Source organism: Engraulis encrasicolus, chromosome 15, assembly GCF_034702125.1.
Source record: "Engraulis encrasicolus isolate BLACKSEA-1 chromosome 15, IST_EnEncr_1.0, whole genome shotgun sequence".
Taxonomy (NCBI): Eukaryota; Metazoa; Chordata; class Actinopteri; order Clupeiformes; family Engraulidae; genus Engraulis; species Engraulis encrasicolus.
This window is the reverse complement of record NC_085871.1, coordinates 17,837,859-17,902,257: the sequence shown is the minus strand read 5'-3', so window position 1 is coordinate 17,902,257 and position 64,399 is coordinate 17,837,859. Positions and strand designations below refer to the sequence as shown.

The window sequence follows — 64,399 nt, the reverse complement described above, 5'->3', positions numbered from 1 at the left end:
CCACGTCCGCCGCCGCCGCCGCCGCCGCGTAAGGTCTTTTGTGTTAACGCGATAACTTTTGAACGGATGTTTGGATTTGTCCCAGATTTTTTGGGTGAATGCTCTAGGGCAGGTTCATGAACTGATTCGAGTTTGGAGGTCAACACTTTCAAGATGGCCGAATTCAAGATGGCCGAATTTTTGTTTGGCCCATAACTTCTGACCGGGTGGATGGATTTGTCCCAGATTTGGTGTGTGAATGCTCTAGGGTAGGTTCATGCACTGATTCGAGTTTGAAGGTCAACACTTTCAAGATGGCTGAATTCAAGATGGCCGAATTTTTGTTTGGCCCATAACTACTGACCGGGTGGATGGATTTATCCCAGATTTGGTGTGTGAATGCTTTAGGGTAGGTTCATGAACTGATTTGAGTTTGGAGGTCAACACTTTCAAGATGGCTGAATTCAAGATGGCCGAATATTTGTTTGGCCCATAACTTCTGACCAGTTGGATGGATTTGTCCCAGATTTGGTGTGTCAATGCTCTAGGATAGGTTCATGAACTGATTCGAGTGTGGAGGTCCACACTCTCAAAATGGCGGAAGTTTCATTTGGCCCATAACTTCTGACTGGGTGGATTGATTTGCCCGGTAACACCTTATTTTAATGGTTCACCATTTCAGTGAATCTACCATATTAGGTACAGTGTAATAGCCAGTGTAACAATATGCAATGCCATGTAATACCACTTACACACAAATACATGATGTACAAATTGGTGCATGGTGTTACACTGGTATTACATGGTATTAAATATTGTTACAATGGTTATTACACTGTCCCTAATGTGGTAGATCCACTGTAATAGTGAACCATTAAAACAGTGTTATCATTTGCCCCATTTTTTTGCTTCATTTTCACAATAGTCGTTTGGTTTTAAGCCTATGCACGTCATAGATCTATGTATAGATATTAAATCTATTTCTTTTATATTTTGTATTTATCATATACGTTTCTGAAAAGGTGGATGGGAGTGGTAGGAATAATGGGGGACTGGAAGCGTCGTGTTTCGGGGATATACCTTAAGCAGTCGAAGGCGACTGCACAGGCCTAGTTATTTTGAGGGAACTATAAATTGAAAGGGTAATACGTCATACATTGGTGATTTTTCTTTGTGTCAAAGTGAAATATCTTTAAAGCTGTCCCATGTAAAGATATACTTACAAATCTGTAGAAATGTGATGGGTGTATTCACTTCTGTGACACAATGTACATAACTTAAAAAAACGTCAAGAAATGCATCACAATCCATTGCCACTTTTTATTCGTGTTATTGAAAAGCTAGTTGGAGTTATGACATCAATGTGTGCTGCTCAGCCCTTCAAAGGCCAATTCACTAAGAAACACTGAGATGGTCGAACATGGCATGACCTACAAAGCAGCAAATTAACAGTGCAATGGATTATTATTATTTTATTATTTTACTTTCAAAAAATATAAAGCAGCATTAAATTAACATACAACAGCCATGTTGAAGCCTCAACAAATGGACAGAAAGATACACAAATATAAATTGATAATTCCTACAGACAATACATCAGCCTATATAAAAAAGAGTATGTCCACAGTTTTCAAGTTATGTATCGTTTCACATGTGGTGCACGCACAAAAGTCCTATGTCTATACGCCAGTTAATTGATCAAGCCATCAATTAATCGTCCTGATATCGACAGCACATGCACCAGCAAACATACACAATTTTGGCACAATTTTGGCTCTTTACAGTACTTCGGATAGGTCATTTGTCACCCTCTTATTTTTCTGTACTGGGTGTAGAAAAACAAAAGATGTGACAAGTCGTTCAAGTATGGCACGGTTGTTTGAAACCTTTTTTTTTTGTTTTGAAAGATTCCCTTCAGCTCCAACAACCGAAAGAGGAGCACCATGAGTCAGAACAAGACAAACTTGGTCGAACACAGAAAACTTTACCGATGGCACCCAGGTAAACAGACATTAGCGCCTGTATAAAATGTAGCGTCATAGCGCCTTTCAAGTCTTGAGGTTAATGCGAATGCTAGTACAAACCAGCACAATCAATATTAATGGCAGACTCTGCTCTGCTACATTCATTCACCATCAAGCAGTGCTTTTCAAAAGTCACCATGTCTTTGTGCTGTTACCTTTTTACATCAGACTCTTTCTGTCCGATTCATTTTACAGCACTCAGTTGTGTGTGTGTGTGTGTGTGTGTGTGTGTGTGTGTGTGTGTGTGTGTGTGTGTGTGTGTGTGTGTGTGTGTGTGTGTGTGTGTGTGTGTGTGTGTGTGTGTGTGTGTGTGAAAAATGGCTAAAAAATAAGCATAAAAATGCAAAATCAGAACTTCAAAATAAAACAAATATTTCTTAAAATCCCAAAAGGAATACAAATCCATAAATCCCACAGTCGGGTGTGAGCGTGTGTGTGTGTGTGTGTTGCTCAGCACAGGACTGGAGACAGTTAAGGCACATTCTAAGGAGCTGTATAGGGGGACAGTGAGTGTCCCACTGCTAATAGTATCCACTGGACGATATATCCCTACAGGGAGGCAATGCTACAGGGGGCTTAGTCTAAACCCCTAGTGTTTGCATATTCAGAGCCAGGGCTCTAAATTAACTTTTTTCGTCATTAGCCAAAATGGCTAGTAGATATGGAGCGCTTGAGTGAGAATGTGAGGTCTAATGTAACGATAACAACTAACCATTCAAGCACTTGGCACGTCTTTCTAGAATCTTCCATGCAAGCACTCCGCACATCCATCCACAATCTTAGTGACCCTAACCGGCAATCAATGTTTTTTGCTGTTCAACTAACTTTTAAACCCAAATTTTACCCTGTTCCAATAGATGATCTTAACACTGATCAAATTTAACTTTGCTAATATGATTAAATGGTTGTCAATGCTTCTTTGGCCATATTCAACTGGTTTTAAAACCCCTTATGGCACTCTAAGACCCAAGATCTCCACCCATGGAGTAAACAGACATGTAGGCTACTGGGACATTTTTAAATTAATGTAGTGCTTATTTTCTTAACATTAGGTAGGTAAATATTATACATAAATAATGTGGGGGGACATTTTATAATCAATTACACAATTTAACAACTTCAACAAATTTGTGTCACATTTTGGACAATAGGATTCAACATTTTTAGGGGTATGGAAAAAAAAATCTTATTTTGAATGCTCTACAACAGGCACAGGGGGGCAGTATAGTTAACTGAAATACAAAAAAAAATACAAAATACAAAAAATAAAATCAAGACTTACAATCTGCCATTTTAGATGTGCAAGCACCTTCAGCAAGTTGAACCTACTTACTGGAAAACCAATCAAGGACCAGCACCTGTCTCACTGGCCCTCCACTGGAAAGCACAGGCACTGTACACGGTGCAATGAACCATCACGCTACTGCACAGTTGAACCACGACTTTCTCAAGACAAGGCAAAAAAGAAACAGTGGCTCAGTAACTGGCACATCCTGTCGACCACTTTGTGTCTTCATAAAGAGTCTTTCAGTCGACTGTGTGCATGGGTACTGAATCGTTGACTTTGTAGAGGCATGTGTCGTACGACCGTGTGTGTGTGTGTGTGTGTGTGTGTGTGTGTGTGTGTGTGTGTGTGTGTGTGTGTGTGTGTGTGTGTGTGTGTGTGTGTGTGTCTGTCTATGTGAAAGGGTCTCACAGTCGGATGCACACACTCACATCTGGTGAGTCTCCAGGTATTCTTTTCAGTTGACCACAGTATGGCTAATGTCCAGTCTCCTCTGGGCAGACCCACGCTTACGGGTGTCAGTGGTGACTGGGGTTGTTTTTGGCCCTCCCAGCGTGCCTGGAGTCTGGAAGAAGGCCTTAGAGCCAGGCAACACAGCCTCCTTAGGGGTGCAAGGGGTCTGTAGAGGAGAGAGAGAGAGAGAGAGATAGAGAGAGAGAGAAAGAGAGAGAGAGAGATGAGCATGGTAGGAGAGAGACAGAGGGAAGGGAGAAAAAAGTTAAAAAGTTAAAAGATTAGATTCTAGAACGTGCAGAGAGGCAAGTCTGTGCAATTTCCAACCCCTGCGCAGTTGCGTGCGCACACACACATGCACAGAATGGAACTGTAATATCAATCACATTTTAATCTCCACTCTGACTCTCCGCCAGTGTCCTGCCAGCATCGCCTGTGATTAACACCCATGTTGTCCTCCGTGCTTAAATTTTCATGCATCCATTTGCTACCGCATTAAAACGCGACAAGGGCGTAAATCTGTTGGGCAGCCGCTGATCGATGAAAGATTCGAGCCGCAGCCTTGAGACGGCCAAGACGAAGAGTTGGAGCTCAACGAGGACAGGGAGCGATTGATGGCCAATAATGACCGCCTCATCTCCACATACATCTCCCCTCCAACTCCTCCCACCCCCTCCTCCACCCCATACGCTGTAAATATTGCAGTGTTGACTGAAAGGTAACGCTCTTCTTGTTGGTCCAACTTTCTAAGTGTTGAATTAACAATATTGCAAAGATGCAATATTCACTGTGGTGGTCCTGAAGGACACGCACAACTACTGATGGACGAGGCTGGCAAAATGGCTTGAGGAAGTAAATCTCCTGCCATTGGCTGTCTTTGTTCCAGCCCATTCAATGAAGCAGCTGCTGCATACGTACATTAGCCACCCGTGTTAAGAGCACAGGCAAAAGTTTCATAGCAATATCAATCAGTAATTTGTTTTAAATATTCTTTTTTTGGGGGGGGTTTTGCCTTTATTTTGAGACAGGACAGTGAAGAGGCTAAGGATCAGGACGGCAAAGGACCAGACCGGGAGTGCCCTACCATTAGGCCCTACCATTAGTGCCACGGTAGGGCCTATCAGTCGGTATCATGGCAGACTTTCACTTTCCCAATCCACTTTGTCTGTCTCTGTCTTGCCCATGAAAGCAATGATCACTAAGCACTATCTCCACTTGAAGCTGTGTGTTGCAGGTCTGTGTACGTGTGTATGCGATTAGTCAGCAGACTGAGTGAAAACAGGCAGTGATATGGGGCCACTGAGACGTCAGCACGTTTGTTCTAACGAGGGTCTCCGTTTCGGTGGAATGAGCCCGTAAAGGAAGAGGACATGGCAACGCATCTTCGCATTTGTGTGTGTGTGTGTGTGTGTGTGTGTGTTAGGGATGTAAATAAAATCGAAATGCATCGATGTGTCGAAAGTATCGGCCGGCGATTTAATCGAATCGCATCGTATCGTGGGGCATTCTTAAGAATCGAAAATAATCGAATCGCTGGCCCCTGTGCAATGCCCTAACTTCATAACACAATAGTAGTGGAAAAGTAATTGGAAAAAATAAAATCGAACCGAATTCTTAAGTATAGAAAAAAAAATCGAATCCCTGATTTAAGAAATCGATACCGTATCGTATCGTCACGAAGGCTGTGATTTACACCCCTAGTGTGTGTACTACAGCCTAGTGTGGTAAGAAATTCAGGCAAGACTTTTCATAGTCAAAATCAAATCCAGAGTGCATTCCTCCAGCCCAGCCTTTCAACCAATCCGAATCAAACGTTTCTAACAAGCCCATTCATTCTGTTGTTACTCATTTCAAACTCAATGGTAAGTCAGGATGATGGAACATGCGATGCTTAGGAGGTGGTACTCACGTGAGGATCAGAGAAGGGTGGCCCGTCGTGCTGCCTCTGTGCGGTGGCAGGGGACGCGGGGACAGTCAGCCCGTGCACCTGCGGATACTCCTGGGCACCAACAGACATCGGCGTCGAAGAGGAGGGGGACCCCACCAGCTCAGCAGGCCCAGCCACAGTGAACGCTCCTGGGCTAACCACGGCGAAGTTAGCCGGGGAGAACATGGTGGGGAGGTTGAAGCCCATGGTGGGATGGGGGTGGGGGTGATGGTGGGGGTCAGTGGGGGTGGGGGCACCCGTGAGGAGGGCTGTGGCGGTGGGGTAGGAGGAGAGGGCGGAGGAGGGCACGAGGACGTAGGGTACGGCCAAGGAGGGGACTGTGGTGGCGGATGCCCCTGTGGAGAGGGTGACACCTCCACCAGGGGACAACGTTACAGCTCCTCCAGGAGAGTGGCCAGACAGGAGGAAGTTCAGGCCTGGGGGGTTGGGGGAGAGCATAAGGAAAGCGATGAGCAATTGGGACTGACTTTAATTTTCATTTTATGTAGGAGTGAATTCAGGTACATTGGGCCACTTTGGGCCATTCGCTTATGTGCAAAAAAAGTGGCCCAATTTACCATATAACCTGTTTTGGAATTTGTGTTTTATTACCAATAAAGAGTATTTTATTACTGTATAATCAGAAAAAAAAATTTCAAGAATGTGTGTAGTCAAGAAATTCCACAGCTGAGCATAATGGCCAAAATAGCAGGTGTGTTGACCTACCTGCAGCTGAGTGGGGGACGTAGAGGTAGTGCGATGCAGGCGGTGGAGCCGCAGCAGCAGCAGCAGCAGCAGCAGGGGGGCTGCGTCTCTCCCCCTCCTCTCTGCAGAGGGCCTCGCCGCTGGGCACGCCGACACGCTCCCTCTGGGGGGAGGCTCTGGGGCTCTGCCAAGTTCCCTCCGCTGTGGCCTAGAGGAGACAATGAAGGGAAATGTAACTTCATGTAAGGCAACATTTAAATTGCCATTTTTGGGGGGCTTTCCTGGCTTTCATTTGAGTTTGAAAGGAGACAGGACAGTAATGGGAGAGAGAGACGGGAGGATCAGGAAATCAGACGCCAGGCTGGACTCGAGTCCGGCTCTCCGGTAACAGTGAGTGCCCTAGCCGTTTGAGCCACGGCAGGGGCCAGAAATTAAAGCAGTGAAGGTAGATGTTTGTTTTTCACGGGACGTTAGACAATTTTCGAGGTACACACATTTTGTACATTTTTGAAACAATACCACACATGATCCACTTTCACTTGCATTTTGAACCACTTAAACAACTTAAACTCTGCAAGACGTTTCCCTCACCTGTCCTGGGGAATGCTCCACGTCTGGCCTCTCCCGCTTCCTCAGTGGACTCCTCTCCTCCTCCTCCTCTTCAACGCTCTTCCTCCTCCTCTTCTCTCCAGCCTCCGCTGCTCTCTGTGTCCCTTGGTGACCTCTGGGCGACCCTTGAACCCTGAGTGGACTTTGACCCTGAGCTGACCCGGTGGGCGGGGGGGCTCCGTAGAGCATGAAGAAGGAGGGCTGGGTGAGGCCGGGCAGGTAGGCCACCTGGGGGTGTGGATGGGCCTGGGCCTGGGGGTGATGGAAGGGGTGGGGTGCAGGGATGGCGTAGGCCCCTTCGGTGTGAGGGATGGGGACCGCCAGAGGGGTGAGACCTGGGGAGCGCAGTTGAGTGGTGGGGGTCTGGTTGACAGAGGTCTGCAAACTGGGGAGAAGAAGACAGAGGAGGAGAGAGAATAAACATTACATTGCATTACACTACATTTAGCTGTTATCCAAAGCAACTGAGTTATTTACAAGGTATTGGTTTCAGTTCCAAGACAATGTGGCGTTAGGTGCCTTGCTCAAGGACACCTCAGCCATGGATGTACTGTAGGTGTAATAGGGAGAGGTAAGGGTGGGATTCGAACATGCAACCCTCTGATCGCTAACCATTAGGCCATGGCTGCCCCAGGTTAACAATAAAAACTGGTAGAAGCCGGTTCCGATGCCTCTGTCTGCAAGTTTCATATAGATGTTTTTGGAAACCTTTGAGGATCTCTATTCTCTAAACCATATCTAAAGCATGGACATCTTACTAGAAATTATACTAGTCTGCAGGCTGTGGGTGAAGAGAAATAAGGGATGGATTGAGGAGAGAAAAGATCATTAAAATGTATTTATTTTAGAACTATTCAGAAACAAATAGGACTAATGGAAAGCAATCATTAAAAAACACAAACAAACAAACAAACACATTTTTCATTTTAATCCAAGGCACCTGCAAATATGGGCAGCTACGTATGTCTATTTTGGGAAAAGATGCCCTCACGGTGCATACACACCGACAACGCGGACGTCCACTTAACGTCCACTGAACGTGTCCGGTATCAGTCCGAAACGGTTAGAATATATGTAAAGAGATCATGCCTTGCACACAGGAGCGCGGTGTAAGCGCAGCGCATGTCCGTCCCGACATGTCAGCGTTGCTCCTTGAAAATAGAACTCGAGTCTATTTTCCTGCGCGGACGTCCGCGTTCAATGAGCGGGCTCCATTGAAAATGAATGGCTGCTGCCCGCGGATAGAACGTGGACGCTGACTGTGCAGTGTGCAAGGCAGCCCGCGAACCTCTCGGACTCGCCCTGCTCCCGGAGACGTTAAGTGAACGCAAATATCTTGGTGTGCATGTACCGTCAGCCTATAAAAAACGAAACATCTCAGCCTCCGAAACACATAAGAACATTAGCCTGATTATCATCAACATTCAAATCTCTTCGAGACTTGGTCTGACCAAGAACATAACAATTAACGTTTCCCAAACAGCATGGTTGACCTGTCTCCCTTGGTTTGCTTATGGTTGTTTGCTTATCGACAAAGCATTGCTCTTGACCTGACTTGTTGCAACGCTGAAAGTGTTGCGTCAATAGGAGGGCACAGCCTGGCTATAAAAACATTAACATTTAAATTTTATATTTAAATTTGCATTTAAAAGCTAAGACCCACATCTTGCATTACAGTTTGCTCATTCAGCTCTAACATCCAGCTCTCCCACATTTGAATAAAACATCTCCAATCTCATGAGCCTGAGATTTAGTCATTTACCAAACTGCACTTGTAAATATGCTGTTTTCAAATAAGTCTACTGGCTTTACCCACACATGTCCACATTTCACTTGATAAGTTATAGAGACCCTCAGCCTACTAAACACACATTTGTAACATATAATCAAGCGAGTTATATGACATGCATGCATGTTGAGAAGGGGACATATTTGTTTGTGATAATGAAATCACTTTCTTCTCAGATTCACTAGAAAGCACTTTTGGCTAGAAACGGATTTTCCTGTGGAGAGTAACTGAGACTACCGTAGTACTGTGTGTGTGTGTGTGTGTGTGTGTGTGTGTGTGAAAAAAGCTACATCAGCACAGCAGCAGTGAGGGGGGACACTGCGGTTTGGTCTTCACTGAAACACACACACACACACACACACACACACACACACACACACACACACACACACACACACACACACACACACACACACACACACACACACACACACACACACAGCCTTCTTGTGGTGTTTTAGAATAATAAAAAATACTCAAGTAAGCCCACTGCCCGACTTCACCACACCACACACACTTGCTTTGGGGCCAGTGCGCGTAAATGCCTCAAGCATTTCCAAAGCAAAGCCCCTCTCTCTCCCCGGCCAAGGTACATAAACGCTTAAGGGCTAAATGACTGCGTACGATCCCCAGTGCTGAAACCACGCACATGAGCCAGGGGCACAGCGCCCAAAACCCCTGAGGCTGCTTGGGTTACACACACACACACACACACACACACACACACACACACACACACACACACACACACACAGTTCTGTCGTCGGGTCTATTTGGCCTTGAGGAGCACAGACTGCGTGTGTGTGTGTGTGTGTGTGTGTGTGTGTGTGTGTGTGTGTGTGTGTGTGTGTGTGTGTGTGTGTGTGTGTGTGTGTGTGTGTGTGTGTGTGTGACTCTTGTGGCAGTCCCCACAAGCCTGACCAAATCTAGGCTCTTTCTCTCGCATCACCTCAACTTAATTTATCTTTCTCTCCCACTAACTCTGTCTCTCCTTCTGTTTCCCATCACCCCTCTTTCTTTCTTTCCTTCTCTCTCTCCCACTCACTCTGTCTCTCACACTCTCTTTCGGTAGTAAGAGAAACTTTGCGATACAACCCTGCTGTTATCCTGAACCCTCTCCTTCTCCATCTTGCCCCCAGTCTTTCGCCACAGTCGGGTCTTTTCATCCATTTAGCAAAGGCAGCACTGCTGCTTGCGTCCACCTCCACTTCCATAGAGGATGAGGTTTATGTGCAAGCCGTTATTCTCAAGACATAAATCCAATGGACTGCTGTCGATGGCTGGACCAAAAAAGGAGAAAAAAAACACTGGAGGCGGACAGTTGAGTTGTAAACTGAGCACTGGTCCTGCCAACAAACCAGCATGTTTATGACTATATAATGGAGCGTAATGTATGTTTATAGAAGTCTGTTAGCTTTCAAATGGACTTCTGACACACAGATTTTCACTTGTTAATGGAGGTGACTCCGTTAACCAAAATGGAGGTGTCTGAAAAAGGGTTCTGAGCAGAGGGCATGTGTCTCACACTTGCGCAACCTGTTAACAAAATGGCAACATCTAGGATACTTCCTCTCAGACAAACTGACACGACACCAGGACTCACGGTTTGAAACACCTAAGTGTACATCATACATGTACATGCAACACGTGGCAACTCACAAGACAGAGAGAACCTTTAACAAGGCCGACAGGCGGACAACAGATGCGTCCCTCTATCCCAGTGTTTCCCAACCTTTTTTGTCTTGCGTACCCCCTAAGCCTTTTTGTTATACCATGAGTACCCCCTCACTCATGCTCTATATCCCAATGTGACTATGCTCCATACATTTTTTTTCATTTTTCCAAGTACCCCCTGCAGTGTGCTCGCGTACCCCTAGTGGTACACGTACCCCTGGTTGGGAAACACTGCTCTATGCCAGTTCCAACATTTTTTCCCCCAAAACGCCCCACTGGCCTCCTCCTAACCTGTCAACGCCCACCCCCCTCTGAGGATGTGCTTTTTGTTTATTGGTCATAGCCAGTGTTGCCAATTTAGCGACTTTGTCGCTAGATTTAGCGACTTTTGGCCACCTCTGGCGACAAAAAAAATCATCTAGCGACTTAGCGACTTTTCAGGCTCAATCTGGCCGAATCTAGCGACTATTTCGCTTGTCTTGTGAGAGGCAAATCAGTCTCCCTCCCCACGACACCACACAATGCATTTTCAGTGGCGGGTAGAGACAGACGTGACACATGATGCACTACGGTGTGGCAGTATTTGTGATAAGCACTGGAATTCTCCTACACATGCATCTGTTTGTATGAGGCTACGGCAAGAGATATGGGACAAAGGTATGACAGGAACCAAATGTCAACATAAACCGAGATTACACAATCTTCGATATGGTCACAAACTGTTTTGGGACTGTCATTTACTGTATATTATGCCTAAACTTTGGAATTAGATCAGTCTTGTTGTTACACAGGTATATTTGATTTACCTCAACTGTACCCTGCACTTAACTTTACTGCGTATCACAAAAGCTACCACAACGGCTCCTTGGGATATGCATACCGGTATGACAAATTTAAATGAGCACTAGCAGGCTGTCCACACCGACCGCAGTGAATCCCGGGCACTGACGACAAAAAACTCATCTTGCGCCTATAGCGACTTTTTGGTGCATCTGGCGACTTTTTAAAACGTGCATTTTCGGGGACAAATTCATCGTTTTCAGTCAGTAACACAGCGTATGTGAAATGCAAATGGCCCATCTGTCTACTAGTTCGAGAACACTGACTACTCACTGAAACGTAGTGGCAGAATGTTTGCAAACTCACGTTTAGAGGAAGAGCTGTAGCGCTGCTGGTCGCCTGTCAACTTATTACGGTTCCATGTCGTGGAGCGTTATGCAATGCAAACGCCCCTCTATCCGAGCACAAACATCTGTGTGAAATACTGCCTGCCGACTTCTAAATCGTTCATTTCCATTCTGATGAACCAAAATAGCTGCACAACGCGACACTATCAGCCGAAGTGTAGGCCTATCACAAGACCGTGAACATGAAGTGACACTCACAGTGGTGTTGGTGTGCTGTGGAGAAGGAACGAAGTTGCCTACCACTGTCCAAACGCAAAACAATGCCGAAAATTGAATGCACCCCTCAGTTGTCTCACAATGCAATCAGCTTAGCCTTGCCGGTTTGGTAACATATCGTATACGTTTTGAGACGCATTCGCTCCAGGCCAAAATGCCTCTCTGCCTCCGCCTTGTGGACACAGGAAGGAACAATTGAAGGAATGCGTTTCAGACAGCGTTTCAGACAAGGAATGCGTTTCAGACAAGGAATGCGTTTCAGACGGACGGACGGACGGACAGACCCTCTTATAGAGATGCTGGGACGCATCTAAAAAGAAAACAACAGTAGGAAACGTGTCAGGAGAGAAAGAAACTCAACAATGGAGACAAAAACAGAGAGAAAGACAAAGAAAAACGACAGGAAGAAATAAAAGGGGAACAAAGAAGAAAAGACACACACATACACACACGCACACACACTTACCCAGGGCCATCTCCAAACTGAAGGCGACACACCGCAACGCTGTGTCCCGTTCTCCTAGTAGAGAAGTCCAGAGCCTCAACCCCATGACCTGCACAGACAGAGAAAGCACAAGAGCTGATCGTTAAGAATGATTTAGCATAAGGAAGAAAAATCCGCACTCACAAACTGCGTCTCATTATTTATTTATATTACCACCATGTCCAAAAAGCAAACGCGTTTCGGCTATCAAGCCTTCATCAGTGCGTGGTACAAGTTGACACATTTTATCGCGCACCCAAAGACTTTCGTTTTTCCAAGAAGTTGAGCACGTCCTTTGCCATAACTTGAAGAATGATTTAGCACACATCACTAGCACACAGAAAAGTAGACAGGCAATAAGCCAGCAGTATGCATGTGTTTGTATGCGTAGCCAGTGTCTGTAAGGGGAACTATAGAATGAAACTTAAAACAAGAACTTGAGTCTTAACTCCACTGGCTCAGTTCACTCATACTTATTACACATCTCAATGCAGTAATGCTAACAGATATGTTTGCATGTGTCTTACAGCCAAGTGTGTGCCTGCACACACACGCGCGCGTGCGTGTGTGTGTGTGTGTGTGTGTGTGTGTGTGTGTGTGTGTGTGCGCGCGTGCGTGCGTGCGTGCGTGCGTGCGTGTGTGTGTGTGTGTGTGTGTGTGTGCGTTTGAGAGAGAGAGTATTAAGTCAAAGCCAAACGCAACCTTTATGTTTAAGGCATACGTTGAAATGGCCAGAATGCGCTTTCTATGCTTGCTTCATTTGTCGGTAGATGTACACCACTCCATACTTTGGTATGACATGTGCCTGTGTATGAGTGAAGATGCTCTTATATGTACAGTATGTGTGTGAATCTGAGCATGTGTATATTAGGGATGGCACAAACCGCACCGAAAACCGAAACCGTACAATTCACACACATACCGAACCGAACCGTGCAATCCGTCGCAAACCGCAATTCATGTACTGCCCAGAAAAATATGTAAAACAGACATTCTAGGAGTATCTTATCCAGTCTCTCTGATTAAAACATTAGCGTATAAGACCAATCAGAGGATGATACAATTAAAATCACACCATTTTCACATTATGAGCCTATACAATAAGCCTATTATAAGCCTATACATCACTTTATAACTGCAGTTATATAAATATTGTTTAATATTCCCAGTGCATCATTTATCATGAACTAAAAAAATGAACCGTAGAGAACCGAAAACCGTGACCTTAACCCTGTGGTATGAACCGAACCGTGAATTTTGTGAACCGTACCACCCCTAGTGTATATGTGTGTGTGTGTGTTTTACAAGAGTGCTCTCGACTTGGTGTGGTGGATCCTGAGCATGTGAGCCTGGCGGTGTGTGTGTGTGTGTGTGTGCGCGCGCATCCATGTGTATGCACGCGTGTTACCTGCGTGATCTCTGCTTGGCGTAGTGGGTGCGGAGCATGTGAGCCTGGCGGGGTTGGCAGTGGAGGTGGGCACCACCTGGAAGGAGGCGTGGCGGCCAAACCTCTCCCTCCTGATGCCCACCGCGGGGGACGCTGCTGCTGCTGCTGCTGCTGCTGGTGACGTGAGGAGGACCTCCACGGGGTCCGCTGGCGGCAGGGGGATACCGCTCACCGCTATCGACTCCTCTGTTCACAAAACAAAACATTGGTGTTAGAAATGACCACTTGCACTTCATCACACATCAGTGTGACACACAACCGTGGCTAATAGTACAAAAGGAGGTTGGTAAAAATACCAACAGAAGCATAGTATACAGTATACTGTAAATGAAAACGTGCATGTTGTGTGTGTGCTTGCGTGCGTTTATATATGCACAGATGGTTACATATGCAATGGTGTGACGTAGACGCCTGTGCAAGTAAATGATATGGTGTATGATTATGCGTGGCAGGGACAGATTGTAAGTGTCAGAGAGCAAGCAGTTACCATCGGCGGTGTGGAAGTCAGCGGGTCCGATCCACTTGAAGGCCGGTTTCCTACCCTTCTCCTCCCTCACATGCACCTTCTTGATGAGGGACAGGCTGGTCAGCACGTTGGCTATGTCATACAGACGTCGCACCTTGGCTGTGGAAGAAAGAAAGAGTCAGGTCAACATTTTGTATTAGCATTTTTTGTGTGTGTTCTCAGCAGCCAAATGCGAACAGAAGTGGCTATTAGATTTTAGACTTTGAATATGGTATTTCTACTACGTGTAGTAACTAGTACATTTTATGCTGTCCAAATACATTTCCCTTGGTCAGTGGCAAGTGAACGTTTGCACTTCCCAAGGTTATTGAGAGAGAGAGAGAGAGAGAGAGAGAGAGAGAGAGAGAGAGAGAGAGAGAGAGAGAGAGAGAGAGAGAGACAGAGAGAGAGACAGAGAGCAAGACAGACACAGATGTGCAAGCAAAGTCATACTGTAAACATCAGCTCCTGTGATCTCTGCACACACACAACATGTCCCCCTGAGCTTACTTTTGTACTTGCTGTGGTTGGCGGTGTCCTGGCTCTCCTCGATGAGTATCTTAGCAGCCGTCTCCAGGGTCACCGTCAGCGTCTTGGACACCAGGAAGAGCATGACAAACTTCTGGCTCATGATGCGCAGGGACTTGTCCTTCCTCCTGCCTGCCGACGCTGAGGGAAGTGGACAAGAAGGCACTGGAAGTTAAATCAAGCAATTCGGGCAGGGATGTCAAACTCAGGCCCGGAGGGCAAATCTGGCCCGCCACGGGGTCATTTTATTTGGCCCACAAGATAATTTCAGATGTCTTTTATAATTGGCCCACATCCATTAGCAGGACATATAACATAACATAGTAACATGACTTGAACACAAAATTTGGTGTCTCACAGGCGTACAGTATGAGTGGGCCCAGGACAGAGCAATAGAGAACGTAGAAACGAAGTATAAACGCTTACTGTACATTTAAACGCTTCAATCTACCACTCTACCAGCGCTTTTAATAACCAACTGCCAACTGCCCAAATGCTGGTGAAAATACAGTTTGGCTAGTAGAAAAGAAAACTTGCAAGCCACTTTGACCCATAAGTGAGTGTGTGTTTGGCTCTTAAGATTAGCATCTACAAGCAATTTTGGCTGGTGATGAACAAGGTTAATTTAGCGCCCTGAACCCCTGAACATTTCTAACAAATACGGAAATAAAAAATAACTGCAGAATATGTCATAAGCGTGAGCATGACAGTATTTTTCCACGTAACTCACTAAGCAGGCCTAAGTCACTCTGGAGTGCCACTCAAGTGTGATGCTGGCACTATGACTACCACAGCACAACACATCTGCTGAGTGGCTTCCCCAAACACATCAACAACAGACACCAAACGCCAAGCAGTGGAGGACAAGTACGGGTATCAATTTACACTAGCAGGACCCTAGACAAGCGTTCCTAAAGAACTATACTGTACAGTAGATATGAAAATTAGGACATGGGCAGGCCCTGTCGTGGCCAAACGGTAGGGCGCTCGTCTACCATGCAACTGACCCGGGCTCGATTCCTGTCCCGGGTCCTTTGCCGGCCCTTCCCCGTCTCTCTTTCCCCATTTGCTTCCTGTCACCACCTTCACTATCCTATCATAAATAAAGTCAAAAACACCAAAAAAAAGAAAAGAAAATGATGACATGGACACCTTGGCTGCACCAGTTGCTCTAGAGTAGAAGGTTTCCCGTCAATATCTGACTTCATGAAATGCTATAGCAATGTTGTTATGGAGTAGTTGAGTCTTTTCAGCAATGAATGAAAAGGCAGACAGCGGCCCCATCTTCCCAGAGAGGCTTAACATGGCACCTTGTCCTTCCTATAGGCCTATATGTCTATTTCAACTGTGTTCCCTTACATTTACTTCACATTTTAGGGATAGTCAAAAGCTAAGTACTCAAAATTCACTTACTGCCAATAGTGTCTCTGCTCTACTCAACTACGGCTAGGAAGGTTTGCCTAAAGACCTAAAGACCAACCATCTAACCACCACCCCGTCAACCCCCAGGAGTGCAGAGTCATTAGCCGTTTCTCATTAGCCGCTCAGCTGGGCTACGCTAACACAAGCTCACTGTCATGGCAACCGCACAGGAGCTCTTTCTCTCTCTATGCAGGGGATTAGAGAGTCGAAAATTGACCCATCACCTTAACCACAGCGTCAGAAACAACACAGGCAAAGGTGGACAACACCATTAACTTGAGTGGAGTTGCTTTTTGAGGCTTGCAGGAAGCTAAACTGTGATGTATTAGTGGTTGAGACGCTATTAATAGTTAGTAATATGTTAACAGACATGTTGAGACAGATGTATACTCTGGTGACCATGGTAGGCACTGCTCAACTGACAGCATTGATTGATAACTGAAGCATACAGACTATTGTCTTCTGTTCTCTCATTGTGCTCTGTCAGATTCCCTCCATTGCAACTTTCTTCCCTCTCTTTTCGGCCTCTCCCACAACCACAACCCCTTTGGGGATCACCTATTTAGCACTCTTCCTTTCTATGTCAGTTCAAAATGTCAGTTAACTCCTCATTCCCAGAGAAAAGTACGCACCACTTTTAGGAGGGCTAAATTATTGTTCTCTTTAATTAACTCGTTCTTTTACATGCAATATTGAAACTGTATAAAGTATTAACTCATTTTTGATCTGTTTTCCTACCCAAACTGGCTGAGGTCGGGTGCCAACATACGGACTGTAAATTCGACATGAAACTCTTCATCCCCTCTCACCATAGGTGTGGTTCCTCTCCTCTCCCCCACTCACTTCCAAGGGGCCCCAGTACCTTAAAGGGATATGCCACTATTTTGGGGCTTAGTACAGTTAAAATATACCCCTTTAATGAAAGCTATTGCCAAGCTAACCATAAAATCAGGAAGATATCATCCCACTGTCTTACTGTGCAGTTCCTCACCTCTCCCCCACTTGCTTCCGAGCTGCCCGACCCGTAGCAGTAATTAATTTGACCTATACTTCCTTATCCCATGTGCCAGTACCTAAATTACACATGAAACCCTTCTTAGCACGAGTGTCATTTCTCTCCTCTCCCGAACTTGCTTCCAAGTGGCCCCAATACCTTCAGACACATGCTTGTTGTACCCAACTAGAAAGTAAACCCTTGGAGAAAACCCTTCACACCTCATCAGCTCATCCTTTTGTCTTACCGTTTTTCTCCTCTCCCCCGCTTGCTTCTCCGTTTCCCGTGCCAGTAGATGCCATCGTGGTGCCAGCGGCGGTGTGCTCCATGTGCAGGTGGTACCGCTGCTGGCGTCCCTGCTGGTGGAGCTCCTGAAGGGTCTGGCAGAGGCGCGGGCGGCCGTGCCACACGTACTGGTTCTTGGCCATGCGGCTCACCAGCATCAGGGACTCCAGCACGTTCACGATGTCGTAGATGCGCCGGCGCTCCACGCCTGTTAGTCGGTAGAGAAGTGAGAGGTTTGGATTAGTGTTTCTGGACGTTTTGAGGAGAAGGAGAAGGGTTTAGGTTGAGACATTGAGTGGCAAGATGTTGCAGCCTTCTCTTTTCTTAGCAAAAAATAAATGAGACTGATATTGAGTGTAGGGCCATGGTACAGTGTTTCCCATACATTGAGGAAACTATGGCGGCCCGCCATAGTTTAAATTTGGCCGCCATAGTTTCCGAAAATGTAAAAAAAAAAAAAAAAAAAAAAAAAAAATTTTTTTTTTTTAATTTTTTTTTTTTTTTTTTTTTTACGATTTCCGTTTTTGTTAAAAACGATTTGAATTAGGATTTCCTTCGCATTTTCCTCCTGGAGTAAATACATCCTATAGAGAAAACTACAAGTGTTTGAAAGAGCAATTAAAAAAAAAACCTTCAGAGAAGGGACAGTTGGGATGAGTTTACTAACACTCCCCAGGCTTTGTTTTACAGTTGTAATATATAATGAGTTAGGTGGCAGGCCTTCATTGACACGGCAGAGGAGACATTGAGCTGTATATAGAAATGAATGTGAATATAGACATAAATGTGTAATATGTTGTTCCGCCCTTTCAATGGGAGGAATTTTGAAAAACTGGCCCTGTGACCAGCACCCCTCATGTAGAATGTGTACTCTTAAATTCTTATCTCTGCTCCTATTTTGTTTTATTATTTTTTTCATTACATAGACCCCTGCATGATGGACGAATGAAACTGTGTTGTAAACAGAAATTATTCACTGTACTGCATTTTTAATAAATAAATAAATAAATGTAATACACCCCCCCCCCCCCCCCAGAAAAAAAGGCCCGCGTGAACAGACCCCCACCCCCCCCCCCGGAAAAAAAAATCCCGGCTGCCCCCATAGTTTCAAAAATTTCTGTGGGAAACACTGTGGTATGTACGCCAGTCTCTCCTTATGATGTTTCTTTAAGTTTAAGGATTTTTTTCCCAGGCAGAGGAACATTTCCTATATGAATCCAAAATGGTAATAATAATCAATCATCTTGTTATGTGTTGGGTATAGAATATCTGCAATGTTATAGTTACTTGAGTCTACTACTAATTAGGCATCACAGTGGCAAGATGACAAGAAGATTACATGAATACACACGGACAGTACTGTGCAGGGCATCTACAAAAACTAGGCCTACATCTTGTGATCTAATCAACCCAAGACCTTGTGGCAAAGAGTAGACCATTATGTCGGGTTTGATTGTAGACACATGAAAGCCAATTATCAGCTGGGAGGGACCCGCCGTGTGTGTGTGTGTGTGTGTGTGTGTGTGTGTGTGTGTGTGTGTGTGTGTGTGTGTGTGTGTGTGTGTGTGTGTGTGTGTGTGTGCTTACCCAGGCTGCTTGCCACCTCGTCGAGGGAGATGTTGATGGTCTCGGGGGATACTGGGTAGTCAGGGTAGAGGGCCAGGAACTTCTGGCACAGCAGGCCCAGGCTCTTCTGCTTCCGGCTGGGCCGCTTCTCAAAGTCATCGCCACACTCCTCCGCAACGTCAAACTGTGTGTGTGTGTGTGTGTGTGTGCAAAGGAGAGGGAGAGAGAGAGATTTGAATATACACAAAACCAGGAGGGAAGTGGCAAGCTAGCATACCCTCTCTGCACAGCAACTTAATCTTTTATCTGCTACTCATGTAGCTCTTGACACACAAACACTTGATTCCTTGTCTCCATCCTCTCCCATGAAAACATAATCAGATAAACTTTTACAACCATAGTGTTTCCTTTAAAATGACTGAGCATATGTTATAAACTGGTTGTTACAAAACAGGTAATGACCATGCCTTAAATCTTTTACTTAAGATCCGCTAAAATATCATAACAATGTTGTAATACTGTTGAGTTTCTCTATGGTGAGAGCAGCAGTGCAACGAAAGCCTAAGAGAACATGTAGCCATATGGATAAATATAGGGTTGGAGTCAGATCGGCACCATTACTTTTTTTTTTTAATCTCACCCCTTCAAAAACAGCACAACTTTTTAAAATTTCCAAACTCTTCCAAAATGTAAAAAATTGATTCTCATGACCCCTTACCTGACAGGACTCGTCCAGTTCAATGTCCTCTTCCTCCTCCAGATCCACCAGCTTCTCCTCGTCATTCTCCATGGGCCTGAAGAGGGTCTTCCTGATCTCCCGGTCCCTCATGTCCGGACTGGCCGCGTTGACCAGCATCTTCAGGTTGGCCGTGGGGGTCCAGGGCTCTCCCGGGTGGGCCCTCTCTGAGTGCTTGATGGGGGTGATGTGGATGAACTCAGAATGCGGTTGTGCTAGTGGTGGTTGTGAACCTCGTTTGCTGTTCACAGTTGAAGATGAAGCGTCGCTTTTGTGTGGGGTCAATTTTCTTCGCTCAATACATACATTCTCCTGCAAGAGTAAGTCAAGACATAAGCTGGAGTGGTAAAGCACATACAAGTTGGCTTAATGTTTGAGGAGATCGTTTTAATCAATATCACAACATAGATGAAATCAGCATAGTCTATCTATAGTACAACACATCAATGGTCCACACCCATGAATGAAGAGCATAGGTACTTGCCTTCTGGTCATTTCTGCCGGGCTCGTCGTCAAAGTTTATTCTGGCGTTTCGTGCACTTAGATCCTTTAGGGCCAGACAACTAGTCTCCATCTGAGTAAAAAAAAACATCATTAACAACTGTACCACTACCAGCACACAGTACCTTGAATACTGTATTCATAATGAAACGTTTACAAATGCTACTAATAGTGACACTATTTCATTTGCATGAACATGAAATGCTGGTATTTGATGTGGTTAAAATGTATCATTTTTATTACTACTTCACTCAGTTTACGCCCTGTGGAGATACCGGGGTACACAACCAAGGTGCGAAGTAAATTTTGGCGCAACTCGGTGACGTAGCTGTCTAGCTGTAGAACTATCTTGCCTTCAGTGCATTAATTTGTATCACAAACGTAGAAAAAAGACCATAAACCTGTTTCCTATGCTTCAGTGTTGTAATTTAAATGTTTGCAGGGGTTCAAAGAGCAATCTCTGGGTAACTTTTTTAGCATCCCAGCTAGCAAGCTAAGTATCCGACTAACTTCTCGAAAAGTTTACAACAGAGTAATTCACAGTTACATTATCATTCTGGCATTACGTGACTCATAAGTATTTAGACACAACAAATGAAAAGGAATGTAAGGACAGCATTAAGAAAACACTTAACACCAGCTAATTAACCAAACCCAACTAAGCAAACCAGATACTAAGTAAAATCAGTATTCCCCAAAACTGGTTATGAATGATAGTATGGGGGGTTACTTACCATCACCAGAGTTCCTCGTCACACAGCAAGTTGGACAACGACTAACAAATTCTCAATTGCTACTCTTAAAACTGTTCCTCCTCAACACGACATTTTCCCTCTATAATAAACTTTCTCTGAGAATACTCCTTGATGACCACTGCTACTCATTCATTCAGCTTGCTGCAATGACTGGTTCATTCCGCGGTAGAACACCCGCTCAAGCTTTCTTTTCTGGCGCTCTGAAGGGTTTCCCTCAATCTGACCAATCGGCTTCAAGAATTGAATTGCGCGGATACTCTGTCTCGCCTTGTGACCAATGGAAGCTCGGCACTGACCACGCCCCCTAGGTTGTGTTGGCGGGGCACGGGGCAGTCGGCGCGGTATATGTTTGCTACTAAACAACCACATCCCTTTTCCTTGAGGCTATGACAAGTCTGGGGAGGTGTGTGTATGGTATGGCGCGCACCTTAGAAACCTAATTAATGAAGTCAATAACTGAGGCTTTGTTGTAAGGGCCAGAGAGATTGTAGACCCACCGTGGCTTCAGCTAATTAACGCCACCAGAAGGAACACAGATGGAGGTATGAATGGCAGTTTTTGGCGCTACCACCGCGGGAAAATAGTGTAATTTGAGGTGAAGCCTAGGGTCCGCCCCTAAAGGCCACCCCTCTAAACCCGGACAACCCCAGTTACATAACAGACCTTTGGCTACTGCCGTTTTAGGACATGTCAATAACCATAATTACAGAACTTTTGATCAAACTATTGATGACATAACTTAAACTTTTGATAGCACAACTTGAATACGGTAGTTGATAATATAGAAATGTGTCATGAAAAGGTTACAACATGCTAATATCATAATGTTGCAGGATAGTATAGGGATAGGCCTAATGTGAAAGGGACCTACCAAGAGGTGAGACCAGGCTGTGGAACTCTGATTAAACAGGCTGATGCACTCAAATAGGGCCTACCCAGCTGGGATGTTTTTATTATTAGAAATAAGCCTGTGTCCATGGGGACCCGGGTTTGAGTTCTATGGGCCTTCTTCATCTCTCTCTCTCTCCCCCATACTTTCCTGACAGCAAGCATACTAAAAAAGTTCTTCAAGTTAAATTAATTCCATATCACAAGTGAAATATGTTTCGGAAATGCCTACTGAATTCCAGCAGCACATTACAATATCAATTTGCGCATACCTATCCCATAACCAATCGTGTCAGTTGTAGCCTATTCAAACAAACTGCAAGCTTCTATTGTCGAGTATTGTGTGTCATCAAAAATTCCACCCTTCCCCGCTTTCAGATTGGCTCCCTACTTCAGGCTAGCACTTTGGGCGAGCTTCCATGCTGTCTTTCAGATCGGACCATGTGCAAAGCAAGCAGCATGGGATTTCCAAGGCTACATCTGGCCCAGGGAAGGGACACCAATGGAAAAGTCAAATGCAGCAGATGGTGCTGAATACACAGCAGACAGACAAGCAGGCGTTTGTTGATTGGGCAAAATGCAAAAGGCCCTTTCCTGCAAACCAAATTATTTTGTCTGATTTGAACACTGTTTTGGTTTAGATAGGCATTTGTGCTTGTACAAACTGTAGACAACTTACGACCAAACATCAAAAAATGGCAGTTTCTTTTCTTTACTAGAGTGTCTTTATTGTGCACAACATTTCAAATATCACAGCCGCCCATGTGTGCCAAGACATACACAAAAGCAACCAGTATGTCAATAGAGGTTGTAAGACAAACCTGTTTCATTGCCCTATAATAGACACTATAGGAAAATATAATTAGGCCTTCAACCTAACCGCATTAATATAACATTGAAAAGAGACTTTTGTGAAAAGTGAACCATTCTTAACGACAAATCAATATGTATGGTACTATGTTATAACATAATGTTTGGGACATAATCAGACATCACGCTGCTCTTTATTTACAGTATTTTATGATTTTCAAGTTTTCCCAAAATGTCTTGTGTCTCTTTGGAACACTTGCCTTCTTACTCGTAGAAAAGGCATTTATATAACAATTATTCATAAACAATCTCCTTCTTCATAATAGGCCTATTTATATATGTTTATATTTATATTAGGGAGTGCATCAGGTGTATATGAACAACGGACATTCAATTCAAAAGTGAAGCAAACGCAGGGGTGGGGCACGACCCAGAAACCAGAGGAAAATCGGCATTTCCTATTCGACTCTATGGGAGACTTGAAACAATGTATCCCCTTTAAAATTCTTGCAGAGTCTACTCTATTTCGTGCAAATGGTAGTTTCCCATTCGTTTCAAACAATCTCTTTATTCGAGAGAGCTATTCAATGTGTAAATGACCAATGAGCATTGTTAGTTGGTTTGATTGACAGAATTCTTTCAGAATTCTTTTGATTGACAATCAAAGCAACCGTGTTCCTTTCAGTGCTTCTTGCTTACTAAGGTGCATTACTAAGTTACGAATCCGGAAATTTAGGGATGAAGAATCCTCACAGATGAATTAGGGATGCTTCAAATTTGTTGAAGGGAATAAAGCAGAAACACGCTGTCTGTATAGGTCAGTGGGTCCATGGAAGAATTCAAGGTAAGGTAGGTCTATCAGGAACATTTTGGCTTACACATTTCCAAATATTCAAATATGCTTTCTTGGAAAAGGAAGGAACATTGTAGAAAAATCAGAGATGATCAAATAATGGGTCAGTTGATGTTATAACCTTACTGTCACCAACATTTCTAATGACTGAAAGTCTGCATTTCCAAAATACTCAAGCCCAAGATGCACTTAAGCATGAAAGTGAAGTGAAAGCCCAACTGGGAAACTCTAACTCCTATTGTCATTGTGACACAGCACTCCACAGCACATAAGTGAACACTGCACACAACGAAATTGCATTTATGCCTCACCCATGCAAAGGGGCAGCCCCCGGCGCCCAAAAGGGAGCAGTGCAACGGGACGGTACCATGCTCAGGGTACCTCAGTCATGGAGGAGGATGGGGGAGAGCACTGGTTAATTACTCCCCCCACCGACCTGTCATTGTGTATAAAGTTTTAGGGATGATGTGATCGACTATTTTTGATATATTGCCTAAGGGGCACCTCATATTTAACCCCTTAGGACACGGCATTATAAATTAGCTGTTACTAGAATGGCAATGACTAAGTTGTAGTGCATTACTAAAGGCCCCGTGCACTGTCATAGTAATGTAGTACTATAGTAGTTAACTTTCAATATCTATTACAGCGTGCCACAGGAGGTACGGCGTGCATTAAGGGGTTAAGTAGGCCTACTACTTATGCTTAGGCACTACTTCAGAGTCCCAATATGTAGCCTCGTTGTGCAGATGGGCCTGCTGGTGAGCCCTTTCAGTCTTTGCTGAAAAGGCTAAACTATTTATTTTTTCTAAAGATGTTTTTGGTCTTTTACGACTTTATCTGACAGAACACTTTGAGAGGTAGACACGAGGTGAATGGGGAGAGAGGTGGGGAGGGGTCGGCAAATTAGCCGGGCTGAGAATCGAACCCGGGTCGGCCGCATGGCAGACAACCGTATCTCACGCCTTTCGTAAAGTCTTCACGAAAAAAATAGAGTAATTTTCGTGGTGCATTCACGTTATTGCCCGCCTTTCGTAAAGTCTTCACGAAAATAATAGATAAATTTTCACGCTGCCTATTCACTTGAATTGCCCGACTGTTGCCTAGCGACCCACTAGTTTGATGCCCTTTCGGTAGCCTACCGTCACATGGTAATCAAACATTTCAAACAAGCAATTTAGGGTTAGGTTTAGGGTCAAGGTTAGGGTTAAGGTTAGGGTTAAGGTTAGGGTTAGGGTTAGGTTTAGGGTTAAGTAGGGTTAAGGTTAGGGTTAGGTTTAGGTTTAGGTTTAGGTTTAGGGGACATAAGGCGTAAGTACCGAAAATTAATCTATTATTTTCGTGAAGACTTTACGAAAGGCGGGCAATAACGTGAATGCACCACGAAAATTACTCTATTTTTTCGTGAAGACTTTACGAAAGGCGTGAGATAGGGCTCTGGCAGATGAGTGCCCTACCGGTTAGCCACGGCAGGGCCAAGGCTAAACTATTTCATAATAAAATATATTGCATGACTGAGAGGGTGAAGATTAAGGGTTTGGTCATAACAATCTTTGGTGACAGTAAGGTTAGGCCTATTGCATAGGTTCTGCGAAAATGGGTTAAGGGTCTCGGTAATGTAGCACTGGTGTTATGATGTAGATGAGTCTTTGTAGCCATGAGTGAACTGGCGAGTCCATTTACACAAAGAGGCTATATAATGTTGCCCTTTTATGCAGATGGGATCACCAACGATCCCATTCACTATGTGCTGAAGCTTGACCACATCATAACAACGTTGCCATGAGAGTCTTATATGAGATTAAGACCATTATCTTTTGGTGGGTGATTACAGAGGTGATTACAGAGGTTCTGGATGAAAGGGTTAACGATCAGCCTCCGAACGACTTCAATATCATTTATTTCTGCTGAGTAAAAGTTTAGCAGAAGGGCGCTGTATTTCGATGCAGGTAAATACTGCAATTCTACACAAACAATGGCACTCGATGGCTGCTGTGCTTTAAATGATGCCTGGACCTGGCTGCATAATCGTCAATGACGTTACTTTGTATCTTAGGTTTGCATTTCAAAATCAACTATGTGTTTATTTGGTATTGTATTGGTTATATCCCAAGTATGACAAACACTTCTCCTATAAACACATTTCTTCACTACAAAGCTTATTGCCTGCATTTTAGAGCACATCAATTTAACCAATACCCTTACTAATACTAACAGGCTATACACTTTCAGAGAGAGAGAGAGAGAGAGAGAGAGAGAGAGAGAGAGATGACTTCATGGTGCAGCGTTGTCAGCAGTGCCTGGGTCAGAATGGACGTTAGGTTTTGAACAGGTAATGACAAAGAAATGATGTCTATAAAAAATATGAAGTAGCCTATGTAGGATTGTGGCCAGGCTTGCATTTCAAAATCAAACGTGTGTTTTTTTGTTATTTTATTGGTCATAAACCAAGTGCACATGGCAAACACTTCTGCTGCAAACAACTTACTGCCTGTATTTTACAGCACATCAATTGAACCAAATTCCCTCAATGTCCCCTCACTAATATGAACAGACTATTACATTTTGCATTTTTTTACATTTTGGGGAGAGAGAGGGAGAGAGAGATGCCTTGAGGTGCATGCAACTTTATTTTTCCAGCCAGCCTAAAAACCTTAGAAAACTTCCAAACATGCATAGGCCTAAGTGTAGGGTATGATAACAACCCAACATAAATAACAACATAAGTCTATGTGTTTACACAAAAACTGATACATCCATTGTACTTTTTAATGTGTGATAGAATTTACAGACATAATTTTAATATTTTGTCAGCGCCGATTCTCAAATGGATCACATTGAGTCCTGCAACAGTCACTGAAAGGAAAACAATCATTGGAGGCGACTGCAAAAAAAGAATGGACATTGGTTTTTGAACAGCTGATAAAACAATAAAATTATGTCTGCAAATGTTACCCTTTGAAAATTACACAAATCTCAAAAACATCTATGGACTACAGGATTGTGACCAGAGCCGCAAATGTGCTGCTTATAGAAACTGTGCTGCCTATTCCCAAATTTATATCTTGTGAATATTTACAATGTAATAAACTAGTAAATATTTACTAGTATGACAAAAGTACAGTAAGTTTTACAACTAAAATGTCTATCACTGGAAATTCAAAGTGTAATTTTCCAAGTCATAAAGTACTTAAAATTTGATAAACGGTGGTAGTATGTATTCAAGAAAAGGGTAAATGAATGTGAATGAACAGCATGCATTCTGGAAATACACTAAAAATATTACATGCATATACATTGCACACTTATCCCTGCATTACACCACTGCCCAGAAATTACCATAACACAACAGAAGAACATCAGTGGTGTGACCTTTAAGCTCGACCAAATATCGAGAGACATGACACATGAGAGAATAGTCCCTCAAGTGATTAAGGTTGGCAAAATAGGCTACTAGGCTCGTAATTATTTGAAATTAAAATTAAACAATGTGGACCTGGTCTAATATAGTCCTCTTTGCATATTGTTTTGATCATAAATGAAATGGGTCTGTAAGGAAAAGGTAGGCTATATGATTTTTAGTAAAGTACTTTACTTTACTTTACTACAAGTTGAAGATACTTTGCCTCTAGGCTTCATCAAAGGGAGGGCATAACACACATAAACCATCTTGTCGCATCACACCAACAGTGTGGGACACCTCGACCAAGGCTGCAAAGTACCCAAAACTTGTCAGGTAGGCTACAAAAAATCTTTACCTTTCTAGGCCTTGAAAACAAAGCAGTTTATATAGGCCTAGTATTTCTCAAAATATGTATAGCATTTCTTATTTATAGTTTCCTTTTAATGGGATTATCAAGGTATACCTCATTTAACAACAATTAATCCTTGTTGCACATCTAAGTTTCATTCTTCAATCTTTCCCAGGTCCTCTTTCATCCCTTTGGAACACTTGACCCTTGTGTTTCTTCCATGTCACTGTGAGATTCTGCTCAGGATTGTGTTTTGATAACGCCTGGTGGATCTGAAAGTAACACAAATATACATGTGTAGCTTCATGATACAGTGGAATAGATCTTCTCCTTAATGCACACCATACCTAGCCTGATTATCATCCACTTTCAAATCTCTTCGAGACTTGGTCTGACCAAGAGCATAACAATTTACGTTTCCCAAACGGCATGGTTGATGTGCCTCCCTAGGTTTGCTACTGTTTGACTGGTGTCCGACAAAGTGGGTGGAGTTTCTGTTTTTATGGGTGATCAGAAATGATATTTGCACTGCTCTTGGCCTGACTAGAAGCAGCGCAGAAGGTGTTGCGTGACTAGGAGGGCGTGGCCTGGCTACGCCATACCTATGTAATAGTCATTGAAAAGTTAAGTACCATAGTACTACAGTACTATGACATAACACAGGGCCTTTAGTAATGTACTACTTAGTCATTGCAATTGTAACAGCAATTTTATAACACCATGTTTTAACGGGTTAAATGCTGCAAAATGTAATCAAACTAACCTGTTGGAGGATAGCCTCATGAACAAGATGATCGTTGAGATTGTGTAGACTATTTATTGTGACTCTGACTGACTGATGCCTCACAAGATCTGTAAGAGAATCGTCATAGTAAGGGTTATTTTTTTTATTATTATTTGGAAAGGAGTAAAAGGAAATTAATTTGGGAAAGTTTTCTCACCTCTGTGGCAATAAAATGGTTTAGCATTACTGCAGACGTCGTACACAAGTGTATTAAGAGTCCCATTCAGAAACGCACATTTACGGGAATTGTATCTTCCACCTATCCACTTATCTTCGTGGGAGTGAAAGGCGAATAGGCTACCGTCCATCCATCTCCACCTGTTGTGGAGTCCGATCCAAACGGCTTGATCCCCTGCCAGATCAGCTAAGGCACTCTTGTCCGCTTCATTCCGCATGCTTGCTAGGTCTGTGTAGTTTGCCCTGCAGTATTCCAGGGCACTGGTCCAATCCATCATCCTCTCAATTAAGAAGTACTTGAATTCTGACAAAGATCAAAGTCATTGAGGTAGCAAGTAAATAACCAAAATGCTCACTGACATATAGAAGGATAAAGGATTTTTTAACCAAGTTCTCGCATTTCAACTTACCAGCATTTTGACACACAAAGTGTGTCTCGTTATAACAGTACTCAACGTGCCACTGATCATTTTGAAAGAGGACACACTGCCTCACATCTCCCACGGGTGGTTTTGAATTTGACCACTCAAGAAAAGTGGCATCTTGACTGCTGAAAAGATGGTTTTCTTTGATCGACCAAGACCACGAACGGGCCACATGTTGCAGTCCGATCCAGCCTGTTTTCACAAGGGTCCCTGCAACCTGGTAGAGGGGCTTCAGGTCTTCATTGCGGCGCACTGACGCCAAGTCTGAGTAGGTGGATTGGCAGAAATATTTGGCGTCGTTCCAGGTCATTGGAGTATTCACAAAGTGGTACTCACGAATCACACTGCAGTCATGTGCCCAGAACCCTAAAAACATTGTGGAATAGTTTCTATGAATCGTGGATTGAATATTTGCAGAATCACAAATTACACCAATCTTTCATTAATCATTTTGTATTTACACTTGGAATATTTATTAGTTACTGTATGTTTCTAAACTGTGGAAGCTACCATAATTAGAAATAAATTTAGGCCTACTGTACCTGTGAAAAGTATTAAGATACCAAAATCCATTTTTGTGTGTGTCTGTGGTCTGATCACGTTGAAACATAAATCCAGAACATTATAACCAAAGAAGAATGTCCCCTCTTGTCAGTGAAGAGCTAGGGACATCGTTGTTTTATAAGTGAGTGCTTTTGAGTGCTTTGCATTTGTTAGTGTTAGGGAATTTGCATTATGCCCATCTCCCCTCACAGGGTTATCATGCTCATCTTCCTTCACTATGGAATAGTTTGGGTGGGCCTTAAGACAGGACAGTGAAGAGACAGCAGGAACCGAGTGGGAGAGAGAGATCGCAGGGAAGGGCCAGGAAATGACCCGGTCCAGACTCAAATCTGGGTCATCTGGGTCATTCCACCATGACATTTTATTTGCCTTCAGAAGTTAGGGTTGTGTAAATCTAGGAGCAAACAGTGCAACAGAGTATTGAACAAATACAAACACATCAGCGAACAATAAGTGGGGGGCAACACCAAGGGACGCTCACACCTTGGCCCAAACACACACACACACACACACACACACATATATATATATATATATATATATATATATATATATATATATATACACACACACATATATACAGGGATCTTGAAGGCCTCTATGCCCCCCTCCAAAGATGAGCAGGTCTATATGTTGTGGTATTGCGCTGATCAAGGCGGAAATATTTGTGCTGGGCATTGTTGGTGGATTGTAGCACATTTTGTAAAAAGACAAGGAAAAAGGTGTGCATGGCTTATGTGTAATTTCCCTTCTGATAACTTTTAATAGTCTTAAAATAGGAAGAGGAAGAAAAAAAACACAACAATGGGCCAGCTCATCAATAATGTATTTAATAATTCCACCATCATTCTATTTTGTCCTAAGCCCTTTTTGGGAAAGGGTGCACTCTGTCTTAAATATTTCAGCCTCCGAAGGACAAACAAACATGAAATAGGTTACATTTAAAATCTAGAATGTTCATTTTGCACTAGTATAGTGTTCATTCAGCTCTAACATACCCAAGTCTTTAATAAAACAGCTCTAATCTCAAGAACTTGAATGCAGCGTATATGTCGCTCCAGGACACAATGGGCTAATGCAAATATAGTCAGTAACAGGATATCTCACTATTTACTTTCATTTTCATTTATTTTTGAAGAAAAGTGTCCCAATAAAGGGCTATGCATTTACATACAGGCAAGTACAATTCTACACAATCAAGCCGTTTACTGTTGAGTTAGATGGTGCACACCTCGTCTTGGCTGACCACTGTCACTACTACTGACACTGTTTTGCATCCTGGGTATGTTTGCATTTTATTTCTTTTTCAAAATCAACTTTGTGTCTGTTTAGTTTTGTATTGCATTTCTCCTAAACACACCTGGTAAATACAGATTTTACTGGGCGATTAAAGCAAAACCAATGAGACGAAAAATAAAATAACTGACATAAAAAAGTTGACATAAGCATGCGTAATGGGGTGGTACGATACCATGTAGCTGCAAGCAGCCTATTTGGTATGGTCATTGACATTTAAACAAGGAAATAAGGGAAGTCAGTAGAGAGCTATAGAAGACTCCTAACATTCAGTGGCAGAGATACAGAGACAAGAAAAACAACAAAGCGTTTTTATACCAGGAAAGTTGACTTAGTTAAGTTATTGATGATTGATTGATTATTGTTATACACTCTTTTTTGCAAATATTGTTCACCACATGCATGCATTTGAATGACTTTGACCCCTGACCTCTTTTACATTGTTGCCCAAAAGAGAATGGAGTCATTGCTTGCCTTAACTGAAAATTTGAAACTTTTTTTTTTTTTAAATCTGTAAATGTTAAAGAGAATTTGATAAGGTAGGCCTACTGTTTGTCAGTAAAGCTTGAGCCATAGCCTTTTTTCTTATCATTAATTCAAAGATCCTGCACCAAATAAGTTTCTGTAGCCATTTAGTATGTAATGTAGATTTAACTGTGGCTTTGTGTCCATCTCAGATGGACTTCCAGAAACAGTTTGTTGTTATTGAATCACAATTCCGAAAGTAGTTAAAAAATAATTCAGTATTTCTCACTTTGGTCCCAACTATCATGGCATTAAAATCATAGACAGTATTTCCAAATATCTGAATATAATTCTTAATGGAATTTAGTATTATTAGTGTCTCTAAGTATCTCTAATACAGTGTTTATAAACTCTAAACTTTAGTCAGCTGTAGTCTACTGTATGTTTATGTCTCACTCTTGTCTTCCTCAGATCTTCTTGTGTCCTTTTGGAACACTTTCCCTTTGTGTTCTTTCCACGTCACTGTGAGATTCTGCTCGGGATTGTGTTTCGATAGCTCATGTTGAACCTGAAATGCAAAACACAAAATACAAATGCAAAATTCAATCCAAGAGACACATGTAAGACATGTAAAACCTATTAAAAAGGCAAACTACATGTTTTTTTATGATTAGCTCAGTGTGACCCTGGGCCTAGTTGCAGCCTGTTTTCCCATGGCTGGTCACATATATAGTATAGGCCTATATTATACGTCTTCACCAAGTACTGTTAAGATAATGTTAACAAACTAACCTACCTGTCGGAGGATAATTTGACGAGTAGTATTGGAGTCCATGTTGTAAGGGCTGTTTATTGTGACTCTGACTGACTGTTGCCTCACAACATCTGTCGAAGAAATAGTGTTAGAATGGGTTTCTGACGCAGAAATGAACTGTCACAAAAATGTTTGCTATAAAAGCTAGGAAAGTTTACTCACCTCTGTAGCAATAGAATGGCCTAGTATTATGGCAGTTGTCGAATACAATTGTGTCAAGAAGACCCTCATGCAGGAATACACATTTATTATAAAGCACTTCAGGGTTGTATGTAGCGGTACGTGAGTGAAAGGCGAAGAGCTTTTTACCCTCTACCCATCTCCACCTGTTGTGGAGTCCGATCCAAACGGCTTGATCCCCTGCTAGATCAGCCAAGGCACTCTTGTCCGCTTCATTCCGCATGCTTGCTAGGTCTGTGTAGTTTGCCCTGCAGTATTCTAGGGCACTGGTCCAATCCATCATCCTCTCAATAAAGAAGTACTTGAATTCTGACGAGACAAAGTCAGGACAGGATTAATTTACCCACACTTTTGTCCAAGGCATCTGCAAAAAAATACCTGCTAAATGCCCAAGTCTTTTTTGGGAGAAGGTGCCCTCAGCCTATAAAAACCTAATTATCTCAGCCTCCGATGCACATAAAAACATGAAATGAGTTACATCTAAACACTAAGACCCTCAACTTGCATTAGAATGTGTTCATTCAGCCCACATTTTTAATAAAAAAATGTAAATCTCATGAGCCTGAATGCTGTGTCTATGTCGCTCCAGGTGCCTAGGTCAATGCACAACAGTAACTCGGGCCATTTGTGAAGTCTTTACGAGAAAAACAGAAAAAAAAACAACTTTAAGCCTTGTGGTGCCTTTAAGAATAGCCTTGTTTCTCGTGGTTGGGCGACGAAAGGGGGAACTGACAATTGGGGTATTTGGTTCTGGGGGGAAGAATAATGCGGACGGACGTCAACAATCGACGGTAATCAAACATTTCAAACAAGTGATTTACGGTTAAGTTTAGGGTTAGGTGTAGGGTTAGGGTTAAGGTTAGGGTTAAGGTTAGGGTTAGGTTTAGAGTTAAGGTTAGGGATAATGTTGGAGGAAGGGAGACATGGCATGAAGCTGACACAACGACAGCGCTCCCCTCCCGGAATGCACACATGCTGCTCGGGTGGTCTCTCTCTCTCACTCGCTCTCTCTCACCCTCTCTCTCTCACCCTCTCTCTCACCCACTCTCGACAACATCGCCCGTTGCCCAACTACAAAAAATGAGGCTATATCGTAGCGGCACCATGAAGCATGTAGTTAATTTTTCCCGAGAATGGGCTCCAATGCAGCATATACGCAAACAGCTTCCAGTATCAATGGGTTAAATTATGGTAATCAACTTATTATGGATAGCTTTCATTATGTTTTGGAAAATAATTCTTCAATAATGCATTGGTAACTCAACTGTAGCCTCTCACTGCAGATGGGGTTGCCGGCGGGCCTATTCACTATTTTCTCAAAATACTCAACTACATCATAACAGCATTGCTATGACAGTGCCAAGAGCCTTAAGTAACAGATTAGGACATAGGCATTACAATGTTGGTGACAGTAAGGTTATAACATCGGTGCTGTGCTAAGGGTAAGCCAAGACCAAGTTTGTCAACGTACCAGCATTTTGGCACACAAAGTATTTGTGTTCATCACAGATTTCTGTATACCACTGGGCACCTATAAAGAAGGCACACTGCTCCCAATCACCTTCAGGTGCGCCTGCCCACACTAAAAAGTTGACATTGTTGTGAAGAGGATTTTCTTTGATCGACCATGACCAGGCAAAGTAATTATGGTACAAGCCGATCCAGCCTTCCTGAACAGGGGTCCCAGCAGCCTGGTAGAGAAGATTCAGGTCTCCATTGTTGCGCACTGACGCCAAGTCCGCGTAGTGAGATGCGCAGTAAGCGCGAGCGTCATTCCGGATCATTGGAGAATTCACAAAGTGGAACTCACGAATTACACTGCAGCCGAGTGCCCAGAACCCTGAAACGAAATGTGAAATATATTTTCAAGCACAGCATTCCTTGAACAGAAGAATATATTATATGTGCATCTTTACGACGCAGTTCTCACAGCTGCAAGAGCTTTTAAAATGAAGACATGCAGAAATGGCAGAAATACACAGTAAAATATGTACACTAATAAGTTACAGTATACCTGTCAGAAAAAGTATGGTTCTCAAATCCATGTCTAATCCCCGTCACAGTGAACACTAAACAAACAAAAGATTATGCCATGCTCTCACTGCAGACGGAGGTCACTGTCTGTGTCCGAATGCTTTTGCTTTGCATACTTGTGCCAAGTAATTTGCATTATCAGCACTGAGACTCTTTTGCATGTTGTTCATCATAGTGCAAAATTACATTTCATCTGAATCCACAAAAAACAAAGGGCAGATTTGTGGTTGATCCGAGGCCAAAGTTTGACTTGGCAAACAGAGGAAAGGAAATTGAAACACATTGGGAAGTAATACCGTACAATAGTCTATATCACTCTGTGAAGATAAATGTTCCTGAAAAGAGCCTTCAGTTTGTCGTGATGGAGGAACCCCTAAACATTTTTCAAAGTCCTTAAATTCAATAGGCTGTAGCTAGTGTAATTCATGAAAGAATTGGGCAGCTCAGCTGATCAAGTACAGCAGTGGTTCTCAACCTTCATTGAACAAACGTCCCCTTCACCTCATCATAACCTCATCATTAGTCTGCCAATGCCCCCCTTAGTATTAAAAAATAAAATTGACTAATGCTCCCCCAATGGCAACCTAGCACCGCCCCCTCTCAGCTATATCTTTCTCAACTCCCTCTTGCGCTCCCCAACACCCTCTAGTGCAGTGGTTTTCAGAGTGGGGGCCGGGGACACCAGGGGGCCCTAGTTTGGCAGGAGAAATATAGCACAATATAAATGATTGAATGAACTGAATAACTAAAATGTAAAACAAAACAATCAAAAAATAATCTAAACACTCTGTTATTTTATATATCCCAGAAGGACACTGCCTCACAGCCCTACACTATGGTTGTGAAAGGGGGTGCAGAGGAAAAAAAAATAGTATGGCACAACAGGCACAAGGGGGCCTTGTCTGGAATTTGCCAGTATATGGGGGGCCTTGTCATGGCAAAGTTTGGGAACATCTGCTCTAGGGCTCCCAGACTCCTCCTGAAGGTCCAGAGGTCCCCCATTGAGAAACACCCGTCTAAGACAAGCCATGCCCTCCAACCCAAAATTCTATCCATATAAACACATTACAAATTACAATGCCTCTTATTCGAGACATCAATCAATACCTACATGACTTTACAAAAGACATAAAAGTGTGTTTAATATGGTTTTATTTTTGGTTATCCTGTTGGATGTTTTCTGTTGGCCTAATTAGGCCTATCATATTCACAAGTAGGCTATAATCTTGGTCACTACCTCAACCGATACAGACGAAATTCCGCAGGCCCCTGCAAACTCTGGTGCCTCCTAATAGGGGCAGGCCCGCACCCCAGTTTAAGAGCCAATGAATTAATGTAACTGATACCTCAAGTACTTAAAGTGAAACTAAGTAGTTTCAGGAAAGTCAAAAAAGAGGAAAAGGAGAGTGCTGCGTTGGGTCAATTGTTTGTAAAAGAATCAGGTGCTCTTCAGAAAGGACATGATAACTTCAGTAACTTGGCTTGTGACTATCTCCAAAATGTTAAGGTCCAAAAAGAAGGTTCCTTGTTGAAAGTGGTAGTCAGAATGATCCGAGGCACACTGATTTTAGTGAAAACAGTTAAAAACCCTTTATTTTAATGGATAACGCCTACGCGTTTCTTCATCAGGGCAAAAAAAAAAAAAAAGCAGTAAGTAGTTTCAGGTTTCAGCCATTTGATGAAACGTCTACCTGCTTTGAATGCATTGAAATATTCAGTGCTCAAAGGTGTCTAACATCACATGGAATAGGGCCATTTACAGCTGATATTGTCAGGCCAATTTACAGCTGAATTGTCAACTACTGAAGCAAATCTCGAAACATTGTTGCGTTATTAAAATATGTTGTATATAGGCCATAGGTCCTATCTGATATCCCAGCAAAAAAAGTGTTTTTTTTATTATATAAAAAAATTAGACAACAGGGATGTGTATTTAAATAACACATCAAATATTCTGTGCAAACAAGGCATATAGTGCTTTAAATGTCAATTGAATCAGCACTTATCTTGTGTCATTGACAATTGGTGTTATTTTGCATCCTGGGTACGTTTGCATTTCATTTCTTTTTCAAAATCAACTTTGTGGCTGTGAGGTGTTGTGCCCTTTGCCAATTGGATTTGAATAATTTAAATTGATGTCATTCCAGCAGTGTGGGAGGGACAAGCGTTGTCATCCCATTTCAGTTTTTTTGGGGGGTGGAAGTTCAGGCTTGAAGTCAACAGCACCTCCTGTCCTTTCCGATGACCTCTGTCCTTCTTGCCTTGGTGTTGGCCCGGAGAAAACAATACTGTGTTTGCCATACAGTGCGACTCTTTGGGGCTTTTGCCTATTCAACACACAGCTTACAAATGAGAGAATGAGCTTTTGAGTTATGTTTTTGCAAGATATTGAATAAAAATAGAGATCCTGAAAAGTACACTTGTTAAACTATTCCGAGAGGGAAGAGGCTGTTCCAGAAACATAGGAGATGTTTGTGGTTACAAGACATCAAACCGACTGGACTGAGGACACCATCAGGAATGCCCGAGTCTGTGGCGCCCATGTGATATCTGAAGTTATCGTGAGCATCCAATTTCTTCTTTGGAAAAAAACACCAGTGTTGTGCTGTACATTGCCAACTTTGCTTCAACAATGCGTGTGCAGCCCAATTACGTCACATCTGTGTACAAATAGGGGTCTGCATGACAACAGTGTAGAGCAGCAGTATTTACTTAGGCCTACTTACTTACTTACAATTACTTTGGCCTACTTACTCATTCATTCATTCATTCATTCATTCATTCATTCATTCATTCATTCATTCATTCATTCATTCATTCATTCATTCATTCATTCATTCATTCATTCATTCATTCATTTTTTAACCCTCCAGCTACAGGCCCTACATTTCCAGTTTGATATTAATCACATATGATACTACTTGAAATGATGCCCCCCCCCATCCCAATTAAATAATTAAATCACAAGTTTATTTTTATTTTTTTACTTCTTTACAGTATTTTCGGTGTGTGGTGCTGCATCAGTGATCAGTTTGAAGAGAACTAATTCATAACACTTTACTAATACTCCTTGGAGCTTAAACCCAAACTGGAGTATTTTTGTGAAGTAAGATGACTTGTGAGTGTGTGGTGCAGAAATGATGCAATCTATTTCATATGTGTGGCATGTCTCCTCCCCACCCCCCCTTACACATTTAAAATCCAACTCCACTTGTTATGAAATCTTCACGACATTGCACTGAGCTTGGCTCAGTTGGACAATCCTGTTAAAAATTCAATTAAATTCATGGCTGGGGTTGGGGCTATGAAAGTTTAATGCTATTTCCAAATTCAAACAGGTGTACAGCCAGGCAGCCATGTGAGAGCCTACGCAGGAGAACTGAAAGGTTGCCTATTAGAGTAACAATATCTCTCTCTCTCTCTCTCTCTCTCTCTCTCTCTCTCTCTCTCTCTCTCTCTCTCTCTCTCTCTCTCTCTACCCCCTTCCCTCCCTCCCCCTCTCTGGTGTTGCGGTAATAAAGTGTCATGCCCTTAGTAGGCACTAGGGGGCACTCTAACTCCTTACAACAGCTTCGCTGCATTAGAGTTGATGAGCTGATGGGAACATGCGGTGTCATGCCATTGCGTAACCAATGGCCCAAACCTAATGATTGCAGAGCCATCAGCCAGTGACAGAGTAGCTGAATTAGATGTAGAATTTATTTTGCTAATGTGTTCTTTTATGACATTTCATAGGTCTGTTTGTTGACATTCATGGCATGAGGGGGAAAAAGTATCTTGATCTGTTTTAATGCACACATTATTGTAGGCCTTCACAAACACAATCAGATAAGCAGGTATGCCATGTGAACACACACACACACACACACACACACACACACACACACACACACACACACACACACACACACACACACACACACACACACACACACACACACACACACACACACACACACACACACACACACACACACTTTTCATATATTTTTTCATGCAGAAGGCACAGTAAATGACATCTCTCATATCTCATATCAACTACCGAGTTTTCTCTCCTCATCTTGTAGCTATGAGTGGAAAACAACATCCCAATGGATCTGCTCTCATGTTGATATGAGCAAGGAAGCCGTTAAGGGGGTACAAACTAAAGGGTCAGTTGTCCCGGGGCCAGGGAGGGAGGGCCCCCAGAATTGGACATTCATTGCATTTATTGGGTGGGGGGCCTTTTCAGATGACTTTGTCCTGGGCCCGGCCAAAGCTGTCATATGAACAATTCGTTGAGCTGAACTCCCAAACCATTACAAAGCGCTCCTGTAATCCTACAATATATAATAGTAAGGTTACGGCTGCTGTATATTACAGTAACAGGCTACTTGTATCTAATTTTTTAAAAATCAGCCCATCTCAGCAGAATACTGACCCATAATAAAAAAATAAATTAAAAAAGCAGTGTTACGGTAATTCAACACTTAGTCCCTTATATTAAGACATGGACCTTGTTATAAATGAGCTGTTACCAGAGTGGAAATGAACAAAGTTTTACTGTAATGTATTACGAAAGGCCCACTGGTAATGGGGCTACGGGGTATTCTGAGACCAAATACATTCTAGATGATAGACTCTGACAAAGGAGGAGAGGGAGAGGAAGAGAGTCCACAGGGAAACTATTTTAAAGGTCAGTAGCGCCTTGGAGTAGAGTATAGAGGGAGACAACCGTGTCTGTCACGGTCCCTCCCTCAATGGCAAGAGTGGGCTGCACAAGTCATCTGGCATACAGGGCATTTTTCCAATAGTCCAATAGTCCTCAAGAGCTGATGCTGTTGTTTATTTGTCCTTTTATTTTGCTTTGTTTTTCCGTAGCCCCTTAATGCACGCCGTACCTCCTATGGCACGCTGTAATAGACATTGAAAGTTAACTAGGCCTATAGTACTACACTACTATGGCAGTGCACGGGGCCTTTAGTAATACATTACGACTTGGTCATTGCCATAACAGCTCATTTAAGTGTGTTTTTTGTGTTTGTCTAATGTGTTGATATGTGTTCTGTGTAAACGCTTAGACTCTCTGTGCCCATACCAAATTTCTCTCTAGAAGAGACAATAAAGGCTCATCCTATCCTATCCTATCCTATCATTTATAATGCTGTGTCTTAAGGGGTTAAAAGACAGATTCACAGGGGTGGGTGGCTAATGGACCAACTTTAATATAGATAGTGTTCTGAACCAATCAGAAGGGAGTACAAGGCATACAAGAACCAATTCATGAACAATAGACGACCCCCCCCCCTTTTTTTCTATTTTCTTTCCCTCTCTCCCCTCTGTGTGTGTGTGTGTGTGTGTGTGTGTGTGTGTGTGTGTGTGTGTGTGTGTGTGTGTGTGTGTGCGCGCGCGCACACGTGCGTGTGTGCCTGTGTATGTTCATATTACTTATAACTCAGTCACTTTCTATAGGCTAGCTGAGGGTGGGTAAATGGGTGGGAGTTTGGGGAGGGTTGTTCACTGAGTGCATTGCACAATTGTAATTATACTGTCTTTTTTTCTGAAGAAAATCAATAAAAACTGTTAAAAGAAAAAAAAAGAAGGGAGTACAAGGGGTCCAAAAGTGAGGGGGGGTATCTTGTGTGAGTGGGCAGGTCAAAATGCCTGGGACCTTTTTCTGGTCTCAGTCCGGTTCTGCTGCCAAGAGTGGGCCGAGTTCATCCTGCTGCCTCATCATGGTTTCCTTGTTGGAGAGGAACTGACCCCTGCACTGCCCCCCATCTCTCCCACAACCCCCCTATCTCCAACACGCTTGTCCCAGACTCAGCACTGCCCATCTATCTTGGTTTGCAGAGGCGGAAGTAGTGTAGGTGCTAACAATATCCTACATTCGCGCAGTTTGATGCATGCACACATACGTACACACGCACGTGTACACACACACACATGTACCTGTACAGATGTGCAGACACACACATGCAGATACACACACACTTGCTGTCTCTCACACATGTATACGGGCACACAGGTTAGACACACAGGTATGCAGATACACACACACGCACACACACACACACACACACACACACACACACACACACACACACACACACACACACACACACACACACACACACACACACACACACACACACACATCAAGTTCGAAAGACGCTCAATGGGTTATAATGTTTAAGCTTTGTGTAACCTCGACAGAGAATCATTTAAATTCCGAAGTATTTAATTCAGAATTATTCATTCTGAATTAAAAACATCATATAAACGTGGCAACTCCCAGGGATTCTCCAAGGGAATGCACTGATGTCATACACTAACTGGCTCCCGGCTGGGCTAGTCCTTTTGTGTGATGGTATTTTAAAGCATTAGCGATGACCTTGGTTGGTGTATTCGACAGCCAGGGATGGAGGTATGGGTTCTCTTGAGACACACATCAAGGCTGACCCTTCCTCCATCACACACATGCACACATGCACGCACATAGCCTACACACTCATGCAGGCACACGCGCATGCACCCAAGCACGCACGCACACTCACACACAGAATGTCCTACATTCACTGGTAGCTTCCATGGTTATTGTATGGATAGATGTGTGTGAAATGTTTTACAGACCTACTATACTACTATACCTACAAAACATTTATTGAAGATGCTGTACATGTGAAAACATTTAGAAATCAAACAAAAAACAAACAACATACTGTACAACCCATGAACTATGTGTGTAATGGTACTTGGAAATCTCCATTACATAGCCTACAGCTATTACTATTATTATTATTATTATTATTATTATTATTATTATTATCATTATTATTATTACTATATTGCTTCAGGAAACAAATAATACTTAATACCGATTTTAGTAAATTTAGTACCTAATACCATCTTTTTTAGTCATTGTGATAATACTGGACACCCCTTTACACCCCTTTTCCCATTACAAATACAATGTTACAAAATACAGTAAGTGACTTGAAAACAAGTGCAAAAAGCAACTTCAAATGACCGCCATCATACACAGTCCAGAATGGTCCCATCTGCACGGAGAGCCCACAGGTGTCCCAGGTCATAGGACACGTGCTTGTACCTGCTCCCATCCCCCACTGGAGTCCACAGCACTCCCGTGGGGTTACATGACGTCACACCTTCCCTGCGGAAGACCAGATCAGAGAAGCGTAAGAATGTGGCTGCATGCAACATACCGGTAGTTTATATTTTGGTTGATCATGCACAATGGAAAGCATCTTAATATGCTGGTGTTTGACAGGAGCTGTGAGAATACTCTATTTCGTATTTGATGATTATATCTATAGCATATCAAGCGGCAGCGCCAGTAAATGGTGCCGTCCCTAAAAGCTTTGTTGTGGTGCCTGTTGGGGCTCCCTCTTGCATGGGCGAGGCATAAATGCAATTACATTGTGCACTTTATAAATATGGCCGTGGGACTTGCACTTTCATTTACCTGCGGTAGATGTGTCCCGCTGGGGAGACTCCATAGACAGTGCCGTCAGATGCCACCTCCACCATGGCCAAGGAGCCTGGGACATGGGTCCAACTCATAGTGCCGCCACAAGATGCTGGGCTCACTCCCTAAATATTGCAGCAGGATCGCAATGCAAAGGAAGAACACAGCCTACCTTAGTATTGTTGCTGACTGAGTCAGTTCTGAAGGAAAAGGGGTACAACATACTAGCAAGCTGTACCTAGTGGCTGGTGAGTGTATGTAAACTAGGTGCAACAACCATTCAACATGGGTAGGTTAGGCTATATGAAACCTCCTGCAGCAGAACTGTCGAGCAGGAAATGAAGGAAGAAGGACTATCGTGGCAACAACTAGAGCAGAGGGCCCAAGACAGGAGAGGATGGAAGACTTTTGTCAATGGCCTATGTTCCTATGGGAATTTAAAGGCCTTAGTAAGTAAGTAAGTAAGTAAGTAAGGTCATATGAAAAAAAAATCTCTCTGCACAAAAACACTGAAACACATAGAGATAGGGACGAGGTGATGCTAAAGCACCTGCTGCTTTACCCTACTGGAAAAATGCCCTTTTTAAATTGTCACAATGTATTGTAGTCCATGTTGAGATGACAATCTACAAATGCTTCACGATCAAAAGCATGTGACAATAATACAATAAATAGCCTCTATAACCTAGTAAGGCAGCCAGAAGTTCATCGTGCTTCAGCACCTGCCCCCCCAAAATGTATATGCACTGCACACCACTGCTGAAACATTAAGAGATTTCCCCAGCTTGTTTCATTACATTACACTACATTGCATTACATTTAGCAGGCGCTTTTAACCAAAGTGATGTACAAAGAGGACATTCAAGTAAGCACAGTGTGGGGTCAATACAGAGCACATCAGGACGTATACAAGTAATGAGTAATGAGTATACAAATAACAAGTGTCACTTCCTTTTAACCCATTGTACTGTATTTCTTCTGCAAACGTAAAAACCCACCTTCATCATGTAGATGTTGTTGTGCCTGTTAACACCCCAGCAGCCTATAGGGCCGCAGCTGTAGTACTTGAGGCCTCCAGGAATATGCAGCCAGGGCGTTGGGCTTCCAGGCCCCTTGAATCCCAATACTCCGTCTCTGCTCATGCAGTAAATGCCGTCTGCTGAATTCACACCTGAAATAATATGCTCTCCTCCAGCATCCACCTGCTTAAGGCCACCTAGAAAGAAGACATTTAAAAAAAAGACTTAACATTTTTTATTAAAAATGCATAAAACACATTTCATTTAGCTCATCCTGATATATTGGGTGACTTGCGCTTAGATTACATTTAGATTAATTATTTAAGCACATGGCAAGGTAGCCCTGGAGCAATTGGCTATTTTACACATGCACGCACACACACACACACACACACACACACACACACACACACACACACACACACACACACACACACACACACACACACACACACACACACACACACACACACACACACACACACACACATTACAAGTGGTTATGGGTTCACCTGGAACTCTGACACATGATCCCGCCACCATCTTGTAGATTTCGTCCTTCAGGCCGATACCCCAGGTTCCAGCTGATCCCACACTGATGTGTTTGAGGACGCCTGGTATATGTTTCCACGCACCATTGTGAAGAGTGTAGATGTTCTTACTGTCTGATATGCCGACCACTTGTCCTGCCCCGGCATCGATCTGTCTTAGGCGACCCGGAACCACTTTACACACCATCGCTGTGCAGAAAATAAAAATGTTTCAATATACAATACAAATGAAAAAAAAAAAAGTAGGCCTACATCAATTACAAACAGCAGATAGAGCATATGATCAACTCAATGTGAAAAAACAACACCAGGCAACACTAATTCATTCTGAAATATTAATTTAACTTCATGAACTTGTTTTATAGCCCATGGACATAATGTGCACTCTGTTTCTGAAATGTGTAGTACTTACCAAAGCAGAGCAGATGGCAGTTACAGAAAAGCAGGAAGCTTATGCTGGCTCTCATGATGAATGTGGATTCTCTTTCACTACCACTCACACCGCGTGTTGACAGTGTTTATATACCGTACGCTTGGCCTACTCCCCTGTGCTATCTGCTTTATTTTCTCCTTGATAAGAGTTTCTGGTAAAGTGCCTTAAATGGGTCTTTTGCTATTGATTAACACATCTAGCCTCAATTGTTCTCTGCAGGGACAGCACACCAAGCTGAGGACCTCTATGAACAGGAACATCACTTTTTAAAAGTATTTTTTGGGGATTTTCTGCCTTTATTATTACACAGTGTGAGAGCAGACAGGAAGTGATTGGGAGAGAGAGATGTGGCAGGGCCGGGAAATTACCTCGACTGGATTCGAACCGGGGTCCACATGGGCAATGTAAGCCCAAATATGGGGGGCTTAGCTAGAACATCACTTTTGTAAGGGTGTAAATATTGTAAATATTGTAACTAGTGTGTATTACCACTGTTGGCACTTTTAAGATCCTCACAGAGACAGCAGGTTGGAGACATTATTTAATTGAGGTCAACCCATTTTCATTAATGCCCCGACCTTTATAGGAGCCTCGGTTAACTCACATCACATTTCCACCACTATGCTCCTCATTTCCTGAGTGTTACACAATATTTAGGAAGTAAGTACAGTAAGGATGTTAGTAAGTTGGTAAGTAAGTACAGTAAGTAAGTAAGTACATTTGAATTTATTTAGCATTTAAAAACAGTGAAAACTGACCAAAGCGCGGTACAGTGTCTGGTTGAAACTGTAAAATATAAGAAAGACATAACAACAGCAAAGATAATTATACCTCGGTGGGATACAGGTCGATTAAGGTGTCATGCCATAACGCTTCCTTATACTTTGTTTACTTTGCTGCACGTGAGCTGGCACCAGAGCTCCATTCTCCATACTAAAAGGTACAGATTAACCAGGAAATGATCCTTCAATATTGCTTTGTTTATGTTGAGTCTTCACTGCAAGTTTACTGCCAACCTATAGCCCACTGCATAGGTGTGTGTGCTTTCACAGTGGGATGTGTGTGTGTGTGTGTGTGTGTGTGTGTGTGTGTGTGTGTGTGTGTGTGTGTGTGTGTGTGTGTGTGTGTGTGTGTGTGTGTGTGTGTGTGTGTGTGTGTGTGTGTGTGTGTGTGTGTGTGTGTGTGTGTGTGTGTGTGTGTGATTTTCAATGACCCTGCATGTGGACAATCTACTGTATCAAATAAATCAATCGATATAGCAAATCATCAATAAGTGCATCTATCCATCCATCCATCCATCCCACGATATGTCCCACATCCATTGCACAGTATTGGGACAGATCTCCTCATCCCAAACAGATTATCGAAGACCTCAAATAATACATGAAGACATGGATAAGGACATGCAGTTGATATTGCAAGCAGCACAATGTCATACAGCACTAAGCAGCGTCAACATCATCACAATCCCATTACTTTCACAGTCTATTGTGATTTTGTATGCATCATGCCAGCTATAATAGCCTGCATGAAGTTGTAATCATGAGCCGTGCAGAGAAGTGTTTTGACAAATGATTTAGATATGGGGCTACATGCAGGGAACCCGACAAGGGGCGATAAAGGGGCCAGTTGTCTCGGGCCCCGAGGGAGAGAGGGGGCCCAGAACTGAATATATGAACTGAATATTTTATGTAGTGGGTGTGGGAGACTTTTAGATGACTTTGTCCTGGATGCTACACACTGCGTTTAGCCTCATTTTTATGTAGTAGGCCTATGCTCTACAGGATTTTCCATTGTTTAATAAATGCCAAGAAAATCAAACTGGTTTATCAAAACCAGTCATGTATAGAGGATTACATGAGCCTATAGGAGACTGATTGTCACATGGTTTCACACTGTTTTAGACGATTAGATGTTTCAGAGTATAATTTATTTTGACTAATGGTTACCCTTCTGAGGATACACCTGTGTTGAATGAAAGTACAAAACACATTTAGACAGACAGCTGTCTTTACCCTTTAAAATTCACCAATGAAGTTGGAATTAAGAATTCCTTTAATACAGGCAGAAAGGAAATACACATACATTGCTAGACATTAGATCTTATCCAACAATAAGCCAATGCAGTTTGGAGAAAATACAAACAAGAAAATACAAAAGTTTGCAAAGGATAAAGAAGGAGAAGCAGTAAAACGAGTATCCTCTTTCTTTTTTTCTTTCTGTCTTTTTTTCTTTTCTTTCTTTCTTTCTTTCTTTCTTTCTTTCTTTCTTTCTTTCTTTCTTTCTTTCTTTCTTTCTTTCTTTCTTTCTTTCTTTCTTTCTTCTCTCTCTCTTGCTCTGTGGACCCCTTTATCATTCCCCTTCATCATTATATTCGTATGAGTGTGTGCGTGCACACATGCATGCATGTGTGTGTAAATGCGTGCATGACTTGACTCCTGCTCTAGTTTTTATGGCCATGCAGTTCGGCGGTTATCAAGTTTAAGACGATCGACTTACGTTACAGACGCATCAATCTATTAAAACTGTAGCATCGAGAGCCATACCGGTCTATATGTGAATAACAACATCCAGACCGAATCCCATAAGAACTGTGCACTCTCTCAAAATTCAATATAGATCCATCAGCTGCATAGAGTTGTGGGGAATTTCCTGAAATCAATACACACATGAAAGTTATTTCAGATAAAGCCAAAGGTATAGACTGCCATTAAAATCTCCATGTGGGGCTAGGCTATGCATTTGACACGTCTGTAAATTTCTCCATTTGCCATTTCAGGAAACATTTGATACCCATGCAGGCCCACGGGTGCTTTTCAAGGCGAGCCAAAGAGAAAGACCGTCAATGGCGGGGAATGAATAGATAGAAAGGCTCCACTATAAGCTTATATATTTAGCAACTCTTACCTGTGCATTCTCAGTGAGTAAATCTGTTTTCTTTTCTTATGATAATGTATTGTAGTCTTTATTGCGATAGCACAGTGCAGCTGGAGACAGGAAATGAGTGGGGGTACGGCAGGATGGGAACATGACCGAGGTTGGATTCGAACCTGGGTTCTTTTGGCCAACTACTATTTTTGGTATCGGCGTGTTGGCACAGTGCACCACAGTATCCCCTTTATGATCATATTTGTTGCGTTTTATAATCCATAAAGCAAACAGAAACACATATAAGAAAACACCATACAGTATAAGACAGCACACGACCTTCCACAACATCACTCACCAGTAAAAAAATCTGTTTTCAATGCTTCATCTCCGGACTCCGGTGCTCAACCTGAAGCATTCGTCTTCAGAGGCCCCACTGTTTATGAGGTGGCAATATTGATCAAAAGGGAGATTTACAAGCCTGTCTTTGGCGGAGAGGAGATACCTGAGAACAGACTGCAGAAGGACACACATGAGAGTGAAATGTGTTTACAATAAAAAACACAAAGAGAGCAAAGAATAGCCGAGTCCATCCATGAGAAAAAAAAAGATATATATATATATATATATATATATATATATATATATATATATATATATATATATATATATATATATATATAGAGAGAGAGAGAGAGAGAGAGAGAGAGAGAGAGAGAGAGAGAGAGAGAGAGAGAGAGAGAGCGAGAGAGAGAGAGACTGGGTGAGTGAATGTGTGTGATAGTGTTTGTCTTCACACATGACAGGCATGCATGTCACTATCAGTTACTATCAATATAAACTGTAGACTCATTGAGTACTCTGGATCACTATGGTCACTCATAGTCTCATCCTTACACCAATGAAAGATGATCATCCTCGTCATCAACGCTGTGTGGAAGTACATTATATTTAAAGTGTATCAGATGTGTCACTGTAAGCAGATGTCACTCAGTACAGAGCTCCTCTGACCTTGCACCAATGTACAGTGCATGCTCTGATGAGTTAGTTGCTTCAATCTTTTTGTGTATGTATAATGCTTCTCATTACAAGTGTATGTGATAGTAAAAACTAATTTCTTTCTTTTTATATTATATTATATTATTTATATTATATTATGCTGATTCTAACTTCAATCTGATCTTCAAAACATTAGTACACGCCAATGCACCCCAAAGCTTCTTTTGAAGTGTCTGTCACATAAAACAAGGACACCCATCTTCAGGTGTCGATCATTTATTACTAAAACAATGTTTCCGCCAGAACGGAAATTTGGCATAGGCATCAGACTCAAAAGTTGTGTTAATTAATCACTCAATGGGAGAAAAGTTTATGGTCTCCTTAATTACTATGCAGTGAAAATGCACTGTTAAATCAAATTTCTATTCAGTGTTAGTGTTGAACTCAACTGATAAACATTGTGAAGCCATATGTATGTCCATAAACTGTTCAACTCTCTGGCTGTTAATTCAGCGCTCTGTCCAACAACTCTGTCCAAATTAGAACTGCCCCAACAGTATCTTGTTTTAAAAGAAAATTAAAAACAGTTAGTGGTGATAGTTAGTTAATTACACCATAAAACAATATAGTTTGTTTTCTTGTTCCTTCTCTTTTTTTCTATTCTTAAGCACATTGAATGACATTTATGTATGATATGAACTATATAAATATTTTTGATTGATTGACTCTCAGAGTTGAATTGACACTAAATGGATTACGACCATGTGCTATCAGAATAGTGCTGAATGAACACTGCATTTTTTACTGTGTACTTGTATAAATTAATTCCATACATTTGCATATGGATGAGGAGAGTAACTGATCAGTATTCAGTCCATCAGTCCACCCTTCCCCGTGACTGAAGAGTCCTGGGGTGGATTTCTCGAAACCAAAGTTGCTTAGTTACTACATTTGCTACTTTGTTGTTTTCAATGCATTTTCCCATTGGCAACTACCAAAGTTGCTAACAGGCTAACAACTTATCTTTTGAGAAATGCACCCCTGATTGAGGCATCCTTCCCACACACCTCTCTCAAGGTTAAGCCCTGCTGTTGATTACTGGGTTAGGGCCAAAAAAATGCCCAGGTATTTTTGCTTGGCGCCCTTGTAGTTGTAGGCCACTCTTTAAGAAAATGTAAACCAAGAAAACAACAGCATCGGCCACCTGAGCAACATTGACCCACCAGGAAATGCCAGATTACTTGCTGTTGTCATAGCTGTCCCATGCTAACATCCCTGATAGTCACAGCCGGTTTACACAGCCTTCAAACTCAAGTTCAAGTTCAAGTAGGTTTTATTGTCAATTTCTTTACATGCACTGGTCATACAAAGAATTTGAAATTACGTTTCTTGCTTTCCCATACAGACATAGACTAATCTAGGTAAGGACATAGACAGTATAGACATAGACAGTACTCATACATGGACTTAAGGCAGTATGGACATAGACAGTGCTCATACAGACATTTAAAGTGCAAGACTGGACAACAGAAGACTTGTAGAGGACATACATTAAGAGGTAATTGTTGTGCTTTTGTGCTTTTCCTAAAAAGTCCTTTATAGCGTTCTGACATAGTAATAGTAGCATTTTGAAGAAAAATAAATATTAAAAAGGTCTGTCAAGTACAGCAGCAGTGTGTGTGTGTGTGTGTGTGTGTGTGTGTGTGTGTGTGTGTGTGTGTGTGTGTGTGTGTGTGTGTGTGTGTGTGTGTGTGTTTAGTGCAGGTAGAAGGTGCGGTGTGCATCTGTGTGTGTGTTCGTATGTGTGTGTGTGTGTGTGTGTGTGTGTGTGTGTGTGTGTGTGTGTGTGTGTGTGTGTGTGTGTGTGTGTGTGTGTGTGTGTGTGTGTGTGTGTGTGTGTGTGTGTGTGTGTGTGTGTGTCAGTGTGTGTATGTTTGGGTTTAGTGCAGAAAGTGCAGTGTGCTTGTGTGTGTGTGTGTGTGTGTGTGTGTGTGTGTGTGTGTGTGTGTGTGTGTGTGTGTGTGTGTGTGTGTGTGTGTGTGTGTGTGTGTGTGTGTGTGTGTGTGTGTGTGTGTGTGTGTGTGTTGTGTGTGTGTGTGTGTGTGTGTGTGCGCATGTTTTGAGTTAGTGCAGGTTGAAAGTTCAGTCACAAATATAGTAGTGCAGGTGGAATGTTCAGTCGCAGATATGGTGGTGGGGGATGAGGGGGGGGGGGTTGTCAGTGGCCTTGCTGGATGGAGGCTGACAGTGGAGGGAGACTGGGTTGAGTGTTCAATTTCTTGATCGCTTGGTGCATTGTGCTGCTCGCCAGCCTGGTGGTACGGGAACGGAGGCGCCTGTACCTCTTTCCAGAGGGCAGGAGGCTGAACAGTTTGTGTGCAGGGTGGCTTGTGTCTTTGATGATCATCAGTGCTTTCCGGGTGAGGCGTGTGGTGTAAATGTCCTGCAGGGAGGGGAGTGGTACTCGCCATCCGACCTGTGCCTGCAGTTCACCTATAGGGACGCTGTTGAGAGAGCACAGCCCATGCATTCTGAATGGAGTCCGCACTCCTCCGTTGGCGCCCCTAGAGTGGAGTCTTTCGGAATACCCTTAGTCTCTGTGGGTAACGTGCAGAGGTAGCATTTTGTTATATTGTGTTGTGTTGTCTTATGTGCATAATTACCAATAGGGCGATTTTCAGCTGACTGTTAATAGTAGTAGTAGTAGTCCTTGTATCAATTTCATGGTAGGTCTTTCTTTTGATAAAACAAGAAGACTGCAGTCAGAGAGTGTTTTTTATTTCATCATAATAGATTTTATTTCATCATGACTGATGATTTGCAATAATATGCCAATGAAAATAAATGGTCAATCATCCCTGTGATGGTCCTAAGCTCAGAGAGCAAACAGGAGGAAACCACTGAAGGTGCTGTGATTATTAGTATCATCATAAAGCCTACTGTAGCCTTCTGGAATTCTCAGGTTAACTTCATCTCCCACCTCCAGCTGCAGAGTCACTCCGCCAGTCAGATAGGTGCAGTGTTCATCAGTGTCATATTCGCTTAGCCACATGGCTCTCTGCCCATTCTTGTACATTCTGATACTCAACCATCGTGAGACTAGATAATCCATAACAGTGAACCTAAAGTAGTAGACTCTCCTGACTGGAGCTGTGAAGAAGCCTGACCTGCTGTTGTAGGCCACAGTGTTAATTTTGTCAGCTTTTTTTGATTTAGTCGTAGTCTTAGTCACAATGACGAAAATCAATTTTAGTCTTAGTCATATTTTTGTCATTGCCTTCTCAATTTAGTCTTAGTCTTAGTCTAAATGACGAAAATCAATTTTAGTCTCAGTCGATTTTTTGTCATTTTCGTCATTTTAGTCAACACTGTACATTACAGAACTTCTCCACACACTTTTAACATATATCATTGACTGTAGAGAATAAACCTTCTCCGCACACTGCTTCTCTTTTTAACATATATCACACTGTACAGAATAAAACCTCTTCAAACACTGGTTCTCTTTTTCTCTATTTTATTTAATACCAGTGTTAATTTCGTCAGCTTTTTAAAATGTAGTCTTAGTCTTAGTCACAATGACGAAAATCAATTTTAGTCTTAGTCATATTTTAGTCATTGCCTTCCCAATTTAGTCTTAGTCTTAGTCTAAATGACGAAAATCAAAAAAGGGCATTGACGAAATATTTTAGTCATAGTCATGGTTGACGAAATTAACACTGGTAGGCCTGTCCAACATTGGTGATGATTCTACTGAAGACTAAATTCAATTCTTTGTTTCCCGCCATTATGTATCCTGAGTCAGTCAGACCTGCTGAGAATGCCACCTTGGATTTCTCTGCAGTTTTCTCAAGGTTGTCCACTTCATTCTCTGCGTCTGTCAGTCTGGTCTTCACTTGTGTCATTTCTACCTCTTGCGCTGCAGACACTTCATCTTCAGAGAAGCCAGCTCCTGTTCATGTGCTACACTGTCCACCTTCAGATCCTCTACCCCAGCTGCTGTGACTGCCAGTCTGCTCTGTAGCTCTGCACTTTCCCTGGTCAGGTTCATCACTTCAGCCTTCATGAGAGTCAGGTCTGTGTGTTGTGCTGCATTATCCTTCTTCACATGCTCCATGCCAGTCTCAGTGGCTGCCAGTCTCTCAGCAACTGACCTCAGATCAGCTGACTGTGCCGTTGTTTCCTTTGTCAGATCCATCACCTCAGCGTCACTAGCAGCCAGTCTGGTCTCCAGTATTGCCAGCTCCCTCAGCTCGGTCTGTTGTGCTGCTGTTACCTTTCCCAGACTCTCCACCTTAGTCTCACTAGCAGTCAGTCTGATCTTCACAGCTACTAGTTTGGTTTGTTGTGCTGCAGTCACCCTTTCCAGATTCTCTACCTTAGTCTCGCTAGTGACTAATCTTTCTTTCAGATCACCATTACCAGCCTTCATCACCTTTAGTTCATCCTGAGTTGATTTTAACTCCACCTTCAGCTCAGCAATGCTAATTTCTTGCTTCTGCATCACGTCTCTGAGTTCCTTCAGCTCAACATGGATGTCCACTTGGGTAGAGACTTCAGCAACCGACCTAGTCTCAAGTTCAGCTCTCTGTCTCAAGTTCAGTTTGGGAGATGAAATGAAAACTTTGCAATATCCCACTCTGCTCTTGCAGTATCGTTCCTTTGCACTATCATAACTCCCTCGTAAATTTCTAGCATATTTGATTGATGTTAAAGGGTGGCACAATAGGCTTGAAATTTTGAATGGTAGTGAATGGGCATTTAGACAAATCTGGGCAAAGTGTATTTTGAGACTGTTTTGATCAAAACATTAAGGACAGTCATATATGGAAATAATGGAAACATGGGTGTTAAAACATGGCTAAAAGATTAGCAAATGGGGCCTAAAGCCTTGCTGAAGGAAGGCTCTTAAAAACAGGCGCAGGGAATTTCAAATCAAGGAAAGTGGAAAGGGAACTAGAACATTCTTCCAAATGATTCTCTTTACTAGTTTTGACCAAAATAGTGTAAAAACACACTTTTCAAGAATTTTGCTAAAATAGCCCATCCATAGCCCATAGCCCATCATATTTCAAGTTATACTGAGAAAAAAAACAAATGGAGCTACAAATGAATAAGAACTACTTTGAGTTTTTTTTACTTGTCAGAGGAGACTTCACCCAGGGTGAATCCAGGAGCTGCTCACTCTCACTCTCTCTACGGGTGAAATCATATTCTAGTTCTGCTTCAGTGGCTGGCAATAATGTAGCCTGCTCCCAGTGGACGGCTGTCATGTCATAGACACATACTGATGTAAACACATGCACACACACTCTGCCTGTGCTATGATCTGACACAGTGCCAAATATATACAATCTCTCCTCTCTTTCTTTCTTTGTGTGCTCTCTCTCTCTCTCTCTCTCTCTCTCTCTCTCTCTCTCTCTCTCTCTCTCTCTCTCTCTCTCTCAGACACCCTCATGCACCTTTGTGCAGAGAATCTCTAACTGAAACACAAGTAATCACGAAACTGTTAGAGAAACACCAACATGATACATGCATGACACAATACAGGTACAGTACACATGGTCCGCACACGCACGCACACACACACACACACACACACACACTCACACTCACACTCACACTCACACACACACACACACACACACACACACACACACACACACACACACACACACACACACACACACACACACACACACACACACACACACACACACACACACAGTATGCCCACCACCCTGCAGCACAGTGACAGAAAGACAGACAGACACCCCCGTCACACCAACCATCCGTGTTACCTTGACTGAATGTCACCGTGCGGGTACTGTCACCGGGGGAGGGGACATAATGAGCGGGGCGATTAGTGCCGTGTCTGTGTAATTGAAGTCAATGGAGTGATTGGTAATGCAGATCCATTGAAACGCAATCCATATCCACATCCGCAGCAACTCTGAGGGACACTGGAGCTTCCATTCCCCCCACAATCCCCCTCTAGCTCTCTTTCTCTGCACACTTTGCTTCCCTCCTCCTGCTCCTCCTCCCTCTCTCTCTCTGCCCCCTCTTTCTATCTCTCTTTTTTGCCCCCCTCCCTTGCTCTCTTGCCCCTTACCTTTCATGACCCCCCCATTAGTCACTTTCTCTCTCTCTCTCTCTCTCTCTCTCTCTCTCTCTCTCTCTCTCTCTCTCTCTCTCTGTCCGTGGTGCTATCAGAGGAAGGTGGTGAGTATGAGGGAAGGGTGTGGGGAGTACTGGTGGTGTTTCTGTTGTGATAACCTTGAGAGTGCTAAGGGCTGTGGCAGTGTGGAGGTAGGCTGGAGTGCAGTGCAGTGGAATTGCGATAAGCCAATGTGAGATGATTATTTATCTAATTACTTCTTTATGTGTATTCATTTATGACTCTTAATTTACATTTATGTACTTACTTTATAATCACATGCTGACTGGAGATAGGAGCAGCAATTTGGCAGTTTGATGAGATCCGATTTTTACCATGTCAATCAATTGAAGTGGGGGCAGCGTTCAAGCAGCAGAGAGAGACGGATCTATCCCAACCTGTGTATGTATTTATCTACAGTATACATGTAGTATTTGTATTTGTATGTATGTATGTAAATATCTGTGGCGGAAAACCAACTGGACAAGGAAGATATGAGGAATTACTCACTGGTTACTCATTCATCGGGGAGTCCATAGTCACGAAATCCCTGTTATCCCAGGTTTTAAGAGCCATTCACACACTGAGCTGATAAAATAAGCTGCACGCTTTCAAATCCGGCATTTAATTATCAAAAAATTTTTTTTTGCACACTTCTAATCAACCTGAGGTTAATTGAAGTGATAAGGATCAGGCGACCATGGGAAAACCAAAACCAAACATAGCAGATGACTAGTCATAACACACCCACACAATCTAACCCATACTGTATTTCACACATGACACAACGGAATAGCTTTGAGGCATTTAAAAAGTGACAGCCATAACAAACAATTATTGCATTATCAAAAACAAACTGCACTGTCTAATGTCCACCTCCCTCATTAGCCGGTGTGGAGCTGCGAACACCAGGGCCGCTGACAGCTTTCGTGGGGCCCAGGAGAAAGTGATCTGAAAGAGCCCTCAATTCAATACATACAATGCAATGGGGACCCAATTCTGGGCCCCCTATCTCCTGTGACAACATACCCCTTTGCCACCCCTGTTTCGGCTTCCCTTGCTAACACACCAAACGCTACATGAAGCTGAGAAATCCTTGCTGCAGGTGATTGGATGCCAGACAGTTGCCAGGCAATCAATGATGCTGCACTCTACAGCATTCTATTCCATTCTCCTTAGTGATTAGAGGCTGCTAAAACAACACGTCTAGCTAAGTGGGAATCTGTTAATTATCAGAGTCCGTCTGCCTTGCACACCTATTATCAAACAGACCCACTGATTTGGTCCCCATCATCGCTGTTTGCAAAAGGGGGTAATTATCAGCCTTTCCATTCCATTCTCTCCTCCAATAGATGAGGGGGTGGGGGGCTCAGGGGCAAGGGACTGGTTGTGTGTGTGTGTGTGTGTGTGTGTGTGTGTGTGTGTGTGTGTGTGTGTGTGTGTGTGTGTGCGTGCGTGCGTGCGTGCGTGCGTGCGTGCGTGCGTGCGTGTGTGTGTGTGTGTGTGTGTGTGTGTGTGTGTGTGCACTCTGCAGCTAAGGTGGTCAAGGGACTGCTTATGTGGAGTGCTCAGGGTAGTTTTGTGTGATGAGTGTGTGAATATTGGTGCGTGTGTGTGATTTGATGTGTGTCCATGATTACAGGTGTGAGTGTATGGTGTGGTAGTGCATCTGTGTGTGTGCGTTTGTGTGTGTGTGTGTGTGTGTGTGTGGGGGGTTTACGTGCCTGTGTTAGGATGGGTGGAGTGTGGGGAGGGTGCAGTGTTGAAAACATTGACGTGTGTTTATGGGAATAGCTTGTGTCAGGGGGTTGAAGTGTGTCAGCATGTGTGTGTGTGTGTGTGTGTGTGTGTGTGTGTGTGTGTGTGTGTGTGTGTGTGTGTGTGTGTGTGTGTGTGTGTGGTTGTATGCTTGTTTCTGCGTATGTGTGAATGAATGCTTGTGTCTTTATGTGTGTGTATGTGTGTGCGTGTGTGCGTGTGTGCGTGTGTGTGTGTGTGTGTGTGTGTGTGTGTGTGTGTGTGTGTGTGTGTGTGTGTGTGTGTGTGTGTGTGTGTGTGTGTGTGTGTGTGTGTCTGTCTGTGTCTGCAGGGCCACTGACAGCTTTGGCTGTGCCCAGGACAAAGTCACCTGAAAGGGCCCCCTCCCTATACATACAATGTAATGTACCCAATTCTGGGGGCCCTTGGACCCATGACAACAGACCCATTTGCCCCCCTCGACTGTGTGTGTCTGCTGTGTGTGTGTGTGTGTTTGATTGTACGCTTCTTTCTGAGTGTATGTGTATATGTGTGTGTGTGTGTGTGTGTGTGTGTGTGTGTGTGTGTGTGTGTGTGTGTGTGTGTGTGTGTGTGTGTGTGTGTGTGTGTGTGTGTGTGTGTGTGTGTGTGTGTGTGTGTGTGTGTGTGTGTTGTTGTGGGGGTGAGGACATTGACATACGTGTTTATGAGGATCAATTTTAATTAGCGCCTCTGCCGAGGAAACAGATTGCTCCTCCTGGGCTCCTCCTCTTTCGGCAGGGATGGGAAAGGAGAGATTTGGAGAGGTGTGTGTGTGTGTGTGTGTGTGTGTGTGTGTGTGTGTGTGTGTGTGTGTGTGTGTGTGTGTGTGTGTGTGTGTGTGTGTGTGTGTGAGTGTGTGTGTGTGTGCGTGCGTGCGTGTGTGCGTGTGTGGGTTTGTGTTTGAGAGAGAGAGAGAGAGACAGACAGACAGAGAGAGTATTTATGCATGAGTGTGAATATGTGTGTGTGAGCAAACTTTGGCCGCGGCCATACAGGGAGTATCGCAGAGGGAGAGAGAGAGACGCACTGTGGGTGCGGGTTGCGTTGTGATGAGCGACTGTGATACGCAATAATGGGGAGGAGAGAGAGAGAGAATCAAATTGTTCCAATGGGGATGCAACAAAATAAAACAAACCGGTTGAAATATAGTCTAGAAATATAGCGACTGTACCGGTTAACCTGCCAACGTCTGTAGAGGAGGTCTGTAGTGGGAGCGGTTCCAATATGTCTCACCTCCAAAAAGCTAGACCCGACTAATGAAAATACCTTTGGCTCTGTGTGTCGTGGGAGACGGGACGTGGCTTAGCCATCCAACACAGCCAGGTATCTGGGGAGATTGAGTGTATTGTATGTCACATGGAAAATGAATTAAACTTCATAATAGTTCTTCGTAATCATTCTAACATTGTAAATAGGGGCACACAAAGCTATACATGGGTTCTCAGTGTTTATCAACACGATGTTATGAGGAGGAGCAAGACAGATTTTTTGACCGACAGCGGTTTCCAACAATCAGAGGTTGAGTTGTGCGTAGCTAGGTTTGCGCAGTCAGGTTATAAACAAAATGTGGAACCCATGTATACAGGGTCAATCAGGGCAGATAGGCTTCACAGAGCACACAGGACAAGTGAGAACACACAGTAAACACCCCTCAGGCACTCTGTACAGAGATGGCACACACACACACACACACACACACACACACACACACACACACACACACACACACACACACACACACACACACACACACACACACACACACACACACACACACACACACACACACACACACACACACACACACACACACACACACAGGCAGACACAGTTCATAAGAAGAATCAGCAGAGTCAGGGCAGACATGCTATGGATATTGGGTATAAGTGAAATGAAAGATCCGCTGGAAACCTATCATTGTAACACAGCAGACCACAGTGCACAGTGCACACAACAAATTTGCATTTATGCCACACCAGTGCAAGGGGGCCATGACAGCAGTGCAGTGGGACGGTGCTGATGACCATGCTGTGTAAGTAGTTCTACCTCAGTCAAGGAGGACAGGGGAGAGCACTAGATGTTCACTGCCCCACCCACTGATATCAGGAGTCAAACCCCAAAACCCTTGGGTTACAGTACATGCCCAACGCCATAAGCATTTGCCCATGCCCCCCCCCCCCAATTAGTCGTATCAAATTAGTGACCTGGTAAGGAGAATGACCTAAAATGTGTCACCTATCTAGTGTGAGATGTGTTATTACTAATGTGTAATAACGATCGCATGAGCTGTAATAGCTGGTGTGAGATGGTTAATAACAAACTAGAGATGGAAATCAGGGTGAAATGTTTGAATAGTGACTGCAGCCTGTAGCATTGAATTAGCTCTCTCTCTCTACCTCTCTCTCTCTCTCTCTCTCTCTCTCTCTCTCTCTCTCTCTCTCTCTCTCTCTCTCTGTGTGTGTGTGTGTGTGTGTGTGTGTGTGTGTGTGTGTGTGTGTGTGTGTGTGTGTGTGTGTGTGTGTGTGTGTGTGTGTGTTTGGCTGTGATTGAACACAGTTTGGGAAGGGAAACCACTACAGCTGACTTCCATGCAAGGCTCATGATGTTTGGAATTCCTTGTAGAATTAGACACCTCCCCGTTCAGTTGGAATGAGTTGTGTGTATATGCGCGAGATTTGTGACTTTTCACTAAAGCCATACAGTAGATAGGCCTACCTACGTAGAAGATGAAAAATGCACCAAACGTGCCATTAAATGCTTCTCATAAGATTTGTTTTTTTGAATTCATAAAATGACCCAATCTGATTTGGGCTGTGGGGTTTTATTCAGGCAGAAGGTGATAATTCCACTGTTTATACTGTATTATACACAGCTGTGATCCAAGAATCTATTTGTCTAAGAGATGAAAAAGATAGATAGCCTAGCCCGTGTGCATGTTCTCTGTCAGGGGCAAGCTGCTGTACTTGAAGATGACATGGAGTTAACGCTAATAGTGTTCAATTATAATATTAAGTTGGATAGCCCTTTGACCATTGCACAAAGCAGTGTTTGCCTGTTAGGTAGGTCTGCCAAACAGGCCAACCATAAGTGAGATAGTCTTGAAAAGCCTACGATTCTGTTCTGTAGGCTATATATTTTTTGACCAGACAACATTGACTTCTCTGTGCAGCTACCTCATTAAAATGAGTCCAGTCCAATTTCTTTGTATTGTGCAGTCTTCTCTTGACCACGATACAGGCCAAACCTTTGCTTGAGGTCATTTTGCTTCATGGTTAGGGCTGCTTTACATTTTTCCTCAGTAGAGAGCTTTATCAACTAACAATGAGATGAGTTTGAATGAGCACAGATCCCAGACATGAGTCATTTAATATCCCTTTTCAAATAAAGATCATTCACGGTGAACTTTTGCCATGCCATCCAATTAAGGTTAATCTTTAGTAATATTGCAATGTAACCCTATTACTTTACATTGTAAAAAACATCCAGTTCTACTAACATTTGAACATATCGTGTTAATTATAAAATATACTTCTGACATTCAATAAGCTATAGGCCTATCAGGGTCCCTGTTGCATTTGAAGCAGTGATTTTTTACCCTCACAAACAACCATTAGATTTTCCAGGACCTAAATAGCGCCACGCGGTGTACAAGACCTTAACTGCAGACGCTCGAGCCACTCAGTCAGTTTGAGTCGTTGTAGGGTTTGGCACTCTGGCTAGCGTGGCTCCAGTCTGCTCGGGAGACGAGGCAGCGCGTTCAACCACCAGCATCTAGGAATGACAGCAGCCGCCTTGGCTTCTGTGGCATTTACGAAAGGAATAGATAATTTGAACCACTTCAACTTCTGACAAGCCTATTTGGTCACACCGGGAAGATCCACGAGGACAGGAAAATCACTGTCTCCGAGCCGTCTGCAGGTAAGGCTACGATGTGCTGTAATCTCTCTTCACCTTACGCACGCTGCTAGATGAAATTAGGGGGGTGAGGAGGAGTCTTGTGTGGGTGAGCCGAAGCCGGTTACTCAAAGGTGCTGTGAAGAAACGCTAACACCTGCTTGAGGTGAAATATTAACCTTGTGCCCCCCCCCCAAAAAAAATATGTGCACCACTGGTTGTGAAACTGTTGGGTGGTCTTGTATTTTTTTTACCCTGTTGATGTCCGCGCACCTCAAATGTAGCCTTTTTCATGACAAGACTACATCACTCAGGAGGGCTATGTTTTATATTTAATTAGTAGCCTAACCTAGGCTAAGGCGAAACGTGTCCCCAAAAGCCACGCGTGACACGCCAGGTGAAAACTGCAGAGTTTTAGCAGTTTGTCATTGTTCTCCATCACCTCACACTCATATCCGCCCTGGACAAATTGATGTTTCCAATTTCTTTTTTTTTCTCGGTGGGCTGATAAACTGTTTACCTCACCCAGCAAAACATTTCAGGTCAGGTGACGTGAAATTTCACAGGGAAGGGGGTCACTGCGACAAGCAGCGGCAAAAAACATCTATCTGAGATAAACCCTGCAACCACAGTGAAAGGAAAACAGGTGCACGAGGCACCATCATGATTCGTGAGTGAACTGAACTCCCGTGCACTCCCAGTTGTAGTAAGGCTTGCCCAGGGAAGATCACACAATTCCCACATTCCATGCACGCGCCTTGCCTTCAAAGGCAGCGTGCTCCGTGATGTTTTGGCTAAATAGTTACCTCGTGGTTTGCCGTAACACCCCGAATGGAATACTGATGGATTTAAATAATGGATGGACTCGATGTCTCGCGCTGTGTGCTGTATTTGAAGTGAATCATATTCTCCGTGGGGGTCTGGGCTTAGGTATGAGTAGATAGATAACAGCCGTGCACACTCAAAAAACACAAAAGGCACACAATGCTGAGCTGACTGGCGGATTACACGCTTGTTCCTAATTGTCTGTGCGCGTCTCTTAAATAATTTCTTGATTTCACGGTCTTCGAAGATTAGACGCGTTAATGATGTTCTTTTCATTCATGGCGCATCATGTTTCCATGTTTGTCACTCGCCAGGATGCTGTTTTGTGAGACGTGACTTGCTCTTTTCATTCCCTCATTAACTAACTAAACTGCAAAACCAGCTTGCAGCAGGGTGTTGCAGGCAGGCAGGCAGGCAGGTCAGATACGAACACCTGCTCCTCCCCAATATTATGCGCGTTTCACCGGCAGCCAGAATCTGTGTGCGCTGCGCCGCTGCAAGTGGGTGAGACCTTCCACCCCTCGTTCTCCCCTTATTTCCCCTGTTCTCCATCGGCGGTGGCCAGGCACTGGATGGACCAGCTGTGTCCACGCTGCAGGCAGGGAAAGTAGCCTAATGAGATTTGTTCACACCAGTCGTCATGACTGATTTGGACTGGTGAGCTAATCAAAAGAACACGGCCACTGGACCCTGAAGGACTCAGTGGTTGAAGCGTGCCTCTTTTTTCCGCTCTGTCTTTCCCCCTCTTTCTCTCTCCCCCCCCTTTATCTGACGCGCACTCACTCACACACACTCTCACTCACACACTTTTTCTCAAGTTACTCTGTGTTCAGTTATGTGTTGTGAACACGTACACTTGCTGTGCGCGCACACACACACACACACACACACACACACACACACACACACACACACACACACACACACACACACACACACACACACACACACACACACACACACACACGCACACAGTGGGAATGACATCTGCTTTTCCATAGTTCTGTTTTCCTCCTCTCTCTGCTCTTTCTTTCTCCCCCTCTGACTGAAATCTCTCTCCCTCACAGCATTGTGCTGTCACCTGCCCAAACATAAATCAAACTTATACTTCATTCTCCAACTGTCCCCTCCACCCCTTGTCAGTCAGTGGCAAGCGTATGTTTAACAGTGATCAACCCAGTGATGTGCCAGTTGACCAACCTCCTGACAAGTCATTACTGATTCTCCTCACTTAACTTCAGCTCCCTACTGGTGACTTGCTCATCGGAGGGGGAATATTCTCTGCTTCTCTTCTCTTCTCTTCTCTTCTCTTCTCTTCTCTTCTCTTCTCTTCTCTTCTCTTCTCTTCTCCTAACTCAGACGTGGGCAAACCCAGGCCCGGGGGCCACATGCGGCCCCCTGAGCCATTTCATTTGGCCCCCAGAGCCTTTACAAAAAGACAACTTTTAAATCCAAATTTAAACGGTTTCTCAACATTCTTAAAATGCTACCTAAAACAAGAGCCTTGTGAATTTAAGATTAACCAAAGACACAGGCTTCATCTAAATAAATGTAATTACAATATGCAGGACTATCATTGCTGCCAAATTACGTCAGCGTACGAAATGTTTTAGTATTGTCACTTGGGCATGTTGTCTGTGGCATCCGGCCCTTCTGACAATATTTTAAACCCAATGCGGCCCTCGGGCCAAAATAATTGCCCACCCCTGTCCTAACTGGTATCGTTCTCCTTTGATGACCAGTCTTTTTCTCTCCCCTTCCCTTCTCTCTTTCCTTTCCCTTCTCTCTTCTCTTCACCTCTCTTCTCTTCCCTTCACCTCTCTTCTCTTCTCTTCCTTAATGGTGTCTGTCTCGTTCATGGGAGGACACTGGGGACAGACGCTCCTCTCCACCACAATTACGTCCTCTGCCGCCCACGTCGCCGCAGACTTGCGTGATTTGATTAATCATGTCTTGACGAGCACCTGGAAGGCAGCCACTCCTGTCATATGCATTAGCCCTGGACTTGCTGGCATGATTTAATTACCCCACCGTCCATAATGTATTCATAATGCATAACGAGCTTGTTTTGGAACCCTGATGATAATTGCTTGGAACCACGTCCTTAAGAGAAGAGAGCCTCAAGCCTTAGATAATTTCAGATGCATGGGTACGCGCTTAGGGCACCAGACTTCTAGCTTAAAGGTTGCCGGTTCGACCGGCAAGGTTGGTGGGGGGAGTAATTAACCAGTGCTCTCCCTCGTCCTCTTGCACGGGTGGGGTGAGGCATAAATGCAACTTCGTTGTGTGCAGTGTGCACGTGTGTGCTGTGGAGTGCTGTGTCACAATGACAATGGGAGTCGAGTTTCCCAGTTGGGACTTCGCTTTCACTTTCAGTTTTGGCTGAGCTGTGACTGCAGTCTGGACTATATACCGGTAGTATACCAGGGTGTTATTGTTAGACAATCTCAGAAGAAAATGAATGTGTGTGATTGAGGCAGGCGAAAGTGTGCATCAAAGAAGTGTCCTCTTGCTGCATGTAATGTTCATTATGCTGCACTGAGGGCAGGTCAGGCTCTGACATTGATTATTTCTGTTTCGATTCCTAATACCAGGATGGGTGGGGGGAGGGAATTTGCCTGGTTACCACCAGACCTAATCACAAGTGAGATTAGTGTCTTTCAGATCGGAACAATTGTGTAGAACTAAAGGCAGAATGGGAGTTTCCAGGCGAGGAGGGAATTAGGAGTGTTCTCCTCATCCTCCGTGACTGAGGTTCCATGCTGCCCCCTGGAATGGGAGAGTCATAAATGCAGTAATAAATTCAACTTTGTTATGTGCACTGTCTATATGCAGTGGTGTGGTGTGTAAGCTTCACAATGGGACTGAGAAGATTATGTCAACATTACCAACAGTTCCCACATGTGCCTTAGTTCTGTTTGAGGCAAGGGAGCAGTCTGGACCAGAGTTGTAAAATTTAGAAGTAGAAGTACTCTCACAGATGTAATAACAACTCTAGTCATATGATATTACATGTACCTGGGCATGGTAAGTAGTATATGTCAGATGAAAGGAGTGCGGATTGGAGAGATGCACAGAAAAAATAGTATTACAGAGAGTCAGTGTAACATTTTTTAGACTGTAAGGTAAGCGTACCCATTAAGCCCATGTACCCTTTAAGCCCGCTTTCAACTTTGAGGTCAATTTAAAGAAAGGGAAAAGGTGAATTTTGTTGTTCATCACCCTATCCAATTAAAGGGTTTAGTAACTGACAAAATGTTTTTTATTGCAAACAAATCACATTTTTTATCGTCGAGTTATTCCCGTCCAAGTGAATCCAGTCTCAGGACTACTGACAAGAAGTTGCCTCAAAACTTTGCTGTTTTGGGACATGTCAGAAATCATAGAATATCAGCTAGTTTAAGTCAAATGTTTTGAAAATACTTTCATATTCAGTAAACTAAGAGGTAAATGTAATGATTTTTATATATATACATGCAGTGTTTTACTAAATTATAGCATTTCCCTTCAAATGGAAAGATGTGTTTTATGAGCGAGCACACGCCAATATTTTCTTGATACAACCACACACCATCTTTATCTTACTCTACCGTAAGACTTAAGGTGGTTAGGTATGAATTCTGAGCATATTCCAGTTTGTTTGGCATTGGTCTTTAAAGAAATGCATCATGAAATGTTTTGTGGAGTTGATTATTTCCATAAAATAGCTTTTTGTATAGGCGGGCTTAATGGGTACAAGGTGGGCTTAAATGGTACACCCCATTGAAATGCATGCAAGTTTGCATGCATGCTTATGAAAAATGCCTTTGAGGGACATAAAAAGTGCTGTACAATCCCAAGTTGTTGGTTTAAAAGGCGTAATGTAATGAACTAACAATAATCAATAAGAAAAAATACATTTCTCTGTTTGGATGAAGAATTTTATGAAGTATATGAAGTAAAAGATGCCGTAATATTTAATTAGGTTTTATGCACTATTTTTTGAGCAAATCTTACATTTTTGGTCTGAAACCATTTATGCCATGTAGGCTCCACTGTTTAAACTCAATTCACACACCTCACCAGGTATTTTGATAGAGAAATAACTATATGAGCTTATTTGGAACACAAGTGGGCTTAAATGGTACCAATGGTACCATTTAAGCCCATTCAGACTTTTCACTTTTCTCGTAAAAAATCTTCATATTGTACTTCGAAATATCCATCAACTCAGTGACAAACATTGAGAAGAGAGGTAAATCTTACTATTTAACAAAATATTTCACAAAAAAATTATGTGAAGATGATTGAAAA

The 64,399-nt window shown here is 43.1% G+C and overlaps 2 protein-coding genes across 2 annotated transcripts; both read right to left on the bottom strand.

Annotated features, from left to right (window-relative positions):
* Positions 1 to 3,736: 3,736 nt before the first annotated feature.
* e2f7 (E2F transcription factor 7) lies at positions 3,737 to 21,201 on the bottom strand. Its single transcript, XM_063218171.1, has 14 exons — positions 21,051 to 21,201; positions 20,300 to 20,389; positions 19,798 to 20,127; positions 19,101 to 19,263; positions 17,476 to 17,721; positions 14,795 to 14,953; positions 14,267 to 14,404; positions 13,741 to 13,965; positions 12,315 to 12,402; positions 6,965 to 7,367; positions 6,395 to 6,581; positions 5,924 to 6,105; positions 5,651 to 5,881; positions 3,737 to 3,907 (listed from the first exon to the last, which is right to left on the bottom strand). The coding sequence occupies exons 1-14, from the start codon at positions 21,051 to 21,053 to the stop codon at positions 3,746 to 3,748; spliced, it is 2,607 nt and encodes an 868-aa protein (XP_063074241.1). The 5' UTR covers positions 21,054 to 21,201; the 3' UTR covers positions 3,737 to 3,745.
* A 19,751-nt stretch (positions 21,202 to 40,952) lies between these two features.
* LOC134464835 (fish-egg lectin-like) lies at positions 40,953 to 43,338 on the bottom strand. Its single transcript, XM_063218170.1, has 4 exons — positions 43,113 to 43,338; positions 42,580 to 42,797; positions 41,579 to 41,706; positions 40,953 to 41,266 (listed from the first exon to the last, which is right to left on the bottom strand). Exons 1-4 carry the CDS (start codon positions 43,336 to 43,338, stop codon positions 41,128 to 41,130), a joined length of 711 nt encoding a protein of 236 aa, XP_063074240.1. The 3' UTR covers positions 40,953 to 41,127.
* Positions 43,339 to 64,399: the final 21,061 nt, after the last annotated feature.

Excerpts from the sequence above, each read along its gene's own strand:
- e2f7 (XM_063218171.1), bottom strand. Across the intron at positions 14,405-14,794 it reads CAACCACAGCAAGTACAAAA|CCAAGGTGCGACGTCTGTAT; the intron begins GTAAGCTCAGGG and ends TTTCTTCCACAG. Across the intron at positions 6,106-6,394 it reads CGTCCCCCACTCAGCTGCAG|GCCTGAACTTCCTCCTGTCT; the intron begins GTAGGTCAACAC and ends CCAACCCCCCAG.
- LOC134464835 (XM_063218170.1), bottom strand. The coding sequence starts at position 43,338 with ATGGTGTGTAAAGTGGTTCCGGGTCGCCTAAGACAGATCGATGCCGGG. Across the intron at positions 41,707-42,579 it reads ACAACATCTACATGATGAAG|GGAGTGAGCCCAGCATCTTG; the intron begins GTGGGTTTTTAC and ends TGCAATATTTAG. Across the intron at positions 41,267-41,578 it reads GCGGGACACATCTACCGCAG|GGAAGGTGTGACGTCATGTA; the intron begins GTAAATGAAAGT and ends GGTCTTCCGCAG.